The sequence below is a fragment of the Rhinopithecus roxellana genome, chromosome 10 (assembly GCF_007565055.1).
Source record: "Rhinopithecus roxellana isolate Shanxi Qingling chromosome 10, ASM756505v1, whole genome shotgun sequence".
Classification (NCBI taxonomy): Eukaryota; Metazoa; Chordata; class Mammalia; order Primates; family Cercopithecidae; genus Rhinopithecus; species Rhinopithecus roxellana.
In genome coordinates this window covers 54,831,299-54,899,117 of record NC_044558.1, presented here as the reverse complement: position 1 = coordinate 54,899,117, position 67,819 = coordinate 54,831,299, and the positions used below count along the sequence as shown (strand labels likewise).

Sequence of the window (67,819 nt, the reverse complement as noted above, 5' to 3'; positions counted from 1 at the left end):
GGTTACTAGGATCGTCAGGCCATCTCTAATAGGAAAATAATGGTACCATAATTACGTAGCTCTCTCACCCCAAAAGTGTTCTGAGCTTCCATATGGGCTTAAGGAGCAAAATAAATTCAATAGGTAAATCCTAAGACTTTTTCACATTCACTGTAGGGTTAGACTCTCTGGTCTGGGTTAGCAGCTCCGAAATTAGTTAATTATAGTGTCCCCTATTCTGCCAAAACGCTATCTAGAACTTGCTTCATTTCCCAAGAGGCTTCCTTACCCTTTCCCCAGCAGCAGGAGAAGCAACAGCCAAGTAAGACAAGCATCTCCCAAATGCTCAGCTAGTACTTTCCACTGGGTGGAAGAACCAAGGTAAATCTCACAAGTTTCAGTTTGCGCCAACCATGAAAAATAATGCACAGCAGGCCAGGTGCAGTGGTTCACACCTGTAATCCCAGCACTTTGGGAAGCCGAGGCAGGAAGATCACTTGAGCTCAGGAGTTCAAGACCAGCCTGGGCAACATAAGGAGACGCCGCCTCCACTAAAAATAAAAAAGATTAGCCGGGTGTGGCGGTGCACACCTGTGGTCCCAGCTACTTGGGAGGCTGAAGTGGGAGGATTGCTTGAGCCCAAGAGGGGCTCAAGCTGCAGGGAGCCTTGGTCACACCAGAAGACTCCAGCTTGAGTGACAGAGCAATATCCTGTCTCAAAAAAAAAAAAAAAAAAAATTACATACAGCAAGCCAAAACCATCCTAAGGCTTTCCTTTCCTTTAGGTGCTGTCAGCTTTAAATTATCCGCAGGAAAAACTGAGTTCTTTGCAGAAGTCAAGGTCACTTGTGGGACTGTCCCCTGCTTGGATTAGAGGGCTGGGACTCCCTCAGCACAGCAGTTTCTGTCTAAAAGGGCCAAGTTACCCAGAACTAAAAGTACTGGCAATTTGAAATTGAAGGCATCATTACCTGCAACAGTATTTCCATGCCCAATACCAAGTAAAGGACCCCAAAGGAGAGAAAGTTCCTGGATAAAGTAGACTTAAGATCAACGGCATAACCTGGGTAAGCAAGTAGTATGACGGTCATGTGACCTTGGCATTACTATCTCTTGCCGAGGATCTTCATTTATTGGCCTGCAGTTTGGTGGAACCACCTTTCTGGTTCTTTCTCCAATCATATATGATAGTCATGCAGGACGCTGTACAGAAATGCTCCACCTCACCCAAGCTCCTCCTATATAAAAAGTGCAAGAGTCCCAAGGACAAAGAGGAGGGCCTGAAGGACCCATTCTTGTGCTCGGCGTGGTCACCGAAGGTTTAAATAATAGACTTGGAGAAATGGAAACAGGCAGTTCGGGAACTGACAATGCCCTTCCTATAAAGCAGAGGACGAAATTAGCCACTGCTCTAGAGTGAGCACATCTCTTCACTCCCGCTCCCTCCACCAAACTGAATGTAACTCCAGTGGAACACCACATCTCTTCTCTACCAGAGGTTCCTGTCTCAGCTCCTTCCTATTTCAGGGCCACGCATCCCCTTCCCTTTCATTTCAGATATGCGGGGTGACAGCAGGGTCGGCCTCCTCACGCGCTCTAGACTGCCGGCCGAGGGCGGGCGGCGTGCATTTCACCCCCAGGAGACATAAGGGAAGCGCGGCACACGGTCCCGGGAGCTTCACGCAGGGCTGGCGGCCAGCCAAGCGCAGGGCCCTTTAAGGCGCGCAGGGTGCGCACGGGTGTGGGAGGGAGACCCCGGCGCCGGAGGGCCTGCGGTCGCCTCAGCCCCACCCTGGGACGGCGTGCTCCCTCCCCTCGCTGCTCACCTTGGTTCCCAAGAGCCGGGCGGCCGCAGTGAGTAAAGCCATGGCGGGCGATCTCCGGGATCTGGTGGGGAGGTAAGAAGGGGAGAGAGCTGCGGCAGGAACAGGAGCAGCCGCCGCTGCACCAGAGGCCGCGCCGACGGGTGGACAAGGTTGAAAGGAGGCGGCTGAGGGAAAGGGTAGACGAACCGGCGGCGGCGCCCTGCCCGGGGTCCTCAGCGAGGCCCCGCCCACTGGCCGGAACCCGAGCCCGCCCCTCTCAGGGGACTCTCCCTGGGCCCGGCCATTGGTCCGGCATGGAAGTGGGGCGGGACCTGAGCCCTTGACAGCAGTTGTGACGGGGAGGATTGGACCGCCCGGATTAGGGCTAATTAAGGGTGTATGGGTGGCGGGCGGGGGAGTGCGGGTGGCCAAGTACGTGCCTGAGAACTCAGTTAACTTCCCTCTTGGCTTTTCCCTTTGACCTTAACACGTTTGGGGTTATCTCTGAGGCGAATACTAAAGGAGACGCTCCAGGGCTTGATCTTTGATGGTCCTTGGAGCCAATTCCTTAATAAGCTATCATGGAAACTGATCATTGCCTGCTCCTCCTATACCACCTTGGCACGCTTTCTTGAGGAATGTCTTTGGTTAATGGCTTCATGGCCATGGAGGCGACAATCATGTGGACAACAGGCTCTGATGCCAGAGTTAGCTGCTTGGTGGAGATCATTTGAGGTCAGCAGAGGCCACGACATTATAGATACTAACAGACCCCGATATGGGGAGAAAAGCAAAAGCAGGAGCCTGAATATCCAGTGCTTTGTGAGCTGTCAGTTCTATGTATAATGGCAGGAAATCCAAGTCTTAACAACTGCCCCCTTACTATGAAGGCTTACAAAGCCAGCCACAGTCTCTGGGTCATGGGCATTAGTCTCACTGCCACTCTGGTCACGTAACCCCACACAGCAGCCCACCCCACTTTAGACATAGATTAGGAGCCGCAGACTAACCCCTCATCGAAGATCCCCTTTCGTCACATCATTCTCTAGGGCCTCTGGGCCACCTCTCCTACTTGGCAACTTTTTTTTTTTTTTTGAGTCTTGCTCTGTCGCCCAGGCTGGAGTGCAGTGGCGCGATCTCGGCTCACTGCAAGCTCCGCCTCCGGGGTTCACGCCATTCTCCTGCCTCAGCCTCCCCGGTAGCTGGGACTACAGGCGCCCGCCACCTCGCCCAGCTAATATTTTGTATTTTTAGTAGAGATGGGGTTTCACCGTGTTAGCCAGGATGATCTCGATTTCCTGACCTCGTGATCCACCCGCCTCAGCCTCCCAAAGTGCTGGAATTACAGGCGTGAGCCACCGCACCCAGCCACTTGGCAATCTTCTATGCTCTCTCATCCTGTGCTCCCCAGAGACCGTGACACGACCCTGAAGTGATATTCCGCACCACTTTCTAACTCCTCTGGGTAGACAAGGCTTCAGGACCTTTGTGCCTCCGCAAGCCTGTCGTAGTCATTGACCCAAGGGTAGAGGGGAACTGACCCAAGGACCAGTGCATCTTATCCACAAACCTCCAGCCCCAAGTGAACAACCTTTTTTTTTTTTTTTTTTCAGACAGAGTCTCGCTCTGTAGCCCAGGCTGGAATGCAGTGGTACTATCTCAGCTCACTGCAACCTCTGCCTCGTGGGTTCAAGTGATTTTTCTACCTCAGCCTCCCGAGTAGCTGGGATTATAGGCACCCGCCACCATGCCCAGCTAATTTTTGTATTCTTAGTAGAGACAGGGTTTTGCCATGTTGGTCAGGCTGGTCTCGAAATCCTGACCTCAGGTGATCCACCCACCTCGGGCTCCCAAAGTACTGGGATTACAGGCATGAGCCACTGCGCCCAGCTGTGAATAGCCCTTTTGTCTCACCACATAGCAGTAACAAGGATCAGAGGTCTCAGTATCCATCTAAGCCAGGTTTAGATAGATCTCCTTTACAAAGAACTGAGTTTCTAGCTTGGACTTGAAAAAGAGAAAGAAAACCGCTATTTTCTCTTCTTAATTTTCTTTATACCCAACTTCACACCTAACAACCAATGCTTTTCTGGCCTGGGGATCAGATAGTTAGGTCTCAGGAAAAAACTTTAGGCAATGCCCCAGAGCAGCACTGACCTCAGCTACCTCCCTGGTGACTTCAAAGCTTCACTGATCAATATTTGCTCCCAATTTAGCATCTCATAAAGGATTTCCACATAACTCTACAATAGTCTGAACTGGTTCCTTTTCTCTGGTTAATTATCCACAGAGACTAACCAGCAGACCACAGGACTGAACTTCAGTGCCCCAGGATGAGACTACCAAAGGGACAATTTTTGGAGGCCACAGGAGGTCTTGGAGCTTTAGTGATTGGGTGGGGAACAGCAATGCTCTAACCCTCTCCAGAGCCCTAGTGCCATGGGGACTTTATGGACTTGCTTTGAAGTTGTCCAATCCTGACATCGACTGCTGTAAGGGCAATTGGAAAGCACAGGATCAAAGGGGCTAACTGGCATCTTCCAGGAGCTGGCCTAGATTCCTTCTCAACACTGATGGGACCTGGGGAGATGGACAGAGTGTTAAGGAAGAAAGATTGGCATGAATAAAACAGCCAAGTGAGCTCTAGGTTCAAGTATAACTAAGTGCTTGGGAACTTGAAGGGGCAAGTGAGAGAAGGCTGAGAATTCAGGTTGTTGTGACCTTGGGAGGGCCTCTTTAAAATGTAGGGAGGCAATAGCACCCCCTGGTGGCAAAGGACAAGTGGGCTAATAAAACCTAAATTTAAACCCTTAAACTACACGGGTAAACCAAACTCCTGTATTTAGTAGATAACAGCTAAAACTTAAACTGGAGGATCCCTTACTATCTGCAGATACTATGTAAATGTGGAACATGCAGTATCTTTTTTTTTTTTTTTTTGAGATGGAGTCTCATTCTGTCGCCCAGGCTGGAGTGCAGTGGTGTGATCTTGGCTCACTGCAACCTCCACCTCCTGAGTGGCGCACGCCACCACGCCTGGCTAATTTTTTTTTTTTTTTCTATTTTAGTAGAGATGGGGTTTCACCATGTTGCCCAGGCTGGTCTCCAAAGTGCTAGGATTACAGGCGTGAGCCACTGTGCCTGGCCTGGAATGTGCATTATCTTAATCTTCACAACAACTCTAAATTTCATAGGTATTACAAAATAAAAAGAAGAGAAAACCAAGACTTAGATGAAGTATCCTACCCAGTGTCATAGCTTGTAATTGGTATAGCTATAAATTCAGACCAAGGTCAGCATTACTAAGCTATATTTCTTTTTCTTTTTCTTTTTTTTTTTTGAGATGGAGTCTCACTCTGTCACCCAGGCTGGAGTGCAGTGGCACAATCTCAGCTGTCAGCTCACTGCAACCTCTGCCTCCCTGGTTGAAGTGATTCTCCTGCCTCAGCCTCCCGAGTAGCTGGGATTACAGGTACGTGCCACCACGTTCAGCTAATTTTTGTATTTTTAGTAGAGATGAGGTTTCACCATGTTGGCCAGGTTGGTCACAGCACCTGGCCCTAAGCTGTATTTCTTCCATGATGATTGTGATTTTTTTTTTTAACATTTATTTTATTTTATTTTATTTTATTTTTATTTTTATTTTTTTTTGAGGCGGAGTCTTGCTCTGTCGCCCAGGCTGCAGTGCAGTGGCCGGATCTCAGCTCACTGCAAACTCCGCCTCCCGGGTTCACGCCATTCTCCTGCCTCAGCCTCCCAAGTAGCTGGGATTACAGGTGCCCGCCACCTCGTCCGGCTAGTTTTTTGTATTTTTTAGTAGAGACGGGGTTTCACTGTGTTAGCCAGGATGGTTTTGATCTCCTGACCTCGTGATCCGCCCGTCTCAGCCTCCCAAAGTGCTGGGATTACAGGCTTGAGCCACCGTGCCCAGCCTTTTTTTTTTTTTTTTTTGAGAGAAGGTCTTGCTCTGTAACCCAGGCTGGAATGCAGTGGCATGATCGTCGCTCATGCTGCCCGACTTCCTGGCCTCAAGCAATCCTCTCACCTCACTCTCCAAAGCAGCTGGGACTACAGGCACTTACCACCACACCTGGCTAATTTTTCCTATTTTTTTTTTTTTTTTTTTGTAGAGACAGGGTCTTGCTATGTTGCCCAGGCTGGTCTTGAACTCCTGGGCTCAAGTGATCCTCCTTCCTTGGTCTCCCAAAGTGTTGGGATTACAAGCATGAGCCACCACACCTGGCAATTGTAAACTATCAGCTGTAACTGTCAGGGATTTTTGAGTCATTGTCAACTGTCTCCTGGAAACATCAACTCACTGTGTTGCTATATTTAAAGATATTTCGGCTGAGCATGGTGGCTCATGCCGTAATCCCAGAACTTGGGGAGGCCAAGGCGGGTGGATCACAACATCAGGAGATCGAGACCATCCTGGCTAACACGGTGAAACCCCGTCTCTACTAAAAATACAAAAAATTAGCTGGGTGTGGTGGCAGGCGCCTGTAGTCCCAGCTACTCGGGAGGCTGAGGCAGGAGAATGGCGTGAACCCGGGAGGTGGAGCTTGCAGTGAGATGCGCTCCAGCCTGGGCAACAGAGCAAGACTCCGTCTCAAAAAAAAAAAAAAAAGATATTTAAGCCAAGCAAGGCCGGACGTGGTGGCTCAAGCCTGTAATCCCAGCACTTTGGGAGGCCGAGACGGGCGGATCATGAGGTCAGGAGATCGAGACCATCCTGGCTAACACGGTGAAACCCCGTCTCTACTAAAAAATACAAAAAACTAGCTGGGCGAGGTGGCGGGCGCCTGTAGTCCCAGCTACTCAGAGGCTGAGGCAGGAGAATGGCATAAACCCGGGAGGCGGAGCTTGCAGTGAGCTGAGATCCGGCCACTGCACTCCACCCCGAGCCGACAGAGCGAGACTCCGTCTCAAAAAAAAAAAAAAAAAAAAAAAGGCCAAGCAAGGTGGAATGTGCCTGTAATTTCAGTTGCTAGGGAGGCTGAGGCAGGAGGATTGCTTGAGCCCAGGAGTTTGAGGCTATAGTGCCTAATGATCATGCCTGTGAATAGCCACTGTACTCAGATTGGACAACATAGTGAGAACTTGTCTCTAAAAAAATAAATAAAAATAAAAGATAAGGAACTATAGTCTTACTCATCTGTAAAGACTTTCACATCCATACGTGAACTAGATAATAAATGGTGACTGACAGAATACATAAAGTTGGAGAGACAAACATTTAGCATTTGAAATGACCAGAAAGGGGGCTGGGTGTGGTTTCTCATGCCAGTAATCCCAGGAGTGGTAGTCTCAGCACTTTGGAAGGCCAAGGCAGGAGGATCACCTGAGACCAGGAATTCAAGACCACTCTGGGCAACATGATGAAATTCTACCTCAACAAAAAATGTACAAAGCCAGTTCAGGTGGTGTGCGCCTATAGTCCCAGCTACTGGGGCAGCTGAGGTTGGAGGATCAGTTGAGCTCAGGAGTTTGAGGCTACAGTGAGCCATGATCACTGCACTCCATGTACTCCATTCCAGCCTGGGCGACTGAGCAAGCTTGTCTCAAAACTACAGCCCAGGCCCGGTGGCTCACACCTCTAATCCAGCATTTTGGGAGGCCGAGACAGGCAGATCACTTGAGGTCAGGAGTTTGAGACCAGCCTGGTCAACATGTTGAAACCCCGTTTCTACTAAAATTACAAAAATTAGGCCGGGCGCGGTGGCTCATGCCTGTAATCCCAGCACTTTGGGAGGCTGAGATGGGCGGATCACCTGAGGTTGGGAGTTCGAGACCAGCCTGACCAACATGGAGAAACCCCGTCTTTACTAAAAATACAAAATTAGCCAGGTGTGGTGGTGCATGCCTGTAATCCCAGCTACTTGGGAGGCTGAGGTAGGAGAATCGCATGAGCAGGGGAAGCGGAGGTTGTAGTGAGCCGAGATTGCATCCCTGCACTCCAGCCTGGGCGACAAAGCAAGACTCCGTCTCAAACAACAGCAAAAACAAAAAATGACTAGAAAGGTAAAAGGGGTGTCTTATAAAGAATAGTCAGGAAAAATGGCTGAACAGAGGATATAATGCTTTTCCACTATAGATTACTAGAATCAGAGGGCATACATTCAAACTTGGAGACAGTTTTTCAAGCCATATTTAAAAAGTACTACTTTAGGCCGGGCGCAGTGGCTCAAGCCTGTAATCCCAGCACTTTGGGAGGCCGAGGCGGGTGGATCACGAGGTCAGGAGATCGAGACCCTCCTGGCTAACACGGTGAAACCCCATCTCTACTAAAAATACAAAAAAAACTAGCCGGGCGCAGTGGTGGGCGCCTGTAGTCCCAGCTACTCAGGAGGCTGAGGTGGGAGGATTGCTGGAGCCTGGGAGGTGGAGGTTGCAGTGAGCCATAATCTCACAACTGTACTCCAGCCTGGACAACAGAACAAAACCGTCTCAAAAAAAGAAAAAAAAGAGTGTGTATGTGCTTGTTATACAAGTATTCAACATATATTATTTCCCTTCCCTCTGCTGTTTATTCCTATTTATTTATGACAGTCTGGCTCTGTCACCCAGGCTGTGGAGTTCAGTGGCAAGATCTCAGCTCACGGCAACCTCCTGGGCCCAAGCCACCCTCCCACCTCAGCCTCCTGAGTGGCTGCGACTGCAGGCGTGCCCTGCCTGGTTAATTTTTGTATTTTTTGTAGAGATGGGGCTTCTCCATGTTGCCCAGGCTGGTCTCGAACTCCTGAGCTCAAGTGATCTGCTGCCTCAGCCTCCGAAACTGCTGGGATTACAGGCGTGAACCACTGCACCTGGCCCCTGTCCTATATTTAAAGGAATATTGTACCTATGAATCCTTTTTAAGTTAAAAAATTCTGTAAAACGTTTTTTTTTTTTTTTGGCCAGGCAGTGGCTCATGCCTGTAATCCCAGCATTTCAGGAGGCCAAAGTGGGTGGATCATTTCAGATCAGGAGTTCAAGACCAGTCTGGCCAACACGGTGAAACCCCACCTCTACTAAAAATAAAAAAATTAGCCAGGCATGGTGGTGGGCGCCTATAGTCCCAGTTACTTGGGAGGCTGAGGCAGGAGAATCACTTGAACCCGGGAGGTGGAGGTTGCAGTGAGTCGAGATCATGCCACGTCACTTTTTTTGTTTCTTTTTTTTTGAGACAGGGTCTTGCTCTGTCGCCCAGGCTGAAGTGCAGTGGCGAGATCATGACTCACTGCAATCTCGACCTCCCTAGCTCAAGCAGTCCTCCCACCTTAGCCTGCTGAGTAGACAGGACTACAGATGCCTGCCACTATACCCAGCTAATTTTTTTGCGTAGACAGGGTCCTGCTATGTTGCCCAGGGTGGTCTCAAACTCCTGGGCTCAAATGATCCTCCTGCCTCAGCCTCCCAAAGTGTTGGGATTATAGGTGTGAGCTGCTGCATCTGGCCTATACTTTTTTTTTTTTTTGAGACGGAGTCTCGCTCTGTCTCCCAGGCTGGACTGCTGTGGTCGGATCTCAGCTCACTGCAAGCTCCGCTTCCTGGGTTTACGCCATTCTCCTGCCTCAGCCTCCCGAGTAGCTGGGACTACAGGCGCCCGCCACCTCACCCGGCTAGTTTTTTGTATTTTTTTAGTAGAGACGGGGTTTCACCGTGTTAGCCAGGATGGTCTCGATCTCCTGACCTTGTGATCCGCCCGTCTCGGCCTCCCAAAGTGCTGGGATTACAGGCTTGAGTCACCGCGCCCGGCCTCTAAACTTTTTTTTGAGTCTCACTTTATTGCCCAGGCTGAAGTGCAGTGGCGCAATCTTCACTGCAACCTCTACCTCCCTAGTAGCTGGGACTACAGGCGCATGGCACTACACCTGGCTAATTTTTGTGTTTTGGTAGAGATGGGTTTTTGGCATGTTGGCCAGGCTTGGTCTCGAACTCCTGGCCTCAACTGATCCGTCTGCCTTGGCCTCCCCAAGTGCTGGGATTACAGGCATGAGCCACTGTGCCCAGCCCTAAAACTTATTTCTAAAGGACTAAATTTTCACATAATAAACTTTCCTGTTATATCGGTACTTCATTTAACACTGTCTTCGGAAGTGTTTATTAAAGTTTTAACATTTTACTGATAAATTAAGAAGGCATCTGAAGCTTAATCAGATTTACAAGGTTAAGAGTATATGCTCTACCAAATACTGGGCTATAATAATTTATTATAATGAACCTCCAGAGGGTTCAGATAAATTCATGGATTCCTTGTGATATGAATTAAAACATGTGCAAAGCCTGGCATGGTGGTGCTTGCCTGTAATCCTAGAAACTCAGGAGGCCAAGGCAGGAAGATTGCTTGAAGCCAGGAGTTAGAGGCTGCAATGAGTTATGATCATGCCATTTCACTCCAGCCTGAGCAACAGAGCAAGACCCCTGTCTTGCTAAGATAATAATAATAATAATAAAATAAGAGGTTTGCAAAGTGTATCTTCCTGCCAGGCACGGTGACTCACGCCTGTAATCCCAACACTTTGGGAGGCTGAGGTGGGCGGATTACTTGAAGCCAGGAGTTTAAGACCAGCCTGGCCAACATGGTGAAACACTGTCTCTACAAAAAACTCAAAAATTAGCTAGGCATGATGGCACATGCCTGTAATCCCAGCTACCTGGGAGGCTGAGTCAGGAGAATCGCTTGAACCGGGAGGCGGAGGTTGCAGTAAGCCAAGATTGCACCACTGTACTTTAGTCTGGGCGACAGAGCGAGACTCTGCCTCAGGAAAAAATTAAAAAAATTTAAAAACCCACTAAGTGTATCCTTAATCAAGCCTAGAAGGTAACATCCGCCCTTTCCTATATAGGACATACCCTTGTGTACCAATGACAAAGTCTCTCCAGCTGGAGAGTTCTTAACAGCTGTACTTCGACAAACCAGTAAGGTGCATCACAAGTAACTTGTTACTGATTAACATTAAATGTATTTATTTAAAACTATGAATAATTTGTTTCCTAAATTAAAACTGTTTTACGTTTCCAGAAGAGTACTCTCTTTATTGTATTTGAGACAGAGTCTCACTCTGTTGCCTAGGCTAGAGTGCAGTAGTACAATCACAGCTCAGTGCAGCCTCAGCCTCCTGGGTTCCAGATCTTGCCACCTTGGCCTCCAGAGTCGCTGGGACCACAGGTGCACACAATTATGCCGGCTAATTTTTGTATTTTTTGTAGAGATGGGGTCTCATTATATTGCCTAGGCCAGTCTCAAACTCCTGGACTCAAGCGATCCGCCCACCTTGGCCTCCCTAAGTGTTGGGATTATGGGCATGAGCCACTGCACCCGGCTTGAAGAGTACTCTCATTTATACTTCTGATAAGCTTTCTGATGGAAGAGAAAGGAATTTTTAGGCACGAAGCAGGAAATGGACAGAACCTTGGGTATACTTTCAGGAGCATGAAAAAATGTAATTATTACTTATATGTATCATAGAAGAAAAAAATAAGGTTTATAATAGTTGGTTTGGAAAACTAGAGAGAACACAGCATTTCTTATGGCTGATGGGAGAAGATGGAATTAACACCAGATTGATATTAGTTGACAACAAATATCAGAGTGCTTGCTCTGTGCTCTAGTTAATGTGTCAGATTTCATAGGGATTTTTGGTACAAGAAAGCTTTGTGGAATATATGCATTCTATGTGTCAGGCTTAGTGCAAGGTATTATTAGAAAAAAAAGACTTAAAATAAAAGCTACTCTATAGCTATATTAGATCAGATTGGCACTTGGGAAAGATAGCTTATAGACCCAGTTTTGCCATTAAATACAGAACTTCATGAAATTCTATGGCTTTTCTGGCCCTCAGCTTCTTCATCTATAAAATGGGCAGAGGTGAACCAGACAACCTCTAAGGTTTCTTTAGATTCTAAAATTTTTAAAACCTTTGAAATGTTTATTCAGGTCTTCTCTCCTTGAGGTGTTCCTGGGAGATAATTCCATTTGAAATCCTGAGACAACCACACCTCAGGATCAGGGTGTTTAAGAATTTTCCGCCGGGCGCAGTGGCTCACACCTGTAATCCCAGCACTTGGGGAGGCTAAGGCGGGTGACCACGAGGTTAGGAGATCGAGACCACCTGGCTAACATGGTGAAACCCCACCTCTACTAAAAATACAAAAAAATTAGCTGGTGCGGGCCAGGCGTGATGGCTCAAGCCTGTAATCCCAGCACTTTGGGAGGCCAAGGCAGGTGGATCACGACATCAGGAGATCGAGACCATCCTGACTAACACGGTGAAACCCCGTCTCTACTAAAAATACAAAAAATTGGCTGGACGTGGTGGCAGGTGCCTATAGTCCCAGCTACTCGGGAGGCTGAGGTAGGAGAATGGCGTGAACCCGCGAGGTGAAGCTTGCAGTGAGCCGAGATCATGCCACTGCACTCCAGCCTGGGCGACAGAGCGAGACTTGGTCTCAGAAAAAAAAAAAAATTAGCTGGTGCGGTGGTGGGTGCCTGTAGTCCCAGCTACTCGGGAGGCTGAGTCAGGATAATGGCATGAACCTGGGAGGTGGAGCTTGCAGTGAGCCGAGATTGCGCCACTGCATGCCAGCCTAGGCGATAGAGCAGGACTCTGTCTTAGGAAAAAAAAAAAAAAGGAAAAGAAAAAAAGAAGTTTCCAAAAGAAGGTATCTTTTAGGTTTTTCATCCCTATGCCCCAGTCTAGAATCTCTACACACAGAAGTGTGGACAGACTTATAGTCTAGATTGACAATGGCTAGTGATAGAGATAAGAAAGATACACTTTATTGTTGCCACTGGCATCAAATTTAAAAGCTTAGGCTGGCAAGCAAGGCCTCTCATTAAACAACATTCCTTACCTCGTCTGTCCCTATCCGAAAAAGCCCTTACTTTTCAGCTGAGTTGGTCACATCCATTTTCCCCTTCCTGTCTCTGTTCTTGCTGGTCCCTCCATCTAGATGGGGAGGGAAGGAAGAATAATGCATGTCCATTATTTCCTTCAAGACCAAGCTCTGTCTTACTTTATGTTTCAACAGCCATGAACACAAGGGATTTCTAGAATTCTACACTACCATACACTTATGTTCCCCTGCTTCCTCATGGAGGTTCCTCTCTTCTCCAAAATTAGACCCTAAAGACATGGTATTGAGTAGGCACTGACTGAAAGCTTATCTAGTTTATGAGTGGAATGGAATCTCAGAAGATAGAAAAATTAAAGGTTCAGGCCTCTCCTACCTTTATCCTGTGTCAATCCCAAAACTCTTCTTTCTCCTCCATTATCTTTCCTGTCTATAACTCCTTATTTTCAAGCTTAATGTAAGGGCAATTCCGGGCATGAAAAGACAACACAGTTTGTACTTTTGGTTTCATATTTTTTCAGTTCATTTCAGTAAAAACATAATATATAAAAGGCATTGCCACCATTTTCCCCTCCTGGGGGTGATCCATCAAGCCAGTGTGGGCTGCTCCAGTGGTTCATAGCTCATCATGCGATATATGCAGGGCATGGTCACAAAGATCTGCAAATGGCAAACAATTTAAAGGAAAATGCCACTCTCATACTGATATGTGCCAGTATTGAGAAAATTTCCCAGACCAAGCTGACACAAACACACACCAACTACCATTCTGCAGAATATATGCTTATAAATGATAAAACATCCCCACTGCCCTCTCACCTGTATCTCAGGGTCAAGGGGACACAAATTCTGAAAGCTGACAGAAAATGGGTAGGAACACCCCAAGTCTCTAAGCCAAGGGAAATGGAAGACAGCTCTTGAGCTAATACCAGAGGTTTCTGGGATGGGGGTGTATGGGTGAGTTAGGGAATATCAGGTTCCACAGAGCTACCAGAACAGGAGATAAAGTGGGGGCAGCTTACCTGTTCGCTTACTGCAAAGTTTGTCTTTAACATTGTCAGCCTCTCGGGAAAAGAATTCAATGAGTTCATCCTCGTATTCCTCCACAATGCTCTCACACTGCCAACCCAAGGGAGAAATGGGTGACACAGGGCAATAAAAGGCCTCTTGCCTTCACTTCCAAAGAGGAGGACAAGGATATCAGCCTAACTTTCTAATTGGTTCTCCAACAACCCCTTAACGTCCAAGAACCAGCTACTGATTCCCACAGCTCACCGCAAACTTGAGGGTGCCACTGATATCTGAGTCAATTCGGATGCCTTGTAGGTCCAGGTCATTGGATTCTCCATTCCGGCCCACTACACGTACATAGTTCTTGCGATGGGTGGAAGGATCAATCTGTTCCCCATACTCCTTCATCCGGTCACATATCTCCTCCAGCAGCTCTGTGAGGTGGGCCTCTGAGCGGGCATAAGGCACCTAGAAATGTCCTCAGCCTTGGGTCACTCTCTTCTACCTCTGTACATTAGTAATTTATATCCTTACTTTTCTTTCCAAATCTAGCTCTAACAACCTATTCTAAAAAGCTTTCCCTAATTGACTTTAATTTTTAATTAGTTTTTTTTTTTTTTTTCCTGAGATGGGGTTTTGCTCTTGTTGCCCAGGCTGGAGTACAATGGTGCAACCTCCGCCTCCTGGGTTCAAGTGATTCTCCTGCCTCAGCCTCCTGAGTAGCTGGGATTACAGACATGCACCACCACACCCAGCTAACTTTTGTATTTTTAGTAGAGATGGGGTTTCTCCATGTTGGTCAGGCTGGTCTCAAACTCCAGACCTCAGGTGATCTGCCCGCTTCGGCATCCCAAAGTGCTGGGATTATAGATGTGAGCCACTGTGCCCGGCCTAGAGTGGTTTTTAATTAGTATGGTTTACTTGATAGTTTCAAAGTACTTTTTTTTTTTTTTTTTTTTTTTTTTGAGACAGGCCTCACTGTGTTGCCTAGGCTAGAGTGCAGTGGTGTGATGACTGAGGCTCACTACAGCTTGGCTCTCCCAGGCTCAGGCGATCCTCCCACCTCATCCTCTCACAGGTGCGCACCACCACCAGGCTCAGCTACTTTTTTTTTTTTTTTGAGACGGAGTCTCCCTCTGTCGCCCAGGCTGGAGTGCAGTGGCGCCATCTCGGCTCACTGCAAGCTCCGCCTCCAGGGTTCATGCCATTCTCCTGCCTCAGCCTCCCGAGTAGCTGGGACTACAGGTGCCCGCCACCTCGCCCGGCTAGTTTTTTTGTATTTTTTAGTAGAGACGGGGTTTCACCTTGTCTGCCAGGATGGTCTCGATCTCCTGACCTTGTGATCCGCCCGTCTCGGCCTCCCAAAGTGCTGGGATTACAGGCTTGAGCCACCGCGCCCAGCCTTCAGCTACTTTTTTGTATTTTTTTTGTAGAGGGTTTTGCCACGTTGCCCAGGCTGGTCTCGAACTCCTGCATTCAAGTGATCTGCCTACCTCAGTCTCCCAGAGTGCTGGGATTACAGGTATGAGCCACTGTACTTGGCAGTAGTTTCAAATATATGATTTGATTTTACCTCATTGTACAATTCTTTTTTTTTTTTTTTGAGATGGAGTTTCACTCTTGTTGCCCAGGCTGGAGTGCAATGGCGCAATCTTGGCTCACCGCAACCTCCACCTCCTGGGTTCAAGCGATTTCTCCTGCCTCATCAGCCTCCCGAGTTGGGATTACAGGCATGTGCTACCACGCCCAGCTAATTTTGTATTTTTAGTAGAGACGGGGTTTCTCCATGTTGGTCAGGCTGGTCTCAAACTCCTGACTTCAGGTAATCCACCCACCTCAGCCTCCCAAAGTGCTGGGATTATAGGCATGAGCCACCGTGCCTGGCACTTCATTGTACAATTCTAAGAAACAAGACAGTTAACATTAGCTCCAAGTTATAAACAGAATTTTTTGATTAACCCTGATCAACCTATACTTTTAATTTCTATAGATGAAGAGAATTTTTTTTTTTTAAATTATACTTTAAGTTCTGGGATACATGTGCAGAACGTGCAGGTTTGTTACCTAGGTATACATGTGCCATGGTGGTTTGCTGCACCTATCAACCTGTCATCTACATTAGGTATTTCTCTTAATGCTATCCCTCCCCTAGCCCCCCACACCCCAACAGGACCTGATGTGTGATGTTCCCCTCCCTGTGTCCATGTGTTCTCATTAATATATATATATTTTTGGCCAGGCATGGTGGCTCACGCCTGTAATCCCAGCACTTTGGGAGGCCGAGGAGGGTGGATCACCTGAGGTCAGGAGTTTGAGACCATCCTGACCAACATGGAAAAACCCTGTCTCTACTAAAAATACAAAATTAACCAAGCATGGTGGTGCATGCCTGTAATCCCAGCTACTTGGGAGGCTGAGGCAGGAGAATCGCTTGAATCCGGGAAGCAGAGGTTGCAGTGAGCCAAGATCGTGTCACTGCACTCTATCCTGGGCAACAAGAGCGAAACTCTGACTCAAAAATAATAATTTTTTAAAATTGAGACTAATATCCTCAGTAAGCACAGTATTAAAGAGGTAGTGTAGGCTCTGTGGACAACAGCTATTAAGGTACCATAATCTTTTTTTTTTTTCCCAAGACAGAGTTTTGCTCTCGTCAACCAGAATGGAGTGCAGTGGTGTGATCCTGGCTCACTGCAACCTCCGCCTCCTGGGTTCAATTGAGTTTCCTGCCTCAGCCTCCCGAGTAGCTGGGACTATAGGCATGCGCCACTGTGCCTGGCTAATTTTTTGTATTTTTAGTAGAGACGGAGTTTCACCATGTTGGCCAGGCTGGTCTCAAACTTCTAACCTCAGGTGATCTGCCTGCCTCAGTCTCCCAAAGTGCTGGGTTTTGTTTTGTCTTTTTTGAGACAGGGTTTTGCTGTGTTTCCCAGGTTGGAGTGCAGTGGCACGATCACGGCTTACTGCAGCCTCGACCTCTTGAGCTCAAGTGATCTTCTAGGCTCAAGTGATCCTCCCACCTCAGCCTTCCAAGTAGCAGTCACTACAGGCACATGCCACCATGCACTGCTAACTTTTGCATTTCTTTGTAGAGATGGTGTTTTGCCATGATGCCCAGGCTAGCACCGTAATCTTAACATTGCCTTATATATTACTTATTAGATACACCTTTGTGTACATGTGTGTTGTTTTCGACTAAAATTTCCTAATTATAAAACCTTTTATTATTATTTCTGTTTTTTCATTTTTTATTTTTAGCTCTGACTCAGATTTTGAATGGACGTTTGTATGTATACCACAGTGCTACAGTAAAAAAGAGTCATGTGGACGTGGAAAAGGCACTCCCTGTTTGCTAACAAATTCTACAGCAGAAACAAAGTATTAAGGTTTGGAGCCAGGAAGCAAGTGCATGGGGAATAAGCCTGCAGCCTCTTCCAAATGAGACAGAGCCAAATCTTTTAGCTATCTCTCTGAGTCTGTTTTCTTCATTTCTATTAAACCAAGGTCGTTTTTAAGCCGTCGAATTGTCATCCAAAGCCAGAGTGAGCTACTTTGTTTGGGGGAACAGTAACAGTTACCTCCACCACTGACTGGCTGCCATCTGGATTGATCCGGAAAGATCCCATCTGAATGGTCTTCTTGGGGTCCACCTGGGCAATTTCCCATTCTAGTTCATCCACCAGAGCCCTGCACGCTGGTGGAAGAGGAGAGAATGGGAGCAGGGGAGAGGGTGGGGGTAGGGTGTGTAGGAGAATGGGATCAACCCAGGATTTCCATTCATCCTTCTCCCAGGCCTTGGATCTCATGCCCTCCCAAGGCTCTGCTTCCTCCACTTCTTTTTCCCGTTGTGCCTTTACCTCCACAGTGGAGATCCTGGCTCCTCCGAGCCCAGGCGGTTCCCAGCAGGGCCCCCAGAAGCAGGGCCAGCCAACCCCAGCCTTTCATCTTTAGCGTAATGGGGTCGCTCCACCTGGGTTTGTGTGGGAATGAAACAAGTGTGAGAAGCCGACTCCATTTTTCCCTGACCCCCCCACTCCTCACTCACTTTCAAAGCCTTCACTGTGACTCTGGCTCTACTTTCCAGGAAATGGCTGGGACACAAAGGGGCTTCTCTGTTCCAGCGCTTGAGGGCTCTGATTCCCCCAGGGCGGTAGGTGGGAGCGCGAGCTCAGGACTTGGGGCTCAGTCCCAGACTCTACGTGGATAGGTGAGGCCCTAGGTGTTGGTACTTTAGCACTGCATGCCTAGGGTTCACGGGGCTTTGTGGCAGCTACAGGAGGTAAGTTGGCGATTACGCGAGGACTACAGGCACTAGGGAACTGCCAGCAGGGAGCCCTCAGTCAGGCCAGGAGGCCAGCATTCAATAATTAGGGTCCATTTGGATCCCGCACCTTAGATTCCTGCGTCCCCACCTCTAGCCCGTAAGTTGATTATCCGTACGGACCTCAGCCCCCTTTCTAAGGACTCCGCCATTGCTTTCGCTCCAGTCTATCCCCAACCCTCAGCGCCCAGCGCCTCGCCGCCCGCATCCGTCCCACCTCTGCTCCCAGGGCCGCCTCCGTGGCCCAAGCGCTGGAAGACCGCTGGACTCTCACTTTGGCTCCAGTGGCTCCCGAAACTACACCTGGCTGCGGGGAGCAGGGCTGTCCGGAATCCTCCAGAGCGCTTCGCCTCTTGCCACACACGGGGTGTCCCGGCGACCGCCTGACCCAGCTCCTGTGGCGCTAGCTGGTACCTAAGCGGGGCTCGAGCGTGCTGCGGTGCGAGCCCCAATCAGACACCGACCCCAAACCCGCCCCTCCAAACTCTCGCGCGAACAGGCAGCTTGGGCGAGGCTCCCGGACAGCAAGGACCCCGGTCAATCGCTGAAGGACCCAGACTTGCGTGGCGAGCAGCTCCACGTGACCTCCAGGGGTCAGCCGTAGGACAGGAGTGGCCTTAAAAGACAACAGAGGCCGGGTGTACTGTATGGGAGCGGCTAGTCGTGCGCGTGAGCCAACCCAGGTGGGCTAGGACCTTCAAAACGGTGCTCTGCAGGCCAGCGAGCAGCCCAGGTTTCAATACACAGGAAACTACATCTCCCAGGAAGCACAGCAGCACCAGACCCATCTTTGTGAGCAACTACAGGTCTCAAGCTATCCTGGGACCTGTAGTTTGTCGGCTTACACAATTAACGGGGAAACCATACTGTACATCTTCAGTCTGACGTAGGGTACTGGGCAGCTACAGCAAAGACCCAGCATTGCCCAGAAAAGGCATAATTATACCTTTTTTTTCCTTTTGTTGAGACGGAGTCTCGCCCTATCGCCCAGGCTGGCGTACAGTGGCGTAATCTCGGCTCACTGTAACCTCCGCCTTCTGGGTTCCAGCAATTCTCTGCCTCAGCTAGGATTACAGTCGCCATCCACCACGCCCGGCTAATTTTTGTATTTTTAGTAGATAGGGGGGTTTCACCATCTTCGTCATGCTGGTCTTGAACTCCTGACCTCGTGATCCACCCACCTCGGCCTCCCAAAGTGCTGGGATTACAGAAGTGACCCACTGTGCCTGGCCTAATTATACCCTTTCATATCCATAACTTTGGATTCCGGACCTTTACCTTCAAAGGAAGGAGAGGAAGACTGAAGCCAGAGAACCCACACTAGCAGTTCCCTAGTGAGATAAATGACAAACGATATTTTGTTTTTATTTTATAAAACATGCAGTTTACAACAAATTTTTAAAAAACGGAACAAAACTTGGGACAGGACAGTGGGATGGAAGACAGATGCTTCTCAGCCATCAGCAGGAATAAATGAAGCCAGCAGCCAAGCTTTGTCCAGGATCCAAAGGCCCTTTTGGAAATGGTATTGGCAATACTGGTTTGCTTGGGCCACCAACACTCTACTTGTTGGCCCCTCCAGGCATCCCTGAAGCAGTTGGTGACTTGTGCTAAGTCTTGAACTACTGTGGTATCCTCTGTCATTGTCCAGGACTTCAATCCCTAGCCAGCTAGGAACTGAGAATTATGGTTCCAGGAGCTTCTCTGCCTGGATATTAGTGACCCAGAATATTAAGAATACCAATTACTTTCTATCTGGGTCAATTCTAGACTCCGTTTCTGTACCATTGTTTTGCAAAGGATGAAGAAGGAATGAATCTGGCTCCTAGAACCTTTGCAACAATTCTGCTGTGTTCCAGTTCTATTAATAGCACCATCTGAGACCCTAGACCCTGAGCACGTCCAGTACTGGAAGTGGACAAGGTATAGCCAACTAAGGAAGCCATCTCCCAGTTCTGGGGCTATAGAACAGTAAAGGGAGAGGGCAGTGGTTCTTTGCGAAGGGTAGTCAGAGCGCCAGCACTGAGGAGAAGACAGGTGCATCTGTCAGAGACAAAACCAAAAGCATGATTCAAGCTGAGTAGAGAAAAAAGCATCTTCTCATTACTTCCTATGAAGGAAAAATGCAAGAGAAAAAAGGGCATGGACCTTCCCTGAACATTTTAGACTTGGGCAAGAGGAAGTTATAGTTAACGGAGAGTTTTGATAAAATGTATTTCACTGAACGTTAGGAGGATGAAGTGCTTTGTAAACTGTGAAGTGCTATTCTCCATATGTGCAATCAAAATCCACCCAGTTGGGGGCGCTGGGCTCATGCCTGTAATCTCAGCACTTTGTGAGCCCAAGGTGGGTGGATCGCTTGAGCCCAGGAGTTTAAGACCAGCCTGGGCAACATGGCAAAACCCTGTTTCTACAAAAAGTACAAAAATTAGCTGGGTGTGGTGGTGTGTGCCTGTTGTCCCAGGTACTTGGGAGTCTGAGGTGGGAGAATCACTTGAGCCCAGGAAGTCGAGGCTGCAGTGAGCTGTAATCACGCTACTGCACTTCAGCCTGGGTAAGAGTGAGACCCTGTCACAAACAAAATACAAAATCCACCCAGTCCAGTTTCCCTTGTCCCATCCCAGGTCTTACTCTTGGGACTTGTTTGGCCCTCAGGCTCAGGCACCTTCCAGTCCATCTTTCGGCCCTTCTCATAAAGACCCTTGAGCACCTTGTGGAAAGACTCAGGCTCAGTGCCATTTTTGCTTAGCTCCAGATACTTTCGGTAGAGCTGAAGGGCTGTGCGTGCATCCTCAATACTGTCATGGGTTTCCGCTTGAATCTTCAGGTCTGGGGTAAGTAAAGGTGGAATAGTTTGGAACCCAGCAAAGGGAGGTAGGAACATGTCTCCCCACTCCTACCTGACTCCAGAAAACTAAAAAGCCTGACTGTCCTTAAGGGAAATTGTCAAACATCTTCTTCATTGCACAGAAGGGATATTGACGTTAATTAAATCCATTAGTAACTGTCACCACTAACTGAGGGTCACCCCTACTCCCACTTTGTCCTCTAACACTTTTCCTACTTTTTCTTTTCCACCCATGCTTTTATTTTTTATGTCTAAATTTTATTTTAGATTTGGGGTACATGTGCATGTTTGCTACATGGGTGTATCATGTACTGGTGAGGACAGGGCTTCTGGTATCCCTAATATGCAAATAGTGAACTATGCACCCAATACGTAATTTTCAACCCTCACCCATCCCCCACCAACCCCACTTTTAGAGTCCCCAGTGTCTATTATTTCCATCCTTATGTCCATATGTACTCATTGTTTAGTTCCAACTTATAAGAGAGAATATGTGGTATCTGATTTTCTGTTTCTGAGTTAGTTCACTTAGTATGATGGCCCACAGCTCCATCCATGTTGCTGCAAAGGACACGATTTCTTTTTTTTTAAATGGCTGCTTCTGCTATTAATGTACACCACAGGGGCCTACAAGGCAGAGCAACTCACCCAGAAAGTACCAAGCAAGGAATCGCAGGGAAATCATTCGTTTTCGGGGCATGTGGAACAGGTAGACAGTGTCAAGGACTTGGTCCTTGGGCACCTGGCAAGGATAAAAGGGGGAGACTTAAGGTACGGGACTATAATTTCCCATTCTCTGAAGGCACAATGTATACCCTGAGGGGCCCACTCTCACAAGAAGACTCTTAAAAGAGCCCTGCCAAACCATCAGGTTGATGACCCGGAAGTCCTTCTGCAGGCCATGACCCACAAACTTGACTCCAATGTCAATGAGAAAACGAAGTTTTAAGTAGGTAGACTTGAGAGTTGTTAGGTGCTTGGAGGAAATTTTGGCATCGAGGTCACCAGGCTTTATACCCGAGTATTGAGTCAAGTAATCCACCACCTAGGAATAGAGAAAAGGACAAGTCTTTTTCAGGAAGTGAGGTGGAGTTTTCCCCTATCACTCTTCCCTGGGTTCTTGAGCACTGTACATAAGTACCAGGGTGTGCCTCACTTGCATCTCCGTATCTTAATACCTGCTCCTGGGTAGAGATGTAGTCATCAATGAAGGGGATACCCTCATTAGGTCCCTGGCCCCGAACACAGGTAATCCTGGCTACTGACATCTGACTTGGTTTAATGGTAGACTTGGTACCATCACTGCGTAACTCTGCTTCCTCCTACATGAGAAGAGTTAATAAGGAAATCAGAGAAATGCTTACAACTCCTAATATCCTCAGAGTTCTCTTGCAATGCCCCATTCCTTTGGTCTTGGTTACCTCATTAAGGGTGACAAACTCAGCATCCAGACCCACCAGGTCCCCAATCTGTGGCATCTCATTCAGCATCAGTGGAATAAAGGTAGTATGTGTTTTCCGCTGCTTCCGTGCCAGCGAGGCTTCAGCCAGCAAGACACTTGCCTCAATGGGGTTCTTGACTAGAAGGGAGAATGAAGAGGACACAGGGCTTGGATAGCGAAGTAACTAGGGGAGAGAAGCCCAAGGTGGCTGATAGACTCTGGGTCTTCACTGTGACCCCTCAATAATCAAAGCACGTGAGAAAAAAGATCATGTCTGATAAATGGGACAGGTAGAGCAGGTCACATCACAAAATTATCAACAAACATGCTGAGAAAAAACCAGAAAAGACCACAGAGAATAAAGAATAAGATTTTCACTTGGACCTTAGTTTAGAGAATCCAGAAAAAGGTTACAGAGAAACTATGGTTTAAAGATACCAAATAGGTACTTAATAAGGAGCTCACAGCTGGGCATGGTGACTCATGCCTATAATCCCACCACTTTGAGAGGCCAAGGCGGGCAGACCACCTGAGGTCAGGAGTGTAAGACCAGCCTGGCCAACATGGTGAAACCCTGTCTCTACTAAAAATACAAAAATTAGCCAGGTGTGGTGGTATGCGCCTGTAATCCCAGCTACTCAGAAGGCTGAGGCAGGAGAATCACTTGAACCCCGGAGGCGGAGGTTGCAGTGAGCCGAGATCGCGCCATTGCACTCTAGCCTGGGGGAACAAGAGCAAGACTTCATCTCAAAAAAAAAAAAAAAAAAAGGAGCTCACCTCCAAAAGAGATCTTCATTTGAGGTAAGAATAATTAGACATGAGACAGGTGCAGTGGCTTACACCTGTAATCCTAGTACTTTGGGAGGCCAAGGCAGGCAGATCACCAGGTCAGGAGTTTAAGACCAGCCTGGCCAACATGGTGAAACCCGTCTCTACTAATTAGACAAAAAAAAAAAAAAAAAAAAATTAGCCAGGCGTGGTGGCACCTGCCTGTAATCCCAACTGCTTGGGAGGCTGAGGCAGGAGAATCACTTGAACCCAAGAGGCAGAGGTCGCAGTCGCAGTGAGCCAAGATCACGCCATTGCACTCCAGCCTGGGCAACAAGAGCGAAACTCTGTCCCACAAAAAAGAATAATTAGATGTAACATCATAACCTAAGCCATTCTGACCAAACGTCCCCCCTCATCTCATTTCCACTCCACTCTCAAGATTTACAGCATTGTTTTTTTTTTTTTTTTTTTTTTTTTTTTTAAAGACAGGGTCTCAGGCTGGGCACCATGGCTCACGGCTGTAATCCCAGCATTTTGGGAGGCCAAGGTGGGCAGATCACGAGGTCAGGAGTTCAAAACCAACCTGGCCAACATGGTGAAACTCCGTCTCTACTAAAAATACAAAAAATTAGCCGGGCATGGTGGCAGGCGCCTGTAGTCCCAGCTACTCGGGAGGCTGAGGCAGGAGAACTGCTTGAACTTGGGAGGTGGAGGTCACAGTGAGCTGAAATTGTGCCATTGCACTCCAGCCTGGGCAACAAGAGTGATACTCTGTCAACAAAAAAAAAAAAGGGGGGGTCTCATCCTGTTGCCTAGGCTGGAGTATGCTCTGGTACAATCATGGCTTACTCACTGTAGTCTTGGCCTCCTGGGCTCAAGTGATCCTCCCACCTCAACCTCTCCAGCTTTAGCTGGGACCACAAGTATATGCCACCACACTCAGCTAAATTTTTTTTTGAGACAGGGTTTCACTCTTGTCACCCAGGCTAGAGTGCAATGATGCAATCTCGACTCACTGAAACCTCCAACTCCCAGGCTGAAGTGATTCTCCTGCCTCAGCCTCCCAAGTAGCTGGGACAACAGAAGCACATCACCACACCCGGCTACTTTTTGTAATTTTTGTAGAGACAGGGTTTCACCATGTTGTCCAGACTGGTCTCGAACTCTTGAGCTCAAGTGATCTGCCCACCTCAGCCTCCCAAAATGGCTGGGATTACAGGCCATAAGCCACTGTGCCTGGCCTACACAGGCTAATTAAAAAAAAAAAGAAAACTTTTTTTAGGCTGGGTGTGGTTGCTTACGCCTGTAATCCCAGCACTTTGGGAGGCCGAGGCGGGCAGATCATGAGGTCAGGAGTTCGAGACCAGCCTGACCAACATGGTGAAACCCTGTCTCTACTAAAAATACAAAAAAATTAGCCAGGCGTGGTGGCGGGCGTCTGTAATCCCAGCTACTCAGGAGGCTGAGGCAGGAGAATCGCTTGAACCCAAGAGGCAGAGGTTTCAGTGAGCCGAGACTGTGCCATTGCACTCCAGCCTGGGTGACACAGTGAGACTCCATCTCAAAAAAAAAAAAAGGCCGGGCGCGGTGGCTCAAACCTGTAATCCCAGCACTTTGGGAGGCCGAGACAGGCGGATCACGAGGTCAGGAGATCGAGACCATCCTGGCTAACACTGTGAAACCCCATCTCTACTAAAAAATAAAAAAAAACTAGCCGGCCGAGGTGGCGGGCGCCTGTAGTCCCAGCTACTCGGGAGGCTGAGGCAGGAGAATGGCGGGAACCTGGGAGGCGGAGCTTGCAGTGAGCTGAGATCCGGCCACTGCACTCCAGCCCCGGCGACAGAGTGAGAATCCGTCTCAAAAAAAAAAAAAAATTTAAGAGATGGGGTCTTGCTATGTTGCTCAGGCTGGATTTCGTGCTTCTAAATTTAAGGTCTGATAAACAGGAATCTCTTTAGTATCTCTAGAAATATTAACACTGGTTACCAATCCTAAGTACTTGCAAGCAATGTCCCAGATCTCATCCTGAAGCCCAATCTAAACTGCCCACACACTTGGGTCTACTATGTAGCACTTACTGTTCAGGTTGTATCTGGAATTGAGATTCCGTTTGACATAATAAAGGATTGCAGGTACTTTCCAATTCATGTCAAACTGCACAGCTTCATGCTATAGAAGAGAAAAAGCACTTATGGCTAACGTATATCACCCTTTTCCTTTTCCCCACTTCAGACAGAGGCCAGGACTCAGGTGCTCGTTTGTTTTTTTTTTCAGGTGCTATTTTTAAGTGCTAATGGTTTTTATTTCTGAGGATTCCTTCCTCCCTCCCTGTTGAATCTGCCTGGCATTCTATAGGGCCCTAAAGATAAGGATGCTAGGAAAAGGGGAAATGCAAGAAGAAACAGAACATGTTGCAACTAACCTTATCAATAGGTTCAATAAGAAAGTCATTGAACAGATACCACTGCTGGTGAGTAACGCCCTATGGAAATACAAAGAAAGCCTGTGGCGATACAAAGTGATGGCTAGACCACTGTCTCAGACTCAAGGACAGATCTGGGACTCACTGTGGCCATCCCAGGAGTGTTCCTGCCCTCTATAACCTCACTCACCTCCTTGCGCTGGTGGTAGGTCTCTCCAACTTTGATGTGAGCCACCAGGCTGCCCCCTGTGCGTGAGTCCAGGATGTGTACCACAGTAGCCATCAGGTCATACACATAGACACCATGCTCCTCCTCTGCCCTGGCTGGGCCCCACTGTGAGGGGGGTACCCAGGCTGCTAAGCTAAGTTTAAGGATGGGGAAGGGAGGGGAATGGGGACAGAGGACAGGGAGTTGGGGGTATAGGGGATGGGGTACCAGGGTAGGTTATCTCCATCCTAGCCCATCTAAGACCCCAACACTGAACTGAGTGACTACAGAAAATCCCCTAACAGGTAAATACTAGGCCTTATTCTCTTCCTTTTCCCTCTGCTAAGTTTCACCTTCCCCTGCCCCCCTTTACCTTCTGCCCCACCTTCTCTCCCTTATTCCCTTTCCTCTTCCCGGTTTTTCAACAACCTGCATCTCATCCCCATCAGTCCAATTGCAAACATCCAGCCCTTTGTTCTTGGTCATCTTCATGCGAATGGAGAAAGGAAGCCAGACGTTCTTCAACTCCTCAATGGAGGGACATACCAGCACACCCTCTGGACTCCCTAGTTCCTTCCTATCAGGTCAGAAGAATTGGAAATTTGTTCTGAAAGAGATCTTGACAAGAGGAGCCACTGGACAATTCAATCATTTGACAACTTCCAAGACAGCACCTACCAATCAGCCAAAGCAAACTCCTTGTTCTTGGAGATTTCCCCACCATGTTTCTTTACTGCCATCTTGAAGGCAACCTGAACACAAAAGAAAAACATCCAGTTCTTCAGGAACATAATCATGTATGGAGGTCAGAACAGGGATAAAATGAAAAATTATTCCTGAAGCCCTGTTTCTAGTCTGAGTGCTTACCTCAGCCTGCATTCTCCAGAAATCAGCCTCTTTTGAGCTGTTCACCTCACAATTGATGACGAGAATATCTGGCAGATGGCGGATGTTGCGGGTCTGAATCTGAGAGGAAAAAACAAACAAGGAATGGCAGGGAATGTACAGGAAAAGGAGTCTGGACAGGGACCTGGGTCTGTGTCCTCAAATTGGGATTCCTCACTCCACCAGAGATCCCTGGATGGCAGTGCTGACAGAGCCAGCCCCACATGGGATGGTGCTGAATCTCCATGGCAGGACCAGGACTCTAGTCCAGTCCAACAGTCCACTCACCGTGGGCTGGTACTTTTCACAGTTGTCACACCAGGCCTGTGTATTCTGGTCCAGGCAGATGCTTCGCTTCAGCACCTGAGCAAAGTCATAGTTCTTCCCAATTTTATCTGAGGGAAAATTAGATGCTTTACTCCTGGTTCTCCCTTCTACCCACAGTGAGCCCCCAACACCCTCTCCCTGACATTATAGGACATTTTGGGGAGCCTTCCCAACAGAGCTGAAGGGTACACCACTGTTGCTACCATCAGGGTAGGAGAGTGTGAAAAGCAGGGTGGATGAGGCTCGCACGGTCTCACTGCCACAGCGGCAGAGGCTGCAGTTCTCCATCTCACAGCTGAAGAGCTGCCCAATAACAGAGTCCCCCGATGAGCAAAAGCTGCTAAGAATGGAGAGGATGATATATGCACATTGAGGAAGTTAGGAGACCCTTTACATCACAGAGGGGCCTGTCATGATGGCTTTAACTATTTCTATCCTGATTTTATACCTGCCTCCAGCACCTCGATAAGCCTGTGGTACTTCCAGCTCCTGCATATCTTGATGCAGTTGAGTGAGAATGAAGCGATTCCACCTCTGAATGAGCCTGGCCAGATTGCCCTTGCCTGAAGCCTCATCTGAGTCAGCCAGGATCAGACCAAGGGCTGAGGCCTCAGGAATAGTACGGAATGCCCGAAGAAAATTACTGCCCTGGAAATGTGTTGGTGGAAAGGGGTTATTTTCTCTTTTGTGTCCACCTTCCTTCCCCTTCCATTTTAAGTGTCTCAGGTCTCCAGGTACTGACCTGGCAAGGGTCACCACGAGAGAGGTCCAACATGTGAAAGAGGAAGCCCAGCTCACATGCCAGACAGAACTCCTTCTGGCAAAGGTGGTTTTGAATTAGACAGCGTACAGGCTCCAGGAAATAGAGCACCTGGAGGGATAAGCAGAAGAACTGATGTAGGAAACTGGCCTGGGGGTGAGGAGAAATATGAAGGTTAAGTGAGCTGGTGGAAAATACACAGCAGGAGTCCACCGAAGCAGTGAGTCCACCAAACCAGTGGAGCTCAGAGGAGACTTGAAAGTTGTAGAGGCAAGAAAGAATTGTAGAGGAGACCATGGTAAAGTGAGCATGGCTGAGGATACCTGGAAAGAGCAGGGTCGAGTGGCCATAGGGAAGAAGGAAAGCAGTAGGCACGTTCAAATTGTAGGAATACGCAACCCTTACCTGGATCATGCAGTTACAGTAGGCGTTGGGGATGTGGGGCTCTAATCCAGCAAACAAGGTCTTATTGTAGTGTTTGAAGTCAAAGTCCTCCAGTCCTAGCTTGGAATATTTGATGGTCACCTAAGGCAGAAATAGTCTGAGCAAGACAAGGATATCCTCAGAGTCCCCAAATCTTTCCAGTAGCCATAGCCTTTCCTAGAACCTTCCTACTGGGTCCAGGGTGGTAGTTGAAGGCCTCCTGACTGAGTCCTTCAATCCTTTCTCATATGACTTCCTTCCCAGGGTACCTTTCCTCACATCCCACAGGCCCTGATGTCCCCCAGCACCTTGCGGTATTTCTTAGAAACCATGTGGAGATGTGGCTCCTCTTCTCGTCCTACTGGTGACTCAGTGACCTGGCTGAAGCTGTCAAATTCACTGTCTGACTCCTTGAGTCTGTAAGGTATCTAGGGATTTTAAGAAGAGGTACCTTGTTGGATGTCTTGTCATCTTTGGCTTCACCCTCATTTATCCCAACATTGAAACAGCCACCAAGTCCTGAACCTTCTACATTCATAGCATTCTCAGCATCTACTGCTTCCTTTCTATTTCCACTGCCAACACTCTGCTTCAGCACAGCTGGAAAACTGTGATGGCATCCACACTGGTCTCCCTATATGCACTCTGTCCAGCACACCACTACCAAATTAACCCTTGTAGAATGCTGCTTTCTGTGTATTACTTCCTCTATTATAAACTGGTGTTCAAAGCTTCACAATCTGGCCACTTCTAACTTTAATCTCTCACTACATCCCAATACCAACATCTACTCCGGCCAGACTGGTATACTTAGTCCTCCTCAGATATGTGTTTTGCATGTATGCCTCTTGAGACCTTTGCTAACACTCTTCTCTCATCTTGGATATTCTCCTCTGTTACTATCTACTTAACTTATATCCCACCTTTCCAGCTTAATACCCAGCTCTTTCATTACACCTTCCTTGGTCACTTTAGCCCGGAGTAACATTTTCTCTCCAAACAGCTCCGGCACTAAATGCTTATGACATTCCTTCAGCATTTAACAACAGAACATAATGTCTGATATGGCTATGTCTTCTCTTCACCAACCAAATACTAAATTTCCTAACAGCAAGGACCCTAGCTTCTCTATCCTTCTAACACCTAGCATAGTTCCATCAATTCGGTAGGTTACTAACAGGATCTAAAAACAAAATAAAGACTAGTAAAGGAAAAAGACAGGAGAAACTTCAGTAGGCTCGGGTGGGGGCTGATCCTCCACTCTGAACACACCTGATTGCGCAGCTTGGTGCGAGGATTGGGTGCGTAGCCAATGAAGCCCACCTTCTTCATGGTGCGCAGAATCTCTGCATCCACAGGTGGTGCTCGCCTACAATCCAGTATAGTGCTAGGACTTAAATGGTTGTGGTGTACACAGATCCACTCCCCAATCCTCAAGGGTCCAGAGAAAAAGAAAATACTGAAGGTAGGCAAAAATCAGGAAAGTAGTAGAATAATAACAAGGCTAGCAGAGAATTCTGATATCTTGGCCCTTTCCCCATCCCTCCCACCTTTTGGCCCAGAGGTAGGGTACAACCTGGGAGCTGGAGCAGAGTTGGCAGCAGGCCAGTCAGAGAGAAGTGTGTCAGTGGTGAGTGGGACAGGGATGAGGGAAAGAGGCAGCAGGTCCTGGCTCCAGTCCAGAGGAGGCAGTGAGTCCACGAGACACGGCAAAGCAAACTCAGTCTCACGGGAGTAGGGGTTGAAGGAAGGCTCCGGGGAATCAGTCCAGAGGTGCACACAGCCCTCAGAATCCCCAAAGGCCAGGGCCTGCTTGCTGGCTGACACGTCAAATGTCATTAGCAGAGGCCCCACAGGATTCACATGAAAGATATCTGCTGGGTTGGCTAGGCCTGTGGGTTCACAGAACTGGCACTGCCCTACAAAGGAGGAAGAAACCCACTGAGCTCTAGAAAGTGAAAGAGAGCCATACTCTTATGCCCTTCCAGTCCTCTTCCTGATTTCAGGGCAAGATGGGCCCCAAATCCATGCCTACAGACAGAATGTCACCTGATGCCTTCCATAAACCACAGATGGTTTGCTACTCAGCAAAGAGTAATTCTACAGTTACTTTGCCTACTTTACCTTTTTCCATGTTCCTCACATTCAAGAAAATAAAAGCTCTAATCTCTGGCCAAACCCAAGTAAAACCCTGGGACCCTGATGAAAAGTTACTTCTTTCCCCAACAAAGAGGTTTCTGGATGAGTATTCGTTCAGGTTCTAGCTCTCCTTTGCTCATTGATCCCTCCTACCCAATCCCATATGCCCTTCATACCTGACTGAGAGATGATAGCAAGACGAGAAGTATATGTAGGAATGAAGCGCAAGAAGGCAGGATCCACATGTACTTGAAGTGGTGTGATGGCACGCATCATGCGCAAATCATACACCTTGAGGAAACGGTCGCAGGCCAGGCCAGTGAGGCGGCTGGAGAAGCCGCAGGCAGCTAGCAGGTTGCCATGCACATCAAAATCTGAAAGACTTCCTGAGAAGGCATCAAACTCATGTTCCACCTTAAAAGTACGGAGATCTCTCAGGGAAACCTAAAAAAAATAAAAAATAAATTCAGTTATCTGCAAATTCTGTTATCAGGAAAAATAACTGCCACCTACCTAACCCAGTGGGGTCCCTACCAAAGGAACTAGGGCTTTAGGATAGGGAAACTTAAAGCACAGAAAAGGCAAACAGAGAAGCTCAGAGCTGGAAGGCGCTTCGAGGAGACTTCATTATCATAGAAAACATCAAGCTGCAAAATAATCTCATAGTAGAACATCACTGAGTAGGAAGTGAATTCACTCCACTCATCCCTCATCTCCAATCCAACTACACCCCAGAGTTAAGGGAAAGCAGATCCCAATCAGGTATCTAGTGAAACAGGGTCCTGCAGTGGGAAGAGAAATGCAACTTGGCCACCTTGCCAGACGTGTGGCCGCAGAAGAAGAAGCGATTTGTCTGTCTCATGATGGTGACTCCAGGCGTCTCTACTGCATACTGGAGAGGGAAGCAGGAAAAACCAGCGAGAAGAATGATTTTTCCCACAGACCAAGGGAACAGAAAGGTCATACCCACATCTCAGGCACATTACCAGCCCAAGCATACCCTGTTCCCCTCAACAACCTCAGACCCTGCATAGGTCTTTCTTGCTCCAGGCTTGTACCTTCTGAGTCTCCTGGACAGTGTTAAGATCAATCTCTAGTATGTGATTCTGCAGCCCACCAACGAGTAGAGTGCTGCTGTCAGTCAGTAGGAGACTGTGCATATCCTCATTCTCATCTAGCCTATGGGGAGAGGAAAGGCTAAGGGGCCCAGGCCTTAAATGCTGCCAATCCCTTAGCCTTCCCACCCTATGAGGCATCCTCGTTCCCAGTCCAGAGCTGAGAAGCCACTTACAGGTAATCAAATATAATGAGGCCCCCACGGGCCATGTACTTGAGATTGTTCTTGGTGAGAAAAAGGATACCATTCTCCAGGCTCTGGATCTGCCGAATATCATCACTGCCATTGACTTGAAAGGATGAGTAGCGCTCCAAGGCTGGGCCAAAAAAGGAAGTGGCATGGCCCTATAGAAGACAAAGACAACAGAGACACTGTGAGAGTGGAGGGGCAAGGGCCATCCTACGGCCAGGTCAGGGACTGAACATGGCTCAGCCTTGATCCTTTCTTGCTTGGTCTTTGTGACCAGAAGCAACTGAGGCAAAAGGCTAGGAACCAGTCAATCTTAGTGATAAAGACACTGATAATACTGAGTTATGTTTGTTTAATGTGTTACACAGTATTTTTGTAAACTCTACCTCATTTTATCCTCACAATGACCCTCCTGAATAGGTAATGGCTCACTTGGTTAGAACAGTATATAGAAAGTCAGGGACATAGTCCAATTCTCCACTGGCCAGCTGACTTTCTTATGTTTCACATCTGGGAGGATGTGCATAAGGTTATATGCAAATACTATATCATTTTCTATAAGGGATTTAGGCATCCTTGAATTTTGGTATCTGGTATCTTTGGATCCTGGAACCAATGCCACATGGATATCAAGAAGATGACGGTAACTACTAAACCTCCTTAAATATCCCATCATAACCTCAAGCTCACGACATCCTAAATTAAATTCACCATTTTTATTTCATTTCAATTTTTCTTACTGTATTCTCTATGGTACCAAGATCTACCTAGTTGACCAAGCCATATATCTGACAGTCAAGTCCTATTTATTTTTTTCCTAACCACTAGATAACCAAGGATTTTTTAAAAATTTTATTTATGTATTAATTTTTGAGATGGAGTTTCACTCTTGTTGCCCAGGCTGGAGTGTAATGGCACGATCTCAGCTCACTGCAACCTCTGCCTCCCGGGTTTAAGCAATTCTCCTGCCTCAGTCTCCCAAGTAGCTAGGATTACAGACATGGCGCCACCACGTCTAGCTATTTTTTTGTATTTTTAGTAGAAAGGGGGTTTCACCATGTTGGCCAGGCTGGCTTCAAAATCCTGACCTCAGGTGATCCACCTGCCTCGGCCTCCCAAAATGCTGGGATTATAGGTGTGAGTCACCGCGCCTGGCCTATTTTGCTTTCTAAATATTTCCTAAATCTGAGGCTGGGCGCCGTGGCTCATGCTGTAATCCCAGCACTTTGGGATGCCGAGGCAGGTGGATCACTTGAGGCCAGGAGTTTGAAACCAGCCTGGCCAATATGGTGAAACCCCATCTCTACTGAAAATACAAAAATTAGCTGGGCATGGTGGTGCACACCTGTAGTCCCAGCTACTCGGTAGGCTGAGGCAGGAGGATTACTTGAACCTGGGGGGCAGAGGTTGCAGTGAGCTGAGATGGCACCACTACACTCCAACCTGGGCAACAGAGTGAGAGTCTGTCTTAAAAAATAAATAAATAAAATAAAATAAAAAGCCCTTCAGTGGCTGAAGGTTCAAGTCCAAGGTCCAAGCTATTTTAACATGGCATATGAAGTTCTCTAGAATGTTCCTTCCCAAGGTATTTGCATGGCACCTTCCCTCCGTTCTAGAGGGCCTAGAATAGTAAAGGAGAGGCACAAGGATGAATTAGAGGCATGGGGCTCTGCCTCCTTGTTCCCCTTTTTGGTGCTGCATTCAAGTCTCTATTCAAATGTTACTTTATCAGAGAGAACTCCTGACCAACTATCTAAAGTAGCAACATTGTTTCTAAAAGGGCCATTAGGAAAAAAGATTAAAATTAAAACACTACAAAACCAAACAAAATAGCAACCTTTCCCACCCTTCATTACCTTAACCCCCTTACTCAACTGTATTTCTCTTTTAATAGAGATGGGGTCTTGCTATGTTGCCCAGACTGGTCTTGAACTCTTGGGTTCAACCAACCCTCCCACCTTGGCTTATCAAAGTGCCAGAATTACAGGTGCCACTGTGCCTGGCCTCACTGTATTTTTCTTTTTTTTTTTTTGAGACGGAGTCTTGCTCTGTCACCCAGGCAGGAGTGCAGTGGTGCGATCTCAGCTCACTGCAACCTCTGCCTTCCAGGTTCAAGCAATTCTGCCTCAGCCTCACAAGTAGCTGGGATTACAGGTGCCTGTCCCCACACCCAGCTAGTTTTTGTATTTTCAGTAGAGATGGGGTTTCACCATGTTTGGCCAGGTTGGTCTTGAACTCGTGACCTCAGGTGATGCACCTGCTTTGGCCTCCCCATGTGCTGGGATTACAGGTGTGAGCCACCATGCCCAGCCAGTATTTTTCTTAAGAGTACTAATCAACACCTGAATGTATTGTAATGTTTTCCTGTTTACTTGCTTATTTCAAACCTAGACCTTAGAGCAAGGTCTGACACCTAGTATATGGCTCAAAAAAACACTGGTTGAATGAATAAATGTCTACCTCCTCTGGTAAATCCTAATTGCTTGTAGTTCCTCAATTTTATACTCACCAAGCTTTGTATATCTTTGGAATCTTTGCTTATCCTATGCTTAGACAGCCTTTTCCCATCTTTTTCATCTGATTTCTACTCATCTTTCAAGACTCAATTCAGGGGTTACATCCTTCTGGATGCCCTGACTATCCTCCATCCTGTCCAGTATCCAGTACAGATTTTCACACTGGCGTTTAGTACCGTGAAATTATCTGTTTTTGTATATGTTTTTTAGTTCACTGTCCTGTAAACTCCTTGAGGGCAAGGATTATGTTTTATTTAGCTTTATTCACAGTGCCTAGCATAGCAGTAGACACTGCCTACCAAACTGAATGAATCACACACACAAAATTCATCCCTTCTAATGGAAAAACAATTCATGACCTAAGAAGTCAATTAGTAAACAAAGGACAGCATAGTATTTCTTTTTTTTTCTCTTTTTTTGAGACGGAGTCTCGCTCTGTCACCCAGGCTGGAGTGCAGTGGTGTGATCTTGGCTCACTGCAACCTCTGCCTCCCGGGTTCAAGTGATTTTCCTGCCTCAGCCTCCTGAGTAGCTGGGACTACAGGCACCCGCCACCACGCCCAGTTAATTTTTTGTATTTTTACTAGAAACAGGGTTTCACCGTGTCAGCCAGGATGGTCTCGATCTCCTGACCTCGTGATCCGCCTGCCTCGGCCTCCCAAAGTGCTGGGATTACAGATGTGAGCCACCACGCCCGGCCAAACAGCATAGTATTTCTTACAAAGCCTTTGGGCACCATAGCATATTGGCAATACGGATACAGATTTTAAAAAATTAAGATTGATAACTGCTCTGAGATTAAAATCAGCCAGAGAAGACAAAATGATTCAATATAAGATATGCAGAATCATACATTAAATATTCTATAATAATAAAAATAGAAAACAGAGGTGGGGCAATAGCAACAGAGATTAGATTTGGATGGCTACAGACTAAGTGATGAATACAACTATCAATATAAATCAAAACACTGGATGGGCAACTGTGACAAAAGCAGGATGCTGGCCAGGCGCCGTGGCTCACACCTGTAACTCCAGCACTTCACTTTGGCAGCCCTATGCAGGAGGACCATTTGAGTTCAGGAGTTTGAGACAAGCCTGGACAACAGAGTAAGACTAAACAATTTTTTATTTTTTATTTTTTGAGACGGAGTCTTGCTCTGTCACCCAGGCTGGAGTGCAGTGGCCGGATCTCAGCTCACTGCAAGCTCCGCCTCCCGGGTTCCCGCCATTCTCCTGCCTCAGCCTCCCGAGTAGCTGGGACTACAGGCGCCACCACCTCGCCCGGCTAGTTTTTTGTATTTTTTAGTAGAGACGGGGTTTCACCGTGTTAGCCAGGATGGTCTCGATCTCCTGACCTCATGATCCGCCCGTCTCGGCCTCCCAAAGTGCTGGGATTACAGGCTTGAGCCACCGCGCCCGGCCAACTAAACAATTTTTTAAAAAGTAGCTGGTTTTGGTTGTGCACACCTGTAGTCCCAGCTACTTGAGAGGCTAAAGTGGGAGGATTGTGTGAGCCCAGGAGGCTGATGCTTCAGTGAGCTGTCTCATCACTACAACTCCTCAGTACTGGCTATCTGCAAAGCGGCTGTCCTGGTTAAGACCAGATAAAGACCTTCAACATCTTTCAACCCTCACAAAGGGGTACAGTTCTTACCCCGTGGCTCCCCACCCACAGCATCTCCTCGTGCAAGTCAAAGTGGGAGACAGAGACAGGTACACCCACTTCAGCCACCACGCTGTGCAATTCAGAGTAGACACCTTCCATTATGTGCACTGATTCCTGGACGGGAAGAGCCTCCAAGGCCACTCCCTCTGGGTCCAGCTCCACATTCTGTAGCAGACTTGGGTTCAGGTGGGCATCCAGGACAGGGTCCAGGGCAGAATGCATGGCTGGGGCATACTCTGCCAGTCCAGGGTCCAGACCCTCAAAGTTCATGATGACGATGGCAGCTTACACCTGTGTCACACCCTCCCTTACCACAGTCCCTTTAGATGCCTGACCCAACCTTCAGCAAGACAGCACCGGTGGGCCTAGAATGGACATCCTGGCCTGTAAGGGGAAAGAGGTAGCTGAGTCAAGGGTAGGTCCAGGTACTGGTACGTAGGGTCTTCTAAGTTATGGGACAGGAGGGAGATGAGGCAGGCATGAGGGATGAGACTGCCAGCCAAAGGAGGAAGCAGGCGGGGGAGGGATGGGCAGTGGGGGTAGAGGTGGTAGAACTGTTGTCCCTATCTCTCCTCCGCTAGGCCCTCTGTACTCTCCACCACCCCATTATCTAACCTAATCCTTGACTTCCCTTTCTTCTCACTTCGGACTGCTCACTTGCCTGATTCAGCCCTGAATCATCAGGTGAAGGGAGCGAGAATTGCAGGGGTTGGCGTTAGGTAGAGGGATCTAAGGTGCTTTCTCCCAGAACTGGGGGTGAGGACGGATGGGTTGGACGGTGGGGAGAACGAGAAGTCAGTTTCCCAGAATCCTCTCCAATAGCTACCCAGGATTCCCCAGAGGAAAACAATAATGGCCAGTTACCCACAATTGGGGCGGGGGCAGGGGAAGGTGATGGAAACGGCTAGTTACCCAGAATTCTCTGGGGGAACCAGAGAAATCGGTTATCCAGAATTCTCCCACGGCGGCGGTGAGGAGGGGGATAGGGCAAGGGTCAGATGTGTTCCTGGGATGCTTACGGGGAATGGGTCATTACCAAGATTTCTCCATGGCGGATATTTTGGAGCGCGTGGAATTACAACGAGTAGGGGGAGCGCAAGCGCTGTCAGCTCCGCGGGAAATTCCAGTTTCCCCAGTTCTCCCCCACGCCTAGGGCCTCAACCTAACCACTACGGCGCCAAGGACCGGACTCCCAGGCGCGCCTTCCAATCAAGAAGGGCTCGGGGCACATTTTAGCCAATCAGAAGGGCTCCGGGCGCATCTAAGCCAATCAGAAGGAGCCAGGTACGGCGACTCCAGGAGAGAGCGTGTGACGCAGGCGCCGGAAAAAGAGGTTACGGGGCGCCGGTGGGACAAACGCAGCCAGACGCCGGACTCGTTACGTGGCGTTAAAAAGTAACTCCTTTTAGTCTTCTTGAACAAAATTACGTCTCGAGTTGGAAACCAAACTTTTATGCATTCTATAACTTTAGGAACTCTAAAATAAGGGGCACCCAAGGCAAAGCACTAGGAGTCGATGTTGGGTATTCCCGGCGGGACTTGGTCCACCTCCTCTCCCTGCGTTGCTCTTGTGAGCCACTCCGCCACCTCTGACCATGTTGCGCCCGAAACTCGCTGGCATTTCCTATCATTTCTAGATATGGGAGAGAAAAAAAGGAAGCGGGAGCCGGATTCCTGACCCAGTCCAAGTGGCTGCGTATTCTACAGGCGTCCATCTGAAGCTCCCATCCGTGGTTGTTCCCTCCGCAGAGACCCCGGTAACATTCCCGGGTAACAGGATGCCCCTGGTTATCAAATTCCCCTAGCTCTTGAGGCTGGCTGGACGTTATCCCTCAGAGGGGGATGAGCCTGGCAAATTGAGACTTTTGTTATTCTGAAGAATTCGTGGGTCCTGTGAACTCTAATTGCTTTGAAATGGGTCCAGGTTGTGAGATGTCTCAACTTTAGCTTAGCTGTTATTACTGTTTCTAAAGGTCAAATAAAGGGACTCTGATGGGAGACATTCCTCATGGAGGATTCAATTCTATAACATTTCTCTCTCAATAAAGGCTGGTAAATAGACCTTCATTAAAGGACCCAAGAATTTAAATTTCCAGGACTCAGAGGGGTGGGGTCCTATACCAGTCAGAGGTCCTAGAGCCTAGACCGAGAGATAAAGACACATGGTCTCTCAAACTGATTTGATCTGACTTTGCAGGTCATTAGATGTAAAATCTCCGAAAAAGGTGGGTGCTGAGAGACCTAGACAGTTCCTACACTTTAAGAAATCTCCATCTTGAGGTCTCGAATTGAGAAAGACTTAACAGACCCACGAGAGTTACAGATCCTAATAACCTGGGCTAAATAATCTATGTCCGCCGGGCTCTGTAGCTCACGCCTATAATCCTAGCACTGGGAGGCCGAGGCGAGCGGATCACCTGAGGACGGGAGTTCGAGATCAGCCTGACCAACATGGAGAACCCTCGTCTCCACCTAAAATACAAAATTAGCTGGGCCTGATGGCGGGAGCCTGTAATCCCAGTTACTTGGGAGGCTGAGGCAGGAGAATCGCTTGAACCCGGGAGGGGGAGGGTGCAGCAAACCGAGATGGCACCATTGCACTCCAGCCTGGTCAATAAGAGCGAAACTCCGTCTCGAAAAAAGAAAAGAAAAAAGGATACTGTGAGGAGACACAAGAGCATCCATGACATAGATTATTTAGCTCAGCTGTTACTAGTGTTTCTAATACAGTAATATTAGATCGTGATCCACCCGCCTCGGCCTCCCAAAGTTCTGGGACTACAGGTGTAAGCCACTGCGCCCAGCCTTTTTTTTTTTTTGAGATGGGGTCTCACTCTGTTGCCCATGCTTAAGTGCATTGGCCCTCTCACTGTAGCCTCAACCTTCTGGGCTCAAGCGATCCTCTCACTTCAGCCTCCCAAGTAGCTGTAACTACAGGCACGGGCCACCAAACCCAGATAATTTTTTTTTTTTTTCTGTAGAGGTGGGGTTTCGCCACATTGCCCAGGCTGGTCTCGTACTCTTTTTTTTTTTTTTTTTTTTTTTGAGACGGAGTCTGGCTCTGTCGCCCAGGCTGGAGTGCAGTGGCCGGATCTCAGCTCACTGCCAGCTCCATCTCCCAGGTTTACGCCATTCTCCTGCCTCAGCCTCCCAAGTAGCTGGGACTACAGGCGCCAGCCACCTCGCCCGACTAGCTTTTTGTATTTTTTAGTAGAGACGGGGTTTCACTGTGTTAGCCAGGATGGTCTCGAACTCCTGACCTCGTGATCCGCCCGTCTCGGCCTCCCAAAGTGCTGAGATTACAGGCTTGAGCCACCGCGCCCGGCCTGGTCTCGAACTCTTAAGCTCAAGCGATCCTCCTGCCTCGGCTCCCCAAAATTCTGGCATTACAGGCATGACCATACATGGCGTACAGTATCCAATGTAATGCAGTGATTAAAAATTCAGGATCCAGGCAGGGATGGTGGCTTTTGCCTGTAGTCCCAGCTACTCAGGAGGCTGAAATGGGGGGGATCACTTAGTGGTGGTGGTTGCAGTAAACGGAAATGCAACTGCATTCGGGCCTGGGTGACAGAGCGAGACCCTGTCTCAACAAAACCCCCCAAAAACTAAGAACAAAAAAGAATGCAGGATCTGACGCTAGATTGTCTGCATTAGAATTCTAGCCACTTAAGCCGGGTGTGGTGGCTCACCCCTGTAATCCCAGCACTTTTGGAGGCCGGAGGCAGGTAGATCACCTGAGGTTGGGAGTTCGAGACCAGTCTGACCAACATGGAGTAAGCTCGTCTCTACTGAAAATATAAAATTAGCCACCCCTAATTAGCACCCATGGTGCATCCCTGTAATCCCAGCTACTCAGGAGGCTGAGGCAGGAGAATCACCTGAACCTGGGAGGCGGAGGTTGAGGTGAGCCAAGATGGCGCCATTACACTCCAGCCTGGGGGACAGAGCAAGATTCTGTCTCCGAAAAAAAAAAAAAAAAAGGAATTCTAGCCACTTAGAAGCTCTGTGAACTTGGGCAAATTGCTTATCTCTGCACCTCAGCCTCCTCATCTGTAATACAGGGTAATAATAGTATCTACCTTAAAGGGTTGTTGTGAAAATTAAATAGTTTAGTACATGTAAAGTGCTTAGACAAAGTACTTGGCATTAAGCGAGAGTTGGATATATATTAGCCATCATTATTAACCACCTGGGGGAACTTCAACTGATTTGGAGTCTAGGCATACAACTGGAAAGGCCTGCCTAGGAGTGTCTTGTGAATGTGATTTGCATAACGGTCTAGGCCCAGCTGACGTCAAGGGCTCCTTATAGCTCCAGGTCAGTTGTAGCCCTGGATGTAGTTCCTGCCACTCAACAGTCCCACAATCTCCCCACCAACCCTGCTTCCTACCCAACTACTGCAGCACCAGGAAGTGAAACAAAGAGGCAGAGCCCTATGCCTCCAACTCACCCTTGTCCCTCTCATCCCATCCCCCAGGCTCTACTTCCTCCTCCTTTTTCATCTTTCTTTCATCTCTTATCTTTTTTTTTTTTTTTTGGGACGGAGTCTCGCTCTGTCGCCCAGGCTGGAGTGCAGTGGCCAGATCTCAGCTCACTGCAAGCTCCGCCTCCCAGGTTTACGCCATTCTCCTGCCTCAGCCTCCCAAGTAGCTGGGACTACAGGCGCCCGCCAACTCGCCCGGCTAGTTTTTTGTTTTTAGTAGAGACGGGGTTTCGCCGTGTTAGCTAGGTTGGTCTCGATCTCCTGACCTTGCGATCCACCCGTCTCGGCCTCCCAAAGTGCTGGGATTACAGGCTTGAGCCACCGCGCCCAGCCTCATCTCTTATCTTTTAGGGCTCCCAGAATGGGGACCAGAGATGGGAAGAGCATAGAAGACGCTGTACACAAGTAAGGTGAACTCCCTATCCTGCCCCCTCCCGTTTCCTTATTCCATTTGTGTCCATCTTATTAGGGAGAAAGGCAAATCAGTTCTCAACCAAACTCAGATAATTCTCAGATGCCGGAAATGTTTAATCTAAAGGGGTAGTTTTTTTTTTGTTTGTTTGTTTTTTTAAAAAAGACAGAGTCTTGCTCTGTCACCCAGGCTGGAGTGCAGTGGTGTGATCTTGGCTCACTGCAACCTCTGCCTCCCAGGTTCAAGCGATTCTTTTGCCTCAGCCTCCCGAGTAGCTGGGACTACAGGTGCCCATCACCACGCTGGCTCTTTTTGTATTTTTAGTAGAGACAGGGTTTCACCATGATGGCCAGGGTGGTCTCGAACTCCTGACCTCATGATCCGCCTGCCTCAGCCTCCCAAAGTACTGGGATTACAGGCTTGAGCCACCGTGCCTGGTCCTTGGTAGGTTTAACTTAGAATCACAATATTTTTTTCTTCTCTCAGCTCATACCTATAGAATCATAATATTTGAACTAGAAGTGTCATTGGGCAGTTTTGAATAGTTCTAAGGGAAGGGAGACCTCCATTCAGGAAAAATTTCTCAGAAGAAAAGGGTCAACCTCTTGGGAGAGGTGATGGGAGCCAGCTGTGTGGTCACCGATGGCCTCATTCTGACGTCTTCAAAATTGTTCTGGGATCCTCCACTAGGGTCGGGGCAGTCCCGGCTTTGGACCACCTTCCACTCCCACGCCCAACCTCACACTCTTAGCTGTTTCACTTGATGTTGCATCATGGAGGGTGATGAAATCGGTGTCAGTGGATTTTACCCATGGATGCAACAAGCTGAAGGACCAGCCAGAGTCATTGACACTGCACCTTCGACTACCCAGAACTCCTGGGCTTCCTAGCCATGGGGTCCAAAGTTGGGACTGCCCCAACCCCAGTGGAGGGTCCCAGAACTATTTGGATGACATCAGAATGAGGCCATGGGGCTAAGTGCTGGAATGTCTAAGTTGAACTTCCAGGCCTTATTTACACTAGTCCGGAAAAAAACATCATCCAACTCTTATAGAGCCTATGAAATCTTGGGCCACTAGGGTTGAAGAATCAGGTGGTTCTTAGTCAATACACCTCTTCCCACAAGAGCCTTTCTAACCTCCACTGTGAGGCCTGAAATGGGGCACAATAAGACCTCATACTGGCTTCCCAGTTCTCCAAGTTCCTTCATGCCCATTCTTTCCTATGAAACCAGGACCATCCAGTTGAAATAATGCTGTTTCCAACTGAGAAAAAGAAGCCTGTTTATTCCTAATAGAGGGCATCAGGTAGGAATCAAACTTCATTGCAAACAGCTCACCATCCTATTGGGAGATGAATGAATGTTTCTCTGTTTTGTTTTTTCCTCAAGCAGGAGGAAGTGAGGAAATTAGGTTTGGGGTGGGGTAGGGGTATAGCTTTGAGAGGCAAAAAGATCAGGGAAAGATCAAACAGGAAGGAACTTGAGACCAGATTAATTTAAATATTTGTTCTCCCTTCCCCCCGCCCGCCCCATCCCCGCTGTGCACTCCCCCCCCGCCCCCCTGTCCCTGCCCCTTCTACAGCCATTTCAATTCCTGGAGAGCATTACACATGTGTCCCATCCCAGGCCTCTAGCCACAGCAACCACACGACTCATTTCCCCTGGAACTGAGGCTGCATACCTGGGCTCCCCACAGAGGGGGATGATGCAGGGAGGGGAATCCCACCTGCTGTGAGTCACCTGCTGGTATAAAGGGCGGGCCTTACAATGCAGGGACCTTAAAAGACTCAGAGACAAAGGGAGAAAAACAACAGGAAGCGGCTTACAAAGTCGGTGAACAACTGAGGGAACCAAATCAGAGACGCACTGAACAGAATCAGGCTCAAAGCAAGTGGAAGTGGGCAGAGATTCCACAAGGACTGGTGCAAGGCACAGAGCCAGCCAGATTTGAGAAGGCAAAAAAGATGCTGGGGAGCAGAGCTGTAATGCTGCTGTTGCTGCTGTCCTGGACAGCTCAGGGCAGGGCTGTGCCTGGGGGCAGCAGCCCTGCCTGGGCTCAGTGCCAGCAGCTTTCACAGAAGCTCTGCACACTGGCCTGGAGTGCACATCCACTAGTGGGACACATGGTGAGTGGCAGCCCCTGGAGCCTAACAGGAGTCTCTCCAAGCTCTCCAAGGCTGTGGTAGAAGACTGTGGCCTTGAGTGGAAACTGGAGGGTTGAAGGCCATCAGGGAGTAAGAGAGGGCAAGAGAGTAGGGTTCCTGGGAGAGTCATGGGCCTGAGGGTCAGGTTGGCTTCAAAAGTACTTATCTTACTTCTTCATTCTTTCCACCCCTTCCTCCATTCCAGGATCTAAGAGAAGAGGGAGATGAAGAGACTACAAATGATGTTCCCCATATCCAGTGTGGAGATGGCTGTGACCCCCAAGGACTCAGGGACAACAGTCAGGTACCACTGGGATGTGGCTGGGCAATGAAGGCGAGGGGACTGAGAACATGGCTAGGTACCATGGTAAACCAGAAGTTGTGTCTGAAAATAGTAAGAAACTGGGTGAGTCTTCAGTGAATGGAGTAGGAAGAGGATGTCCTCTTTCATTGCTTTCTTCTCTCCCTAGTTCTGCTTGCAAAGGATTCGCCAGGGTCTGATTTTTTACGAGAAGCTACTAGGATCGGATATTTTCACAGGGGAGCCTTCTCTGCTCCCTGATAGCCCTGTGGGCCAGCTTCATGCCTCCCTGCTGGGCCTCAGCCAACTCCTGCAGGTATTAAGTAGGGGCCTGGAGGATGGGGGTTTGCAGGTGTCAGAGACAGAGGGTTGGGGGTTAAGGGTCCAGAGTCTTCTCTGACTGTGTCCTATGTCCTTTCAGCCTGAGGGTCACCACTGGGAGACTCAGCAGATTCCAAGTCCCAGTCCCAGCCAGCCATGGCAGCGCCTCCTTCTCCGCTTCAAAATCCTTCGCAGCCTCCAGGCCTTTGTGGCTGTAGCTGCCCGGGTCTTTGCCCATGGAGCAGCAACCCTGAGCCCCTAAAGCCAGCAGCTCAAGGATGGCACTCAGATCTCTATGGCCCAGCAAGGCCAAGATAAATCTACCACCCCAGGCACCTGTGAGCCAAGAGGTTAATTAGTCCATTAATTTTAATGGGACCTGCATATGTTGAAAATTACCAATACTGACTGACTTGTGATGCTGACTTATAAGGTTGAGTATTTATTAGATGGGAAGGGAAATTTGGGGATTATTTATCTTCCTGGGGGCAGTTTGGGGAGGATTATTTATTATATTTATATTTAATTATGTACCTTTTTCAATAAACACTTATTTTTATGGCTATATGAGTCTAATTTCTAGGCTCAATTGGGAAAGATAAATCGATGGAAAAATAAGGCCAAGGGACTACAATATGCATCCCTTTCTTCTATTCTGAAGGGCTATGGTGGAGAGTGATATTTTCTCATGACTCCCTGGTGTACAGAATAACTGGGATCTCTTTAGTATTAACTCCTATATGGCTGAGCAAGCAGAATGGGATTACCAGATTAGGAAGTGGGGTTATACCTAAGGGTCACTTGCTCCCTGATCCAGTGTCTCCTTCCCTGCTTTCTTGGCCAAGGGTGTATCTGGCCAAAGACAGGAGTCCTGATCACTGCAGGATCAAAAGTCAGAGTTCAGTTTTGAGCAGGAAGGGCATTCCAGGGAAATGAAGGTAAATATCCCAGAACAATGGGACTCTCCCCTCAAAGGACATTTGGAGTCCCTTTGTTTCTTTTTTTTGAGATGGAGTCTCATTCTGTCGCCCAGGCTGGAGTGCAGTGGTGTGATCTCGGCTCACTGCAACCTCCACCTCCCAGGTTCAAGTGATTCTCTTGCCTCAGCCTTCCGAGTAGCTGGGACTACAGGCACATACCACCACGCCTGGCTAATTTTTGTATTTTTAGTAGAGACAGGGTTTTATCATGTTGGTCAGGCTGGTCTTGAACTCCTGGCCTCAGGTGATCCACCTGCCTCGGCCTCCCAAAGTGCTGGGATTACAGGCATGAGCCACCACGCCCAGCCTTGGAGTCCCTTTGGAAGTTTGGTAACTCAAGGGTAGCTGAAATTCTTTGAAAAAAATAAAAGACAAGGGGAAGTGGCTAGTGATTATTTCCTTTCCTTTTTTTCCATAGTCACAGCATCAAAAAGTGTGGGCTTTGAAGTCAGACAAATCCAGACAGGTTCGTGTCTTGGCTCTGCCAACAATCAGCTGAGTGACAATGAAACAGTTATATAACTACTCATCCCTCCCCCCACAATGCATATATACCTCCCAGCACCCCTAGAAGAGTCTAAGGGACAGGAGGGGCTACTCCTAACATAAAGGGAAGAAGAAGAAATATGAAAAGAGGAACATAGAGGGGTGGATGGAAGAGAGGTCACAATTTTCTGACTGTATTCCTGTGCAGCTTGTTGGTATCCCTTTGTGAGCAGAGAAATAAAAGAGGTTCAGAGATGAGACATTTCCAGATCAGCACAAAGTTTATTAGCCATTTCTGCTCAGAATAGCCCCCTTCTGAACAGAACTGTTCCTCTGACATAACAGACAAGAAACAGCCACCTGTGCAGGGCCTTTCATTTATATCTCAAGCTACATCAGGAGGACATCTTAGAGCAATGTCAGTTGCCCCCTGGGGTTCCCTGGGAATAGCTAAGATGTGAGATTGTCCAGAGTCCTATGACAGACCTTCAGGGTTTTAAGTTCCACAGACTAGGTCTTTGTCCAGGTCCACAACCAAGGAATAGAAACCTTCCTTTCAGGTAAACAACATATTGCACAAAAAAGGGGGGATTATAACATAATAGAGAAAGAGCTAAGACCCATTGCTTCTCCTCTGTAAAAACACCAAACTTTATCCAATACTATAAAAAGAAATTCCTGCCAGGCACGGTGGCTCACACCTGTAATCCCAGCACTTTGGGAGGCCAAGGTGGACAGATCACCTGAGGTCGGGAGTTTGAGACCAGCCTGACCAACATGGAGAAACCCCGTCTCTACTAAAAATACAAAATTAGCTGGGCACGGTGGTACAGATCTGTAATCCCAGCTAATTGGGAGGCTGAGGCAGGAGAGTCACTTGAACCCGGGAGTTGGAGGTTGCAGTAAGCCGAGATCAAGCCATTGTACTCCAGCCTGGACGAGAGAAACTCCATCTCAAAAAAAAAAATTCCTGGCCGAGTGCAGTGGCTCATGTCTATAATCCCAGCACTTTGGGAGGCCAAGGCGTGAGGATCACTTGAGCCCAGGAGTTTAAGACCAGCCTGGGCAACATAGCAAGACCCTGTCTCTAAAAAAAGAAAAAAAAAAATAGGGCATGGTGGTGCATGCCATGGTCCCAGCTACCCAGGAGGCTGAGGTAGGAGGATTGCTTGAACCCAGGAGGTTGAGGCTGCAGTGAGCTGTGATTGCACCACTGCACTCTAGCCTAGGCAACAGAGTGAGACCCTGTTTCAAAAACAAAAAGCAATTCCTAAATTCCCAGCAATCCTACTATCCCCAGCCTCCAGGAGTGATCTGTCTCCTAAGCATTGAGAAAGTAGAGACTAGGTGGCATAAGCTAGTGTGCAAAGCTTCACAGGCACATTAGATGGGCAGGATCATTTTATGGGAGAGGAATGGGTGCAGCCAGCTTAGGGGCAGAGTAGGGGAGGAGACTGGTAAGAAAAAGAGGTCTACTTCCTATCCATCCCCTTCTTCAGGGTGGAGTTTCACATGGTAGGCTAAGGCAGAAAGCTCTCAACCCCTGCAGGAAAAGAAGAAATTCAGGGATTGAGTCAGGAGTGAAGGAAAGAAGAAAGGAAGTTATCCTAGACATGTAGGAATGGAAGAAAGAAATGGAGTCCTATCCTGTGTCTGTGCTCCCCACCAAGGGCCAATGCCAGTGTGCACCAGTTTAGCCTAACCAGCTGTTAAAATGTTGAAATCCTTCCATACTGAAAAGAAGCTACTGCCCTGAGCCCTCCAAGTACCTGTCAACTGCCCTGGCCTGCCTCCAGGACCCCTATACCTCCCAGCACAGCAGGCAGCCTTCAGGATCCTATTTAGACCTATGGCTTTAGCATCTGTTCTGATTCACTGTTGTCCCTTCTGTGCCCATGTTATGCTTTCACCTCTCACTCCAATGGAGTCACAGAGGCCTGAGTCTGAACAGTTAACACAGCTTGGAAGGGACACATGCCTGATTCCCATCCTTGGAGAACAACATCATGCTATGAGGAGTAGGAAGGGCAAGAGATATGAAAAGAACAAAGGAAATGTGGTTCCTAGAAGTCAGAAGGCATCAAGGGTCCATCAGTGTAGAAGTGGCTGGGGCGGGAGACGTAAGCCTCATCCACGGTGTTCTGGCCAGCCAACAGTGGGTCACCATTCGGCATGATTTCTTCAATCTTTACACAGTTTCTGAAGACTAGGTAATCCAGAGAGAAAAGTGAGGCCCTGATCTTAGTTAGGAGTTCCCAACCCAGCAAAGAAAGGGAGGGAGGATGGCAGGAAAGGCCTGGGAAGAGCCTGAGGGGGAACTTGTGGGATCAAAGAGCAGGGAGGTGGGGGAAGGCATATGTAATTCCAAAAAAAAAAAAGGAATCACAGAATGGACCTCTCTCCAATGAGGAGCTTGGAGCTCAGTTTCTTCTGTAATGGGACAGGGAGAAGGGGTAGGAAAGGGAATGTGTGCCGTCTTCCATACCTCTATTTCATCACTTACTTTCCATTGGCTCAGTGTTCAAATGTCTCAGATCACAGGGCAAATCTGGCTCTGGCACTGGCTGTGACACAGGTCCTCGGTCTGGCTCTGGCACTGTTTGTGATACCATGCATAGTGTGGGCTCCATTACAGGCTCCAGAGTGGACTCCAGCACAGACTCTAGCTCTGGCCCCAGATCCAGCCCTGCCTTCAGCAGTTGCTCTAAGTCGAGGCTGAGCTCTGGCTCTGGCGCCAGCCCTAGTTCTTGCTCTAACGACTCCAGCTCTGGCTCTGGCTTAAGCTCCAGCGGTTGTTGCAGTTCATCCACCTGTCTGGATACCCAAAGACAGACAAAGGGGCAGGGCTCAGTGGTTTAAATGAAAGAAGGAATGGTAGAAGAAGAAGAAGCTAGTCTAAGAAGGCAGAAGAGCAGAGGGCTAAAGATCATGGGGTTCGGAATCAGGCCTCCTGGAGTTTGAATCCTGGCATTTACTAGCTGGGGGAACTGAGGCAAGTGTCCTAACTTTTCTGAGCCTCAGATTTATCATCTATAAATGAGAACAATACCTAATAATTCTTGAGAGGCAGTAGGGTGGTTGAAAGCAGGGCTATGGAATCTAACAGACCTGTATCATCTATTAGCCATGTACCTTAGGTACAAAACTTGACTACTCTAAATCCAGTTCCTTAGCTGAAAACAGTAACAGTGTTTACTTCAAAGGACTATTTTGTAGATTCAATAAAATGAGAAAATAAACATACACTATTTAGCCTAGTGCCTGGCACAAAATAAACTTTCAGGCCAGGCACGGTGGCTCACACCTGTAATCTAAGCACTTTGGGAGGCTGAGGCGAGCAGATCACTTGAGGCCAGAAGCTCAAGACCAGCCTGGCCAATTTGGTGAAACCCCGTCTCTACTAAAAATACAAAAGTTAGGCCGGGTACAGTGGCTCACGCCTGTAATCCCAGCACTTTGGGAGGCCAAGTTTGAGAGCAGTCCGGCCAATATGGTGAAACCCTGTCTCTACTAAAAATACAAAAATCAGCCAGGCGTGGTGGTGGTGTGTGCCTGTAGTTCCAGCTACTTGGGAGGCTGAGGCAGGAGAATCACTTGAACCTGGGAGGCGGAAGTTGCAGTGAGCTGACATTGTGCCACTGCACTCCAACCTGGGCAACAGGGCGAGACTCTGTCTCAAAAAAAATAAAAATTAACCAGGCATGGGTGGCGCTCGCCTGTAATCCCAGCTACTCAGGAGGCTGAGGCAGGAGAATTGCTTGAGCCTGGGAGGCGGAGGTTGCAATGAGCTGAGATTGCGCCATCGCACTCCAGCCCGGGCAATGAGAGCGAGACTCTGTCTCAAAAAAAAAAAAAAACTATCCCCAGCCAAGTGCCATGGCTCATTCCTATAATCCCAGCACTTTGGGAGGCCAAGGCAGGACACTGCTTGAGGCCAGGAGTTCAAGACCAGCCTGGGCAACATAGTGATACCCCATCCCTACAAAAAATTTTAAAAATTAGCTGAGTGTGGTGGTGTGTGCTTGTAGTCTCAGCTACTTGGGAGGCTGAGGCAGGAGCATCACTTCAACCCCTCGGTCAAGGCTGCAGTGAGTCGTGATTGCACCACTGCACTCCAGCCTGGGTGACAGAGACCCTGTCTCAAAAAATATATATTTAGGCGGGGCGTGGTGGCTCATGCCTATAATCCCAGCACTTTGGGAGGCCAAGGTGGGTGGATCACTTGAGTCCAGGAGTTCAAGACCAGCCTGGGCAACATGGTAAGACCTCATCTCTACAAAAAACACACAAAAAATTAGCTGAGTTTGGTGATGCATGCCTGTATTGCTTGAGCTCAGGAGGTCGAGGCTGCAGTGAGCCATGATCACACCACTGCACTCCAGCCTGGGCGACAGAGCGAAACCCTGTCTGGAAAAAAAAAAAAAGCTCCATGCTTGGCATCAAGTAGGTGCCCATTAACACCAGTCATTATGATCATTATTATCCAGAAACCCCTGTGGAGACAACCTAAGGATGGCAGCAGAAAAATATGAGATAGGAGAGACTAGAACTGGAAACAAGAGTGGGCTAGGAGGGAGAGAAGGCTGGGGAGACTGGAATAGGGGCATGTTAGGAGAAGGCAGAAAGGAGAGGCTGTGGGAATGGCAGGGCAGAGCAGCTGACCATCGTCCTGGTGCTCCACCCAGGAGCAGGTAATGCCCCCTTTTGACAATTCACTGAAGCACAGCCAAAAAGGATTAGGGAGGATGGGTAGAGAGTTTATATCTCACCTATTAGAGACCACAATGAGCCTGTGTTTCAGGTATTTCCTCCGTTCCTGGAGATTAACTGTGAGGAACATATACAAGAAGCAGAGAAGATCAGTGGGCCAGACACATAGCCTGAGGTTCCCCTCAGACGGTCCTGGCAGTCTCATCCCCATAGGAACCAGCAGTATCCCATGGACAAATCCCTTAACTCCTCTAGATATCAGTTTTCCCATGCTTGAAAGGAAGGAGTGGGATCTATGGATGTCTGAAGATCTCTGCAATCTAGCAATGAAGTATGTCAATGATTCCCACCTTTCTCCTGGTAGTAGCATCCAAAAGCTTCATCCCGGGGGATTCGGGGATAGAGGAAGCGCAATGGGTTCTCAGGTATATTCTCCTCGGTGAGCAACTGGTAATGGCGGATGATTTCAGTCAGCGGGAGTGACTGCAGCACCTCCTTCGTGTACGGTTGCACAGAGTAGATGAGCACCTTGTCTGGAGAGTGAATGCAGTAACAGGCAGGCTTGAGGGAAGAGGCTGGGCCTTGGAACTCCCTGCTCTGGCTCCCCAGTCCCAAACCAGTTGAGGGATGCAGGACAGAGCCAGGGAAGCTAAAAGCAGGCAGAGGGGCAAGAGGGGAGCCAGGCAGAAAGGAGAGGCTGTGGGAATGGCAGGGCACAGCAGCTGACCATCATCCTGGTGCTCCACCCAGGAGCAGGTAATGCCCCCTTCTGACGATTCACTGAAGCGCAGTAGAAAGGTGCCAGAGATGGTTTTCTTCAGCAGCCGGCGCTCCTGGCTCCGACTCACAAAGCCCATGATGCGTCTGGAGCACAGAGAGCAGTTGTGAGCCGTCCCCCAACCCCCTGCCCCACCAGGCCCCTGCCTCCCTGCTCCCCTTGTATGGAGAAACAGCCTAGGTTTGGAACCCAGGTTTTGGACCAAGCTCTGCCACTTAGCTTTTTTATCTTTTACAAGTCACTTCACTTTGCTGACAACAGCCACCTTCCGAGGGTTTGAAGAGGTACGAAGATTCAGTGAGATCACACAGATGAACAGCACTCTTTTTGTTTTTGGGAAAGAGGGTGTCATTCTGTCACCAGGCTGGAGAACAGTGGCATGATCACAGCTAACTGCTGCCTCGATGCCTCGACCTACTGGGCTCAAGCAATCTTCCCACCTCTCAGCCTCCAGAGTAGCTGGGACCACAGGTGCACACCACCATGCCTGGCTAACTTCTGTATTTTTTGTAGAGACGGGGTTTCACCATGTGGCCCAGGGTGGTTTTGAACTCCTGGGCTCAAGTGATCCATCTGCCTCAACCTCCCAAAATGCTAAGATTACAGGCATGAGCCACTGTGCCCAGCCATGAATAGCATTTTTTTTCTTTTTTTTTTTGAGGCCGAGTTTTGCTCTTGTTGTCCAGGCTACAGTGCAATGGCGTGATCTCGGCTCACTGCAACCTCCACCTCCCGGGTCCAAGCGATTCTCCTGCCTCAGCCTCTTGAGTAGCTGGGATTACAGGCCTGCCAACATTCCTGGCTAATTTTTTTTATTTTTAGTAGAGATGGGGTTTCACCATGTTGGCCCGGCTGGTTCTGAACTCCTGACCTCAGGTGATCTGCCTCCCTTAGCCTCCCAAAGTGCTGGGATTACAGGTGTGAGCCACTGCGCCCGGCCATGAATAGCACTTTTTTTTGTTTTGTTTTGTTTTGAGATGGAGTCTCGCTCTGTCACCCAGGCTGGAATGCAATGGCACGATCTTGGCTCACTGCAACCTTCTCTCCTGGGTTCAAGCGATTCTCCTGCCTCAGCCTCCTGAGTAGCTGGGATTATAGGCACGCGCCACCATGCCTGGCTAATTTTTGTATTTTTAGTAGAGATGGGGTTTCACCATGTTGGCCAGGCTGGTCTCAAACTCCTGACCTCAGGTGATCCGCCCACCTCAGCCTCCCAAAGTGCTGGGATTACAGGCGTGAGCCATCGCGCCTGGTCATGAATAGCACTGTTTTTTTCTTTTTTTTTGAGACGGAGTCTCACTCTGTCGCCCAGGCTGGAGTGCAGTGGCGCGATCTCGGCTCACTGCAAGCTTCGCCTCCCGGGTTCACGCCATTCTCCTGCCTCAGCCTCCCGAGTAGCTGGGACTACAGGCACCCGCCATCAGCCTGGCTAATTTTTTGTATTTTTAGTAGAGACGGGTTCACTGTGTTCACCAGGATGGTCTTGATCTCCTGACCTCATGATCCGCCCGCCTCGGCCTCCCAAAGTGCTGGGATTACAGGCGTGAGCCACTGCGCCCGGCATAAATAGCACTTTTAAAAGCCAAATGCTACACAAATTGGTAGGCAGTGCGGTGAAAAGAGCATGAGCTTGGGGTCACATAGGCCTGAGTTTGAATATCAACTCTGTCCCTTGGGTAAGTTCTTTAACTTCTCTGAAACTTAGTTTCCTCACTTGAAATGAAGATGGCAAAACCCACCACTCAGCATGGTTGTAAGGATGAGATGAGAGAATTAATGAAGAGCGCGCATCAGGCTCTGGAATGCAGGATATGCTTCACAAACACTGTCTATGGCTATCATTGTTAACAAATGTGAAGAGACACGGCCTCATGCCTGTCTTTGCTCTCTTTCCCTGCTTGCCACGTGAGGGTGCACAGACTCCACTCTCAAGCACAGAAAGCACAAGCCCAGGAGACAAGGCAGACCAAGGCCTTACCCATCATTCCAGAGATCCTTCAGGTGGTCATGTACCAACTCCAGAATTTTGTCCAGCCATGTCCAGAATGGTAGCTTGCCAGGAGGACTCTCTCGCTGGAGGAGGAATGGAAAGGTAGCAAGAGCTGAGGAGTTGCCCCTGGTGTAGGGAAGGAGGGACATGGGAAGGCCAGTATTTGGAATGTGGGCTAGATCTAGCTCCACAGGAATTCAGGGAGTTACCTTAGTGAAGTCAGCCCAGGACAATAATGGATCCTCAGTTCTACAGTTCTGCCCTGTGGGACAGATAGCCACAGACAGATGATGAGGGAAGCCAGGGGTCCTGGGATAGATAGGACAGAGGGACAGGACAGACTAAGGCTGGGGAAAGGTTGAGAGAAAAGGAAATCTGTACCGAACAGCTTGTTTCTCAGCATGCTCAGCTGGTCTGAGTTGAGGCCTCGGCCAACATAGGAGGAGAACTGCCAACTGAGAGCAGGGCCCAGCAAGCTCCAGGGGGCTTTGGGGGGGTTGGAGAAGAACTGCTGGTTCTGCAGGCGTGGGAGGAGTGCAGGCTGGCTCAGAAGAAGCCTATCACACCAAGCTTCCACACCCCTCCTCTCCCCACTTGACCTGTTGGCCCCACTCCCTACCTGAAGGTTTGGGCTGAGCAAATTGAACCAGAGAACTGAAGCCCAGGCAATTGAGAGCTGGTTCATGTTGGAAATAATCACCACAGGGAGGGTGTCCGTCTGGGGAGAAGACAGGAGTCACACAGAGGGATGTGATGTTTCTAGCTGCGGGTATTTGTTAGAGGAAAGGAGTGCTAATCCACCCCAAGAGGCTTCTTCCAAAGAAGCCTTTCTTCTTTATCCCCTCCTTATGCCTTCTTTCAAAGCTGCTTTCTCTCTCCTTGCCCTCCATTTTCACTCACTTTCAGCTCCTGCTTCAGACCCTGGTAGGTATATTTGACCGTGAAGCTGATGATGTGCAGTTCCTCTGTCACACCTAGTGGCCCCTGGGACAGCCAAAGACATAGTCATCAGAAGGCCCTTTGGCAAGTTCCCCCTGCCCCCGAGTCCTCTGTACAGGCCTCACCTTATTGCTGCCCTTTCCTGAACCACCTGAACGTTGTTCCACCAGAGTCTGTGAATTGAGGGGAAGGAGAGAAAATGCCAGAGTGGGCACCCTAGGGTCCCTGGGACCCCTGTTTGGCTTCAAGACCCCTCAAGCCCTGGGAACTTCCCCCAACCCCTGTTCCTTTGGACTAAAAGCAGGCCAGGTGTGGTGGTTCATGCCTGTGATCCCAGCACTTGGGGACGCTGAGGCAGGTGGATCACCTGAGGTCAGGAGTTCGAGACCAGCCTGACCAATATGGTGAAACCCTGTCTCTACTAAAAATACAAAAATTAGCCAGGCATAGTGGTGTGTGCCTGTAGTCTCGGCTACTCAGGAGGCTGAGACAGGAGAATTGCTTGAACCCGGAAGGCGGAGGTTGCAGTGAGCCAAGATCGTACCACTGCACTCCAGCTTGGGGGACAGAATGAGACTCCGTCTCAAAAAAAATAAAAATAGTAATAAAAGCATAGGTCACAAACTATTCTTACCAGGTAACCAAAGTCCCAAATCAAACCCTGACTCTGCCCCTTCTCGGGGGTCAAAGTTTTCTGGTTTGAAGTCAGAATGTTGAACTTCCGGAAGCTGTTCCAGGAGGAAGAAGATACATGGAGACAAGGAACGGAATTACTCTAAAAACTCAGCAGAAAAAAAAACAGAAGTTCCACTTCATTTCAGATCTCGCCATCTCCCTTTGTCCGTATCCCAAATCCCCCTCCTCGTTTGTGCCACCAGGGATGCCGAATGTGGTTCTGCAGGTCATGCAGTGTACAGATGTTTGCAGTGTCCTTGTCAAGCACCTACCCTTGTAATTGAGGAGGATTCCTGAAAAGAAAGAAATAAATAAAAAAAAAAATCACTGGGCAAAAGAGTATGGAAGTTAGGAGTTTGGTCTTTGGGATCAGATAGACCTGGGTTCAAACCTGACTTGAGCTCATTAGCTATGTGGCCTTGAGAAGAGATGTAATCAGTCTCTCTAAGCCTGTATCTTTGTTTGTACCGTGCACCGGTAATAGTTAATTCATGGGGTTGGTGTGACAATTAAATGAGTACCTGACATGCTGCATGTCACAAAGTAAGTGTTCAACAAAAGAATTATAATTTCTATGAGATAGGAACGGAAGGAGGAAGAAGATAGCCCGCCCTAGGACCCTGTTGTGAAGAATGAGCATCTCCTCCACCCCAGCAGCCCGTGTCCTGGCCACCCTTTACCTGCTCCAATTTACCTGTCAATGGAGACTTCCACAGTCAGTGACTCATTGCCTTCCTGGAGTCTCACCAGCAGCCTGTGGGAAGGAAGGGGGATAGGGGAAAGTGGTCAACCTCAACCTTCCGGATAGGCCAGATGTTTGAAAAAGAGAAGAGGGATTATAAGAGGTAGGGAGACTGAGAGGAAAGAGAGAAGAAAAAGCCAAGAGTGGGAAGAGCTGTAAAGCCAGAAAATACAAAGTGGCAGGGTTGGAAAAAGCAAGCAGGAATGAGTTCTGGAATGCCAACCTTGTTCGGACGGTGAACTTGCTCCCAGTCTTGAGGATGAGGGGTCGATGGGGAGTTTGGGGCATGCAGGGCTGGGTTTCTACCACAAAGGCTCTGAGGAGAGAGAGGTGTGGAAAGAATATATAGCTCAGTATCTGTAAGAATGGCTTTCCTTGTTCCTTCTTTCCCCCAGCGTTCCTGCCTGGCCTCTAGACCTGTGGAGCAGACGCTGTAGCAACTCTGTGACCTGGGCGTTGCGTAGGTCCACCCCTTTGGTCAGAGGGTCATCCTGATAGCTAACCAGGCAACTCAGTCCCTTCAGCTCCTTCAGCAGCTGCCTCAGGTGAAACAACAGCTTTGCTCCAGCTGTGAACCTGGGTGATAAAATTCAGGAAGAAGGAATCCATGAGTTTCCTGGATTCCCCCATCCAGGTTCCAAGACCTCTCCATAAATATGTGAAGAGTCAGAAACTGACTTGGGGGTGGGGGGAGAAGAATCCAGGAAGCATATAAAGGATTATTCAACACGATTCATAATCTAAGAAATGAAAATCGAAGCTATTTTCACATATAAAACTGCTAACAGATTTAACATAACAGCTTTCATATGCTATGTACAACTTACATTAAGCCCTTTCCACATATTAACGCATTCAATCCTCAAAACAACCTCTGAGGCAGGTACTATTATTATCCCCACATTACAGATGATAAAACTGAGGCACAGAAAGGTTAAGTGACTTGCTCAAGGTCATACAACTAGTAAGGGATGAAGCTTGTACGTGATCCCAGGCAGTCCCATTGTACAACTCACACTTTTTTTTTTTGAGACAGAGTCTCACTCTTGTCACCCAGGCTGGAGTGCAATGGTGTGATCTTGGCTCACTGCAACCTCCACCTCCTGGATTCAAGAGATTCTCCTGCCTCGGCCTCCTGAGTAGCTGGGATTACAGGCGTGTACCACCACGCCCAGCTAATTTATATATATATATTTTTTAGTAGAGACGAGGTTTTGCCACGTTGGCCAGGCTGGTCTCTAACTCCTGACCTCAGGTGATCCACCCGCCTCAGCCTCCCAAAGTGCTGGGATTACAGGCGTGAGCCACTGCACCCAGCCCCAACTCACATTTTTAACTACTGTACTTTACTGTTTCTATAATTAAAAATGATAATAATCAGCAATGTGGTGACAGCAAAACAACCATACACCACACATGAGAAAACAGATTCGATCGGGACAACTATTCTGGGAAACATTTGCAACTATCTTTTTTTTTTTTGGTGGGGGTAGGGGTGGGGGTAGAGGTGGTTTCTGGCAAAAACTCGAAAGCCTGCTAGACAAATTCTAAAAGAGCTGTAACACTTGGAACTATCTTTTAAAAAGCCTCCCCAGCTGACATGGTGGCTCACACCTGTAATCTCAGCACTTTGGGAGGCAAAGGTGGGCAGATCACTTAAGGCCAAGCACTCTGGCCTGGGAGATGGAGACAGACCCTGTCTCAGTCAGTCAATCAATCAATCAACAAATGCATGCATGCATGCTGGTCCTGTACCATAAGTACTATATGCCTGTTTTTCAATCTACCTGAGCAATTGTGGTATTTTTTTATCTACTTTTTTTTTTTTAAAGAGGTGAGGGTCTTGCTATATTGGTCAGGCTGACCTCAAACTCCTGGACTCAAGCACTCTTTCTGCCTCAGCCTCCTCAGTAGCTGGGTATTATGGTATGTGTACATATGTACTTTTAGAGACAGGGTCTCATTCTGTTGTCCAGGCTGGACTGCAGTGGTATCATCATGGCTCACTGCAGCCTTGAACACCTGGGCTCAAGCGGTCTTCCCACCTCAGCCTCCTGAGTAGCTGGAGACTACAGGCGTGTGCCACCATGCCTAATCTCTTTTTTTTTTTTTGAGACGGAGTCTCGCTCTGTCACCCAGGCTGGAGTGCAGTGGTGCGATTGCGGCTCACTGCAACCTCTGCCTCCCGAGTTCAAGCGATTTTCCTGCCTTAGCCTCCCGAGTAGCTGAGAATATAGGCATGCGCCACCACACCCAGCAAATTTTTGTATTTTTAGTAGAGATGGGGTTTCACCACATTGGCCAGGCTGGTCTTGAACTCCTCACCTCAAGGGATCTGCCCACCTTGGCCTCCCCCAGTGCTGGGATTACATGTGTGAGCCACTGCGTCTGGACATGCCTAATTAAAAAAAAAAATTCTTTTTTTTTGTAGAGATGGGGTCTTGTTATGTTTCCCGGGCTGATCTCAAACCCCAAGCCTGAAGTGATTCTCCTGCCTCAGCCTTCCAAAGCGCTAGGATAACAGGCATGAGCCACCATGACTGGCCTGGTATATTTTTAAAAGTCTAAATTATAATACATTTTTAAAGCCAGGCACAGTGGCTCACGCCTGTAATCCCAGCACTTTGGGAGGCCGAGGTGGGCGGATCACGAGGTCAGGAGATCGAGACAATCCTGGCTAACACGGTGAAACTCTGTCTCTACTAAAAATACAAAAAATTAGCCCGGCGTGGTGGCGAGCGCCTGTAGTATCAGCTACTCGGGAGGCTGAGGCAGGAGAATGCCGTGAACTCAGGAGGCGGAGCTTGTAGTGAGCCGAGATCGCACCACTGCACTCCAGCCTGGGCGACAGAGTGAGACTCCATCTCAAAAAAAAAACTATATATATATACACACACACATATATATAAAAAATACTGTTAAGTTTAAAAAAAGTCATAGGTTTCAAAATAGTATGAACAATATGATTCCATTTTTGTTTAATAAGTTAGATAACAGGTAATTTTCTCTTCCTCCTTCTTTCCTTCCTTTCTTGTCATTGTATTCATTGCAGTAAAATATATATATATATACATATATATATATATATATTTCTGGGTGATTAAAAAGGAAGGAAAAATCAGATTGTGGGTTAATTCATTCCTTTCCCTAAAGGAGACTGGGCTCTGGGCTCCCTGGGTGGTGAGGATGAGGAGTAGAATAGAGCTGCAGTCAGCAGGGAGCAGGGCTCATTCTGGGGTGCAGAGACTAATAGAGAACAGTATATCTTGCTATATGCAGGGCACTGCAACTTACAAATCACAGTGCGTGGCGAGGACAAGGGTTGGGGTGGTACCTCTCACCATTTCTCCAGCTGTTCCAACCCGTGGTCAATGGGAGCTCTAATGCAGGCTTTTTGCTGCTGGGCTTTCCACTCTTCCAACTTTGGCAGTAGTAGCTCGATTAGGGTAGTTAATCGGCCTAGCAGTGCTTTGGAGGCATCCAGTACCTCCTAGGAAAGAGATAATGTGAGTATTAAGCATCTCTCTCTCTTTTTTTTTTTTTTTTTTTGAGACGGAGTCTTGCTCTGTCGCCCAGGCTGGAGTGCAGTGGCCGGATCTCAGCTCACTGCAAGCTCCGCCTCCTGGGTTCATGCCATTCTCCTGCCTCAGCCTCCCGTGTAGCTGGGACTACAGGCGCCCGCCACCTCGCCCGGCTACTTTTTGTATTTTTTAGTAGAGACGGGGTTTCACTGTGTTAGCCAGGATGGTCTTGATCTCCTGACCTCGTGATCCGCCCGTCTCGGCCTCCCAAAGTGCTGGGATTACAGGCTTGAGCCACCGCGCCCGGCTGAGCATCTCTCTCTTTCACCCTCCACTACCCAACCGGGGATGAAGAAACAAAGAAGCCAGTGCTAGAGGACCAGGGTCCCCACATCCCTCATTTTTCCAGGTCCCTGTTGCCCACACGTTCTGTCCTCTGCCTCCCACCTTTCTCCTTTTGTCCAGTTCATTGAGAGTTTCCTGCAGAATCTGTTGCTCTTTGGTCTGATGGGAGTCCAGAGAAGGTGTCTTCCCTGGATGGTGGGAACAGGAGTCAGTCCAGGGCTTCTTTCCTCTCCTTCCTGACTGGGGTCTCAGTTGGATTCAGGAAGGAGGAATTTTGTGGAGGAAGAAAGGGAAACCAAAGCACAGGCACCTATGGGACCCTCAGGCAAATTCTGAATGGTCATCCTTGGACCAGACACCCCCTCAAATAAAACACTGTTGGTTTTCCATGCATTTCCTCAACATTTACTGTCTCCCAGCTACACCTCCAGCTCAACCTCCACAAAACACCCTGGCACTTCCAGCTTTGCATGGCAGCAGGACTGCAGTCAGTGGGGTGTGTCTGACAGTGACTACTGCTCATTGGAGCTTTCTCCTGTTCACTTCCAGCTCTGGCTTCTTAGCAGGCACTTATCTTTCTCCAGCCCCTCAATGTGCTTCCTACCTTTGGCCCGGATCTTGTATCGGAAGGAGAAGACATCCTGCTGGTCTTTCAGTTGGCTGATGGATTTTACCAGCTTCTGCAGAGGGGAGAGGACTCCAATGAGGCTGCTTTTCAGGGAGGTATTAGACTGAACGCTGCCCACCCTAACTCCTACCACATCTACTAACCTCCATCATAGCCCTTAAATCCAGGATTCGGGATTCAATCTCATGTTGCTGGCTCTCCACAGGTGTTACGAGAGCTGGCTCTCCTTGCTCCTGAAAAAAGAGGCTCTGAGCATGTTTTAACTTTGGCCTTTCATGCCTTAAGTTCAGGCCTGAAATCATACCACAGGATGTAGGGGGGATGCTGTTCTGAGACAGCTCCCTGAGTGCTTTCCATGGTTCGTCTCCATTTCAGGAGTTTCCAACAATACCACTGAATTGTCCTCACCGGTTGAGCCCTCTGAGCCTGGATCAAAATTCTTTTTTCTTCCAGAAGGAGGTTAAAGATCATCTCAGCCAATTGGGTAGGGCCCTGGGAAAAGGCCTAGAATAGGAAAACAGAAAGTATTGATCCAATTCAACCACTCTCAATGACCTATCATCCTAGACCTTCCCCACCAATGTCCACAGTATTTCCTCCTCCTTTGGGGTTCCTAGCCTTTTTTCTTTTCACCATAGCATCCCCCCAACAGTGTCATGTATATGCAGCCCTCCTCTCTGCTAGTGATTCCCCAAGTCCAGACTCTGTCCTTCTTTCCCCAGATTTGTCCCTGTCTCCCTTTGCACCTCCAGATACTATTCCATTCTCCAAATCCTACTCCTCTATACTCAGCTCCTAGTGCTACCTCATTGCTCTCAACCCTTCCAAGTACCTGAATGTCCCGGCAGAATTTCCGCAAATTGTGCTGCAGCAACAAGGACTCTGGGTCCTGGCTGCAACGGCCACACTCATAGTTCAGCTGATCCAAGAAGTGGAAGAATAGCATGGTAGCCTTGGAATCATCATTCCCGAGTACAGCTTCCTGCCTGGGCACCAGGAATAAGAAGGATTAGTGTCTCTGCAGTCTTACTGTAGTCCTGAGGCTTTCCAACCCCCTTCTGCCATTAATGATTCCAGGATCGTAGGGGCCCAGAAGTAAGGCACCACCTTTCTCATTCCCCCAACTTCCTGAAGGCCTCACCAGTTCTGGTCTTCAATCCAGACAGCCAAGTACTGTCGAATGTCCACAGGCAGGAGACTGCGTGAGTAAAGCTGGTGCAGCTGGTCCTGAAAGGGGCTGTCAAGATTCTGCAGCATTTCCCACTGCGCCATTTGGGCTCTGCATCAGAAGAATGAGGGTTCCCAACTGGATATTTTGCTGGACTAAATCATCCATAGTTTCATGATTGTTCATTATTACTAATTTAAAATGTTTAAATTATACAAGTAATAAAAATATAGAAAACATTAAAGTCTATGTTGACCCTACTCCTAATCTTGGTTCTTTCCCCTCCTCTCCAGAAGTAACCACTGCTATCAGTTTGGTGCATATTCTTCCAGGGAGTGCTACTGGTTAAGTATCTGCTATTTCAAGCATTTTGGATTTCAGGTTTGTCCAGATTTTGGAATATCTGCATTACTTACCAGTTGAGCATCCCTAATCCAAAACTCTGAAATCTGAAATGGTCCAAAATCTAACTTTTTGAGCACCCACATGATGCTCAAAGGAAATGCTCACTGGAACACTGTGGAGCCCAATTTTTCAGATTAGAAATGCCTAATCTGTGTGTGTGTGTGTGTGTGTGTGTGTGTGTGTGTATATATATATATATATATTTTTTTTTTTAGATGGAGTCTTACTCTGTTGCCCAGGCCGGAATGAAGTGGCATGATCTTGGCTCACTGCAACCTCCATCCCCCTGGTTCAAGCGATTCTTCTGCCTCAGCTTCCTGAGTAGCTGCGATTACAGGCGCCCACCACCACGCCCGGCCAATTTTTGTATTTTTTTTAGTAGAGATGGGGTTTTGTCATGTTGGCCAGGCTGGTCTCAAACTCCTGACCTCAGGTGATCCAATCACCTCGGACTCTCAAAGTGCTAGGACTACAGGCATGAGCCACTGTGGCCCCAACCTATATTTATTTATTTATTTTTTGAGATGCAGTCTCGCTCTGTCGCCCAGGCTGGAGTGCAGTGGCGTGATCTTGGCTCACTGCAAGCTCCGCCTCCCGGGTTCATGCCATTCTCCTGCCTCAGCCTCCCGAATAGCTGGGACTACATGCGCCCGCCACCATGCCTGGCTAATTTTTGTTGTATTTTTAGTAGACACAGGGTTTCACCGTGTTAGCCAGGATGGTCTTGATCTCCAGACCTCGTGATCTGCCCACCTTGGCCTTCCAAAGTGCTGGGATTAGAGGCGTGAGCCACCGCGCCCAGCCGGCCCCAACCTGTATTTTAATAGCTTCAGTAAGTGGGCCTTTGTGCTTTAATGGGAATTTTCTTTTCTTTTCTTTTCTTTTTAAAGACAGGGTCTCACTTGGTCACCCAGGCTGGAGTGCAGTGGCATGATCTTGGCTCACTGCAGCTTTGATCTCTCAGGTTCAAGCGATTCTCTGCCTCAGCCCCTCAAGGAGCTGGGACTACAGGGGTGTGCTATCACGCCAGCTAATTTTTTGTAGAGATGGAATTTAGCCATGTTGCCCAGGCAGATCTCAAACTCCTGAGCTCAAGTGATCTGCCTGCCTCAGCCTTCCAAAATGCTGGGATTACAGGCATGTTCCACCATAACCAGCCTAATGGTAATTTTCAAACACACACTAAAGCAGAGTGACTAGTACAAGGATCACCATCCAGCTTTAACAAACTGTTTCCACTATCTTCTTATTTCATCTATCTCCTTAATTCATTTATTTTGCATTTATATGTTTGTTGTTTATGCTAAACAAATATAAGCATTTAAAGATCAGTGTTGATGTTAAGTATTTATTACAGCATGATCCCTGCTGGCCCTGAAGCTTTTTTTTTTTTTTTTTGAGATAGAGTCTTACTCTGTCACCCAGGCTGGAGTGCAGTGACATGATCTCGGCTCACTGCAAACTCTGCCTCCTGAGTTGAAGGGATTCTCCTGGCTCAGCCTCCTGACTAGCTGGGATTACAGTCGCCCACCACCATGCCCTGCTAATTTTTGTATTTTTAGTAGAGATGGGGTTTCACCATGTCGTCCAGGCTGGTCTGGAACTTCTGACCTCAGGTGATCTGCCCACCTTGGCCTCCCAAAGTGCGGGGATTAGAGGTGTGAGCCACTGTGCCTGGCCACCTGAAGCTTTTTTAGGAGCTAAATCTTTTTGGAGGTTAGGTAAGTACACCCTATAAACTGCCCTCCATATAGGAAGGAGGAGCTCCATTCTAGAAGACATCTAAATGCTATGCAACGGGTTGCTCAGTCCCTAAGAATATGAAACGTTTATGACCTGTGAATCTTGAATATGATTATAAGTTATCAACTTTGTGAGATCCTGAAACTGCACTTAAATTTTTTTTTTTTTTTTTTTTTTTTGGCAGGGCACAGTGGCTCATGCCTGTAATTCCAGCACTTTGGAAGAGGCGGGAGGATCACTTGAGGTCAGGAGTTCAAGACCAGCCTGGCCAATGTGAAACCCTATCTCTACTAAAAATACAAAAAAATTAGCCAGGCGTGTTGGTGGGCACCTGTAATCCCAGCTACTCAAAAGGCTGAGGCAGGAGAATGGCCTGTACCCAGGAGGCAGGGGTTGCAGTAAGTGGAGATCACATCACTGCACTCCAGCCTGGGAGACAGAGTGCAGTCTCTGAATCAAAACAACAACAATGAATTGGTTTTTGCCTGTCACCAAGCAGGTTGTGCCTTGCATCTTTCTCCCCACTGTTCCCTGCTCGCTGCCATCTGGTGTCTATTTAGGAAACTGAAACTTAAGCTTGTTGCAGCCTGAGCCTAACAGAACAGAATTCATGCACATTAGTGGTCTAAAAAGGTCACATGATTTTATTACAAAGTAAAAAGAAATGCTTGGGGTGGTAGAGTCTTCTACTAACATGAAAAACATCAGCTGCCTTTCTACCTCCAGCAGGAACAAGGGAAGGGAGGGATTGGGCAGGGGCTATTTTCATTTTAACCCTTTTAGTAGTGCTTGATTTTTAAAACTATGTGTCTGTATTGCTTTTATGATACAAAAAAAAAAAGTTAAAAAAATGATTAGGTGGCCAGGCATGGTGGCTCATGCCTATAATCCCAGCACTTTGTGAGGCCCACAAGACGGGAGGATGGCTTGAGCTCAGGAGTTTGAAACCAAGCCTGGGCAACATACTGAGATTCCATCTCTAAAATAATAATAATAATAATAATAAGGTCCCAATTCTTGAGGATTTAAGTGTCTGATATTAAAGGAGCAAGTCAGCAAAGATTCAAATATGAAAACAAAACAAAAAACCTGGTCTCCCCGAATGGATTGCAAACACTGAGGTTAAGAGCTAAAACAATTTTTTCTCATTATCTCTCACACTTAAGCACATATTTTGCACTCAAGAAGCTTTTCTGAAATGAACTGAATTTTGTGTGTGACCTTAGGCAATCGTTTCATCTTTCCGTAGCTTATACTTTTTAACAAAACAAATAAAGACGATAGATTTATCTATCTTTGTTTTTAGATTCATCTATCTTTGAACATCGTTTTTAGGTGAAGATAAAAAATAATGCAGAGCAGAGTAACGTCAGATACCGAACCAACAATGCCAGATTCCGGGTCTCGGAAACTGCAGGGCAGTTTTGGGGGAGGGGCATTAGGGTTGGGGAGATAGGCTGGACAGGAGAAGATCGAGGACCGAGCAGGCGACAGACAGCTCCTCTTTCAACCTGGGGACAGAAGCTGCCCCCTCCAGGGCGTAACTCCTGGGGCCAGTCGCCCTTCCCTGGGAGGAACTCTCACTCTCACCCCCCACCCCTACCCCAGCACACCCTCTTACACCCCGTACCTGATTAGGATTGCAGTCCCCGCGCCCTCCACTGGCTCTGGTCGCGACTTCCCGTCCCTAGAAGGAGCTCGGGTACTAGAGCCTCAGGCCCCGCCGACAACTTCGGCCTACACCCTCGGACCCGCCCCCTTGTAGTTGGCCGCGGAAGTCCGGTGCGGCCCCATTCCCAGTCGCCACCCGGACACTGGCTGCCACTCAGTCAAGCCCTGCCCAGACTGCGAGCTCACTGGCGTCGCCGCAACTCCGCCCCCCCGCAGGGCGGGACAAGCTGAGCCGAAACCACTCCTGCAGCTCCAGCGATTGGTGGAGAAGTTCAAATAGGCACTTTCTACGAGGGGAGGAGTCCAATTAGTGGACTGGCCAAAGACTGAAACAGCTGATTTTCGAGAACCCGCGCGTGAGCCACGAAACCGAAACTAGCCTGAGGAGCCTGTAGACGCCAAGGGCTCCATGGGAAGGGGTGGGACCGGAATTTCCACGCCTTGGGATAGGAAGAGGAGGGCTGAGGTAATGAAAACAATATATATATATATATATTTTTTTTTGAGACGTGGTCTCGCTCTGTCACCCAAGCTGGAGTGCAGTGGCACGACCTCGGCTCACTGCAGCCTCGACCAGCCGGGCTCAGGTGATTCTCCCGCCTCAGCCTCCCAGGTAGCTGGGACTACAAGCGTGCATAACTCCGCCAGGATAATTTTTTGTGTTTATTGTAGAGACGGAGTTTCGCCATGTTGCCCAGGCTGGTCTTGAACCCCTGACCTCAGGTGATCCTCCTGCCTCGGCCTCCCACAGTGCTGGGATTACAGGCATGAGCCACCGCACCTGGCTAATAGCTATTTATTGAGAGTACTGTGATAAGCACTTTAGATTAATTGTATCATTTTAAATTTACAGGGCAACTCGTTGAAGTTAAAATCATTCTCTCCTTTAGAAATTTAAAAACTGATCTTAGTTCAAGAAAGAAGTTACCAGTCAGTGATCACTGAGGCTCTAACAAGTGGAGCCTAGATTCAAAACCAAACCCTCTGACTTCAACCCCCAAACATTTACGTTCCTACGTTTTACTGTACAGCCTTCCTCCTGGATAAATCAGAGTTTAAAATTTTGAAGACGTGTATACAGCTTGTCAGCATATTAGATTTATTAGTTCTGTGGTTACCACCTTCTTTTATATCCCAAGACTCCCAGCCCCAGGATCTAAGTCATAGCTCTTGATTATGGCCCACCCCCAGTAGGGAGCTGAACTTACTACTTCTGATATGAAAGAAGCCAGGGTAGTTGTTTCTTCCAAGTCACTCACATCTGAGATGGCCCTCAAACCCTCCTCGGTGGTCTCTGGCTGAGAGATGTTTGCGTCTTTCTGATCTTGGTAATACTGGATCAACTGCTGAACCCCAGACCTTAATGCAGGTTTAAGTGCAGCACTGATCGCTAGACCCATAGGTCCCCCTGACATCCCGGCCATGGTCATCAGAAGGTCATATCCCAGATCTATGGCCCCATCTCGGCCTCGTTCCCTGGCCTTGCCCAGGCAGTTTTGAGTAGCATAATACAAAGCTGTGCCCAGGTTGTAGAAGGTTCCCACTCCTGGCAGCAGCTGGATGACATTGTGCACACCTTGCTCCTTCTCATTCTCACAGTCCTCTGTGGGGAGGGAGCGCCGGGCCCTTCCTGTGCTTTGCTGCTCCCTGGCTAACAGCTGCAGAGCAGAGGCCAGGGCTTCCACTGACACGTTTCTCTCTGTGCTTCTGCCTGTCTGGAGCCCTCGAAGATGCTGAATGAGGACCTGTGTAGCATTCACACCACCCTGGCGGTAGAGCTGTAGCTGTAGAGCCCAAACATCAGCCTGGCAACCAGCTTCCTCCAGGGCATTCCTTAGAGCCAGGCTTACCAAGAACTTAGGTAGAGGGGCCATGTGGCTGAAACCAGGCAGTGACTTTGGGTGCAGAAATTGGCAGGGCAAGGGGTCTGAGGAGGGTGTCTGGGATTCCAAGGACAAGGGAAGGTGCATCAAGACATTTGTCTGCTTTCCATATGAAGTGGCATCCACAGGGTGTAGCAGGAGGTAGCAAAGTAGCAGCTCAACTGGTATCATGATGAGTCTGAGGTCACACATGTCTGGAGCAGAGTACCCTAGAAAGGGGAGAAATCCGAAACATACAAACCATTTCCCTAAGGGCTATGGTGGGCCCACAGCTCAGTTAGGGGGACACCTCATACATCACCTACCTACAAGCTTTTGTACTTTCTTTTTAGAGACAGGGTCTTGCTCTGTTGCCCAGACTAGAGTGCAGTGATGGGATCACAAATCACTGCTGCCTTGAACCCCTGGGCTCAAGGGATCCTCCTGCCTCAGCCTCCCAAGCAGCTGGGACTACAGGTGCATGACACCATGCCCAGCTAATTTTTAAAATTTTTGTAAAGATGTGGTTTTGCCATCTTGCCCAGCCTGATTCTGAACTTTGGGCTCAAGTGATCCTCCCACCTCTGCCTCCCAAAGTGATAGGCTTCCAGGTGTGAGCCACCGCACCTGGCCCCAAGCTTCTGTTCTTTTTAGGTAAAGTCCTAGGAAATAGGAAATGCACCCCAATTGCTCCCACTTGGTTTCCCTCATTTACAGGTCACCAGGGACTTCTGTTTTATTTCCACCCATATATAGGCACCCCAAATTACCACACAGTCCAGTCATTGAGAAGTGAGGTTTGGTTGCTCCCCGATCCTGTTCTGCCTAGTTCTCTGTCCCGTGAGGAAAGGAGATATTTGCTTTCCCCTATGATCAGTGAAGGATGTAATCTCTGCAAATATTTGCCCATTTATACTGGCTGCTCAAACCTTGTGCCCTTGAAACACACTCAACATCTATACCTACAGTCCTGTTCTTTGGCATTTCCTGTATGTCCCTGCCACATACAGTAAGCTCATGATAGGAGCCAGGGAAATTCAGAATTAGGAAAGATGAGATGTTTGTGATATTTTCATTTCTCTTCATTTTTTTTTTTTTTTTTTTTTGAGACGGAGTCCCTCTCTGTCGCCCAGGCTGGAGTGTAGTGGCCGGATCTCAGCTCACTGCAAGCTCCGCCTCCCGGGTTTATGCCATTCTCCTGCCTCAGCCTCCCCAGCAGCTGGGACCACAGGTGCCCACCACCTGGCCCGGCTAGTTTTTTGTACTTTTTAGTAGAGACGGGGTTTCACAGTGTTAGCCAGGATGGTCTCGATCTCCTGACCTCGCGATCTGCCTGTCTCGGCCTCCCAAAGTACTGGGATTACAGGCTTGAGCCACCGCGCCCGGCCTTCTCTTCATTTTAAAAATTAAATTAGTGACTGGGCGTGATGTCTCACGCCTGTAATCCCAGCACTTTGGGAGGCCCAGGTGGGCGGATCACAAGGTCAGGAGTTCAAGACCAGTCTGGCCAATATGGCAAAAGCCTGTCTCTACTAAAAATACCAAAAAAAAAAAAAAAAAAAAAACTACCCGGGTGTGGTGGTGGGTGCCTGTAGTCCTAGCTACTTGGGAGGCTGAGGCAGGAGAATCGCTTGAACCCAGGAGGTGGAGGTTGCAGTGAGCCAAGATCGCACTACTGCACGCCAGCCTGGGCTACAGAGTGAGACTCCATCTTAAAAAAAAAAAAAATAGGGGTTGGCACCTACTAAGTGGAGAAGGGCAAGGCTAACACTGGTCACATGTGTGTTTAAGCGAAGGGGTGAGATAAAGAGCATTCATCTGTCCGAAGTGGTCTCCAACATTTCT

General features: G+C 48.4%; 6 protein-coding genes and 1 non-coding gene across 14 annotated transcripts in view; 1 reads left to right on the top strand and 6 right to left on the bottom strand.

Moving 5' to 3' along the window:
• CS (citrate synthase) overlaps positions 1–2,046 on the bottom strand; it is a 31,628-nt gene extending 29,582 nt beyond the window's left edge. Inside the window, exon 1 of the mRNA XM_010377794.2 lies at positions 1,806–2,046. Coding sequence (XP_010376096.1) covers positions 1,806–1,847 — 42 coding nt within the window. The 5' untranslated portion in view covers positions 1,848–2,046. The remainder of the gene's footprint in view (positions 1–1,805) is intronic.
• Positions 2,047–13,112: 11,066 nt separating this feature from the next.
• CNPY2 (canopy FGF signaling regulator 2) lies at positions 13,113–18,685 on the bottom strand. Of its 3 annotated transcripts, none has more exons than XM_010377791.2 (6): positions 18,170–18,685; positions 17,489–17,601; positions 17,210–17,325; positions 13,896–14,099; positions 13,643–13,739; positions 13,113–13,280 (listed from the first exon to the last, which is right to left on the bottom strand). In XM_010377791.2, exons 2-6 carry the CDS (start codon positions 17,574–17,576, stop codon positions 13,237–13,239), a joined length of 549 nt encoding a protein of 182 aa, XP_010376093.1. In that variant the 5' UTR covers positions 17,577–17,601; positions 18,170–18,685; the 3' UTR covers positions 13,113–13,236. The 3 variants fall into 3 exon arrangements, with proteins under 3 accessions (XP_010376093.1, XP_010376095.1, XP_010376094.1); XM_010377793.2 differs by having other exon boundaries at positions 18,256–18,381; XM_010377792.2 differs by having other exon boundaries at positions 18,227–18,358.
• PAN2 (poly(A) specific ribonuclease subunit PAN2) lies at positions 16,883–36,894 on the bottom strand. Of its 5 annotated transcripts, none has more exons than XM_010377789.2 (28): positions 36,703–36,894; positions 35,655–36,050; positions 31,468–31,637; positions 31,235–31,355; positions 30,991–31,068; positions 30,353–30,620; positions 29,614–29,956; positions 29,310–29,406; positions 28,346–28,465; positions 28,020–28,139; positions 27,597–27,725; positions 27,303–27,502; positions 27,058–27,194; positions 26,816–26,922; positions 26,510–26,608; positions 26,321–26,394; positions 26,072–26,219; positions 25,625–25,768; positions 25,435–25,494; positions 25,091–25,181; positions 22,222–22,379; positions 21,979–22,122; positions 21,636–21,845; positions 21,449–21,542; positions 20,584–20,781; positions 18,170–19,995; positions 17,489–17,601; positions 16,883–17,325 (listed from the first exon to the last, which is right to left on the bottom strand). In XM_010377789.2, exons 2-26 carry the CDS (start codon positions 35,934–35,936, stop codon positions 19,961–19,963), a joined length of 3,627 nt encoding a protein of 1,208 aa, XP_010376091.2. In that variant the 5' UTR covers positions 35,937–36,050; positions 36,703–36,894; the 3' UTR covers positions 16,883–17,325; positions 17,489–17,601; positions 18,170–19,960. The 5 variants fall into 5 exon arrangements, with proteins under 5 accessions (XP_010376091.2, XP_030794507.1, XP_030794508.1 ...); XM_030938647.1 differs by having other exon boundaries at positions 27,058–27,191; XM_030938648.1 differs by having other exon boundaries at positions 21,666–21,845; positions 27,058–27,191.
• Positions 36,895–42,147: 5,253 nt separating this feature from the next.
• Positions 42,148–43,896, top strand: IL23A (interleukin 23 subunit alpha). The gene is made up of 4 exons (XM_010377788.2): positions 42,148–42,691; positions 42,915–43,013; positions 43,180–43,326; positions 43,432–43,896. Exons 1-4 carry the CDS (start codon positions 42,530–42,532, stop codon positions 43,591–43,593), a joined length of 570 nt encoding a protein of 189 aa, XP_010376090.1. The 5' UTR covers positions 42,148–42,529; the 3' UTR covers positions 43,594–43,896.
• Positions 43,897–45,059: 1,163 nt separating this feature from the next.
• Positions 45,060–64,294, bottom strand: STAT2 (signal transducer and activator of transcription 2). 2 transcript variants are annotated; one of them, XM_010377787.2, is made up of 24 exons: positions 64,072–64,294; positions 60,267–60,404; positions 59,958–60,111; positions 59,534–59,629; positions 59,269–59,358; positions 59,102–59,177; positions 58,600–58,685; positions 57,973–58,121; positions 55,049–55,207; positions 54,855–54,947; positions 54,584–54,643; positions 54,162–54,182; positions 53,849–53,942; positions 53,340–53,387; positions 53,176–53,259; positions 52,895–52,993; positions 52,657–52,792; positions 52,485–52,537; positions 52,264–52,358; positions 50,235–50,371; positions 49,858–50,040; positions 49,567–49,624; positions 47,301–47,611; positions 46,861–47,003 (listed from the first exon to the last, which is right to left on the bottom strand). In XM_010377787.2, the coding sequence occupies exons 2-24, from the start codon at positions 60,395–60,397 to the stop codon at positions 46,861–46,863; spliced, it is 2,556 nt and encodes an 851-aa protein (XP_010376089.1). In that variant the 5' UTR covers positions 60,398–60,404; positions 64,072–64,294. The 2 variants fall into 2 exon arrangements, with proteins under 2 accessions (XP_030794505.1, XP_010376089.1); XM_030938645.1 differs by lacking the exon at positions 64,072–64,294 and having other exon boundaries at positions 45,060–47,003; positions 60,267–60,397.
• On the bottom strand, positions 56,135–56,198 carry LOC115900164. The gene has a single exon (XR_004059834.1). It is a non-coding gene; the product is annotated as a U7 small nuclear RNA (small nuclear RNA).
• Positions 64,295–64,582: 288 nt separating the features above from the next.
• APOF (apolipoprotein F) lies at positions 64,583–66,859 on the bottom strand. The gene is made up of 2 exons (XM_010377786.2): positions 66,745–66,859; positions 64,583–66,204 (listed from the first exon to the last, which is right to left on the bottom strand). The coding sequence occupies exons 1-2, from the start codon at positions 66,758–66,760 to the stop codon at positions 65,240–65,242; spliced, it is 981 nt and encodes a 326-aa protein (XP_010376088.1). The 5' UTR covers positions 66,761–66,859; the 3' UTR covers positions 64,583–65,239.
• Positions 66,860–67,819: the final 960 nt, after the last annotated feature.

Excerpts from the sequence above, each read along its gene's own strand:
- IL23A (XM_010377788.2), top strand. The coding sequence starts at position 42,530 with ATGCTGGGGAGCAGAGCTGTAATGCTGCTGTTGCTGCTGTCCTGGACA. Across the intron at positions 42,692-42,914 it reads ATCCACTAGTGGGACACATG|GATCTAAGAGAAGAGGGAGA; the intron begins GTGAGTGGCAGC and ends CCTCCATTCCAG. Across the intron at positions 43,014-43,179 it reads GACTCAGGGACAACAGTCAG|TTCTGCTTGCAAAGGATTCG; the intron begins GTACCACTGGGA and ends TTCTCTCCCTAG.
- CNPY2 (XM_010377791.2), bottom strand. The coding sequence starts at position 17,576 with ATGAAAGGCTGGGGTTGGCTGGCCCTGCTTCTGGGGGCCCTGCTGGGA. Across the intron at positions 17,326-17,488 it reads CCAGGATCTCCACTGTGGAG|CGTGCAGGGCTCTGGTGGAT; the intron begins GTAAAGGCACAA and ends CTCTTCCACCAG. Across the intron at positions 13,740-13,895 it reads GTGGCACCCTCAAGTTTGCG|TGTGAGAGCATTGTGGAGGA; the intron begins GTGAGCTGTGGG and ends TTGGGTTGGCAG.
- PAN2 (XM_010377789.2), bottom strand. The coding sequence starts at position 35,936 with ATGAACTTTGAGGGTCTGGACCCTGGACTGGCAGAGTATGCCCCAGCC. Across the intron at positions 31,069-31,234 it reads CTGTCCAGGAGACTCAGAAG|TATGCAGTAGAGACGCCTGG; the intron begins GTACAAGCCTGG and ends TTCCCTCTCCAG. Across the intron at positions 30,621-30,990 it reads GCGGCCACACGTCTGGCAAG|GTTTCCCTGAGAGATCTCCG; the intron begins GTGGCCAAGTTG and ends TATTTTTTTTAG.
- STAT2 (XM_010377787.2), bottom strand. The coding sequence starts at position 60,397 with ATGGCGCAGTGGGAAATGCTGCAGAATCTTGACAGCCCCTTTCAGGAC. Across the intron at positions 60,112-60,266 it reads TGGATTGAAGACCAGAACTG|GCAGGAAGCTGTACTCGGGA; the intron begins GTGAGGCCTTCA and ends CCTGGTGCCCAG. Across the intron at positions 55,208-57,972 it reads TTGGAACAGCTGGAGAAATG|GTTCACAGCTGGAGCAAAGC; the intron begins GTGAGAGGTACC and ends TTTATCACCCAG.